This window comes from Rutidosis leptorrhynchoides, chromosome 2 (assembly GCF_046630445.1).
Source record: "Rutidosis leptorrhynchoides isolate AG116_Rl617_1_P2 chromosome 2, CSIRO_AGI_Rlap_v1, whole genome shotgun sequence".
NCBI lineage: Eukaryota > Viridiplantae > Streptophyta > Magnoliopsida > Asterales > Asteraceae > Rutidosis > Rutidosis leptorrhynchoides.
In genome coordinates this window covers 29,446,028-29,518,116 of record NC_092334.1, presented here as the reverse complement: position 1 = coordinate 29,518,116, position 72,089 = coordinate 29,446,028, and the positions used below count along the sequence as shown (strand labels likewise).

Below are 72,089 nucleotides of genomic sequence, written 5' to 3'. Positions count from 1 at the left end.
CAAATAAACGCACGAACTGTAATTAAAACCTTAATTTCAATAGAAGCTAGTTTTATACTACATTAAAAATATATATATGTTGAGCAACTTTCAACAGGTTTAAACAGTTTAACCAAATTATTTTTTTGAAAACTATGGCATACCAACCTGATCTTTCAATATATATGCATCAGGATTTCTAGCAGTTCCTGGAGTCCACACATCAACTTTATACTTCTGTCGAATATGAATTCAAACACGAGTCAAGTTCCCGATTTGTAATTATAGTTTTAATATAAAAGAAAAGAAATGAAAAGAATAAAAGGATTTGTAGCAGTTGCTAAAGTCCACGTGTCAATTTTTCACTTACCTTCGTTTCTATTGGTCTCCAGAATAATAAAACTCTGGAACAAAGCCTAAAGAACCAAAACAGCATTAAACAGATATATCTAGCAAATATCACCATAACATTAGCATTTTCCTTTTCCTTTGCGTTAGCGTTTTCAGCAACAGATTTACTTATTTGCACTTTTGGCATCATATGAAGACAGGGTTGTAAAACCGTAAACGATTTTGGAAAGATACTCAGCTCACCCCTTCTGCTTTTCCCTGCAACAAACAAAAAATTGATCAGATATAAAACCAAAAAATTAAAAATAAATAAATTACTTAATTTGTAGAGGCATTTACTTATAATTAAAATTTAAATTTAAAATTACACACCTGGAAACCCTACAATACCAATATAATCTCCACGCTTAACCCCAGAATGCAACTTAGAGAATTCAGTTTTATCCAAACCTGATGTCCTGTAAACTCATACATACATATGTTGTTAATCACTGTATATTTATGCAGTTTAAAACTTATGAAAAATGTCGAATTATAATTCATAAATTGAAGTTGATCGTTAGCAATAAAGATAGATTTAGGCTACCTTGCATCGGCCATAACTTGCACGTTTACACCAGAGCCAATTAAGTCATAAAAGTACAGCTTCGATGATGAAGACCTTATGCTCATTATTCGTCCTATTATAAAATACAATCATCATCAACATATTGATCAAAAAATCATCATAATCATAATAAAAGTTAAAGGTCGAGCACCAAACGCGACTCACCAGCCAATGATACTTCCACATCTTCTAGATGCTCCCCACTATTTAAATTTCCGTACTTTTCTACATATTCGAGAACCGACATGGAGACTTGAAACTTGTGAGGATATGGATTTAGCCCTGTTTCCTTCTGAGCAGCAACTACTCTCAGCCGATTCTCAAAATATTGCTGATCGATTATGAGCACATGAGCTTAGGTCAATATATAACAAGTATTTGGACACAGCTTTTATATCTATATCTATATCTATATATCTATAATAATAATAATAATAATAATAATAATAAAAAAAAAAAAAAAAAAAAAGGAAAATATACCGTTGGATCCATGTCTTCATTATCTGCATTAGCCTTGTTCTGGATAGAAGAAGATGATGTCATAGCAGCAGCCTGAGAAACAGACATGATACTATAAACGTACAGAGCGTATGATGAAAATAACAATAACAATAACAAAAATCATTCATGATACTTAGGTCTAACAATAACAAAAATCAGATAACCAAAATAGTATGTCCAATTTCACAAATAAAGCTAATAATATTACTAATATTTAATATAGTACAATAAAAGGGTTGTGTAATCGCTATAGTTGTTGGGGGATCACATTAAATCAATATCACAAGCCCGTTCTCAATGCATTACTGAGTATATTGAGCATAACCCTCACCGAGTACAAAATCAATGAATAAATTAAAATTAAAATAAAATAATAAATTATGAATCAAAATAAAATTGGATTTAATTACCTTCATCTCCTTCTCTTCATCCTTACGCCGTCTCTCTTCTTCCTTTTTTCTGTTCTTCAGTTCCTTCTTGCGAGCACTTCATAAACAATAGATATATAAGAAAAAAAAATTATATAAATTATTACACAATATATCTGACATCAATCAATCAAATTGAGAAAAGATTCAAGAGGTATAAGTTACTTTTTGCTTAAAGATTGTGCTTGGAGTGGTACGGATGATGAATTTTCGACTAGAATGTTAGTCGCCGGATCCGCCATTGGGGTTTTTGAAAAAAAAAAAAATAAGAGAGATAATTGCCGCCGTGTATATTCCGTTCTCATAAGCCGTCTATCCATATATATATATAGTTATATACAATGACCACAATACTAATTGTACGGTAACACAGTATCTCGTGGGATATCACTTGGACTACAAGTAGGTTACATGACTTGGACCCCAAGGAGACTATAATAAGGAAAGTTATTTAACATTAAAGAATTAATATTAATATTAATATTAATATTAATATTAATATTAATATTAATATTAATATTGTTTATTAAAGTATATTCTTGTGGTCCAATCACTTGACTATAAGACTGTTTACTATATTCAATGTAATAGTTAACGTAATAATAATTATCGGTGCATTGCAAGTAAGGAAATAGTAGTTAGCCTAATGTGGATATCCAGATTCAAAGGAGATCCATGGACGGTAGAGAGTTTAAGGAGGTTAAGGGGATTCGCCTAGGAGTGGCGTTGGGTTGTGAATAAGGTTGTGAAGGAGGTTTTTTTGATGTGTTTAGGAATGGAGGGTTTAATTCTCCGGAGACGGGATGTTCAAAGGATGGAGAGTTAGGGATCGAATCAACTTTTACCTTTAATGCTAATGTAGAAGGCAATGTCAACAACAATAACAATGGAGACTAATTGGTCTTTTCTTGTAGAGTTTGATAGTTTGGTTAGTGTGGTTGGTGTCTTTTGGTTATTTGTGTATTCATGTTTATTTTCTTGTTTAGGTTTGGTTAGGGTGTTGTCGAGGCTCGACCTTAGATATTGGTTGGTCGCTTTCTTTGTATGTCCGAGTTTTCTGATGTCGAGCCTCGGCCTTTTGTTTTCGGTTGTTTTCTTGTCTCTTTTTGAGATTAAGATTTGTTATAAAAGTTTTCGTTTCTTTGCCAACAAAAAAAAAAAAAAGCTAGCGTCAGTCCAGTTCGTCAGAAGATATGGAATTAATTGACGAAAACTTACTGACCCTAATCGGTCGTCAGTTTTGGGTGTTAGTCAGGGCAGCAACGCAAAAAATAAAAATAAAAAAAATCGTTAGTTTTCTTTTTAGCCAATCAATGATTTTCCAACTTTAATTAATATATATTTTTTATTTTTTATAATTAATTTATTTTTCTCACCCCTTTCCAATCAGATTTTACCATATTACCATACCCAATATTTAACACAAAAAACTGACACACACGGTTATAAAATGACAGAAACTGACATTGCCAAATCACAGTCGGATTGCACTTTTTGGCCAAAAAGTGTCAAAACTGCCTTACGTCACAGTCACGGTTAGAAATGGTCTAATCTATGTGACGACCCGAAAATTTTCGACCAAATTTAAACTTAAATCTTTAAATGATTTCGATACGATAAGCAAAGTCTGTAATGTTGAATCTTAAAATTTTTGAACTGTATCATATATCCATTTGACCTGCGACTGTTCTCGACGATTCACGAATAATTATTTGTAAATAAATATGTATATATATAAATGTAAATATATGTAGTAATTTGAAATTATAAAATATAATTTAAACATTGGAATTAGATATGTAAAATAAGATACAAAATAATATAATAAGGTTATTATAAAAAAAAGAATCTATATATAAACATATATGATTTCTATACATGATTATATGTATATATATAGATATATATATTGTAATGTATAAATATTCAATTATATATATTATATAATTATTAAACATTACATAAATAATAAATTATAATATTGGTATATTAAAGGTAATCTCAAAATTTAAAAATATAGATATTATATTAACATTAATATTATTACTATTTCATAAATATTAATACTAATATTAATATCAATATTACTGGTAATATTAAAATTATAATATGAACTTCGATCTGTATAAGTATTACTATTAATACTATTATTATCAATAATAATAGTGATATTATTATAAGTAGTATTATTATTATTATTATTGTTATCATTTTTATTATGATTATTATTATTAAACTTATTAAAATTATCAATTTTATGATTATCAGTATCATTATTTATTATTATTATTATTATTATATTTATTAGAATTATTGATATTATTATCATTATTATTATTTCTACTATTATTATTATTATTAATTATAATTAATATTATAATTAATATATTATATCATATATAATAAATAATAAAAATAAATAAACAGATCAAATCAGATAACTGTATGTATCTTTGTCTCGGTTAAATTTTTTCTTCATATCTATACAGCTCGTGAAACTTGGTTGACCCCAATTGATCACAACACAATAAATCTGATTGATTTTATGTACCACCATCAATTCATTCATTTTCCCACTGCAATTTTAAACCAATAACAGAAAAAGAAAGCTCGAACAACTCTGTCCTTGAACCAATTATCCAAAACCTAGAATTCGAATAAAATTTCAAAATGTAATATTGCAGAGTTGTTATGAATTGTCTTTTCAAACTACCTGTAAAGTTTCAAACCCCAATTCTTACTATCAAATCCGAATTTTGAAGTCAAACCTTCGAAACTAAAAAGTCAACCGTTGTTCTTCGACCAAATTAAAGTTTTAAAGATTGTCTCTGTCGAAATTGGTGTTTGAGAGAGTTTCTAGGTGTGATTTGGAACATATTTCGTGATATAAGCTTTATCTAAAACGACCTATTTTTAAAAATCAAATTCAAGGATTGTTCTTCGTGTATTCTTGCAGTTACAGCTATTATACATATAATTTTTTTTCCCTTTTAATACGGATGTGAATTCAATGGAACGTTTCTGTTTCAGTAAAGTGTCCTAAATTAAACACCCAATTAATGGATAGTTAGGTTTAATCTTAGGTCGATCTTGAATTGATGAAGAAGAAGGAGTGAGAAACAGTAGGATACGGGTTAATTATAATTACAGGATAATATAAATCAGAAAAACTGTTTGGACTGGATGGTTAATGGGTGTTGAGGTATACAAGAGGTCGCGGGTTCGAGTCCCATCCCGGACAATTTATACCTTTTTAATGCTCCTAAGGTATTATTTGATATTTTCATTATTATTATTATTATTATTATTATTATTATTATTATTATTATTATTATTATTATTATTATTATTATTATTATTATTATTATTATTATTATTATTATTATTGTTATGTTATTATTATTACTTACTAGTATTATCATATTACTAATTAATATCATTTATTAATATTATTAGTATTAACACTATTATTATTATTATTATTATTATTATTTGTATTATTATTATTGTATCACATTTGTATTATAAATTATTACGATTAAGATTACGGATATGTTAATAATTGTTAATACTAACTTAATATTATGAATATTATTATCACTAAAATAAGTAAAAATTGTTGTTATTATTATTATTATTATTATTATTATTATTATTATTATTATTATTATTATTATTATTATTATTATTATTAAGACTAGTATCAATATCAAGTGTTAGTTATATTGTTAAATTTGGGTATGAACATAAGAGTTAGTATTAAAATCATTATTATTATATCATAGTTAATAATATTACTATCAGTACTAATAACATTATTCGTATTATTATTATCAAAAATTATCATTTTCATTTGTGTTACTAGTATTATCTTTTAAGAATTATTAGTAATATCATTACTAATATTATTACTAATAGTATTATTATTATTGTTAGTACTATTATTAACATGATTTGGAGCATACTAATAACATTTATAGTATAAAATTTTTAATAAAAGTTGATATGGTAAAAATATGAAAATGGTTATTAAATTAAGTTATGAGAACCGTAGTTAAGAAATTAGAAAATTTAACCGGAACCTCATGATAAAACTGATTATTATTAGCACAGGCATTATTGTTATTATTTTATCATTATTACTATTATTAAAAATATCGTTTTTATAAAAACTAACATTTTATCTTACCATTATTATATCAAAATTATCATCTTTATTGAACTTATTATTATCACTATCAATATTACTATTATTAGTATTATAACTATTAATATCCTTATTCTGGTATCAGTATCATAAATATTTTGCAAACAGGAGAAATTTATATAAGAATATATAAGTATACCGATATTACATAATATTACTTTTTAACTAATATAATATCATTTATATTGATATAACATTTATTAAATTATATATCAAATAAACATTATAGGATATTATAAGTATTAATAGATTATATATATATAAATACTAATCCTAATACATAACTAAATATATAAAAGTTTATTCGATTACAATTATGTTTTAATAGATATACAAATGATATAGGTTCGTGAATCCAAGGCCAACCCTGCATTGTTCAATGTCGTCATATGTATTTTTACTACAAAATACATTATCGTGAGTTTCATTACTCCCTTTTTAAATGCTTTTGCAATATATATTTTTGGGACTGAGAATACATGCGCTGTTTTTATAACTGTTTTACGAAATAGACACAAGTAATTGAAACTACATTATATGGTTGAATGATCGAAGCCGAATATGCCCCTTTTTGCTTGATAACCTAAGAATTAGTAAACCAGTCTACTAATTGACGTGAATCCTAAAGATAGATCTATTGGGACCAACAAACCCCATCCGTTGTAGCGGATGCTTTAGTACTTCGATGTTATTTTATCATGTCCGATGGATGTCCCGGAATGATAGGGGATATTCTTATATGCATCTTATTAATGTCGGTTACCAGGTGTTCAATCCATATGAATGATTTTTGTCTCTATGCATGGGACGTATATTTATGAGAAATGAAAATGAAAATCTTGTGGTCTATTAAAATGATGAAAATGATCGATTATGATAAACTAATGAACTCACCAACCTTTTGGTTGACACTTTAAATCATGTTTATTCTCAGGTATGAAAGAAATCTTCGGCTATGCATTTGCTCATTTTAGAGATATTACTTGGAGTCCTTCATGACATATTTAAAAAGACGTTGCATACGAGTCATTGAGTTCATTAAGATTATTATTAAGTCAATTATAGTTTGATATATTATGAAATGGTATGCATGCCGTCAACTTTCGATGTAATGAAAGTTTGTCTTTTTAAAAACGAATGCAATGTTTGTAAAATGTATCATATAGAGGTCAAATACCTCGCGATGTAACCAAATATATTGTATTCGTCCTTATGGATTAGGACGAGTCGCTTCATGTGGTATCAGAGCGGTGGTCTTAGCGAACCAGGTCTTACATTAGTGTGTCTAACTGATAGTTCAAGGGGTGGTCAGTATTTGGTTTCAAACCGTTTAACCCGAAAATCGAACCGAAACCAAACTGGAAAAAACCAAACCGAAACTAATAAACGGTCTTCGGATCGAGCGAAACCGAAACCAATTTTTGAATTCGGTTTTCGGTTCGGTTTTCGGTTTTGAAAATTCCGAATTCTGTTAAACCGAATACCGAATTCAAATAAAATAATATATTATTTATTATATTATATTTAATATTATATTATTATCATATTATTTGGTATATTGTACATGTACTCCGTAATGTAAATGTATATAATCTCTATTCCCGCCCAATCCCGCCCCCTCGGCCTGCTTGATATTTGGCCCAAATAATTTAAATAAAATTGAAAACATGTAAACCTAAATAGAATATGTACGATCAAAAATTTTTACTTTCCCAATTTCTATTTTTTCATGCGGTTCTTTTCTCTCAAACCCTAACCCTCTTTTTCTATTCCTAATCAATTTTTAAATTGAAAAAGGTTAGTTCTCAATCTAAATTTATATGTATTTCTAGTAAATATTGTTATTGTAATTGTTATTTTGTTATGGTTTATACAATCTTTAATGTTAAGCCATCGATGATTATTTTAGTTTATATAGTTGGAAATTACAAAATCAAGATTGTACATTGTTGTGAACATGTAGAACTTGTTTTCTACCTTAGGTACCAGATTTTTATATCTTTGGTGGATAGTTATTATATATAATATATATAAATATAAATAAATTATAATAATGAAAGGTTATTGAATTTTTTAGTCTATGTTTGTTTGTTAATTCCAATTCATGGTAATGCGAGTGTAACTTGGTAACCGTTAATATTATTAAATTAGTGAAAGTTCTCGTGTTCTGATATGCTTCAACTTGTTATAATGTTATGTACTTCAACTTGTGTCTTTTTATTTATGGGTTAGTACAACATGTCTTTATTTAATGTATACATATTAGTCACCATTCTTTTGTACAACATGCCTTGTTAAATATATAAATATTAGTTTATTGCTACACCATTCTTTTAGTATATTAGTGTAAATGGTGACTCAAAATTTAGAAGTAATACATTCGTTTGATACTAAAAGAATACATCACATGTTAAACTTTTTTATTTAAAAAATTGAGTACTTATTTAACACCAAAAGTGATACAGCATTACTAACAGTAGCTTTGCATTATATTTGACATATTTTTAATATTTTCAGGATAATGTCAACCGCGAATGAGGTACAAAATACAGAATAAGATATAGTAGGATCAACAACAAGTAATGTGACATCCAAAAAGATTTGTGGTAAACGTAAAAGTTATAAACCTAGATCAGATGTATGTTGAAAAATTTGAAGAGGGTAAGTTCATCTTTTTATTCTTCCCATTTGCAATAATATTAATATTATTTGAATCATGATATTGACAACTGTATGTTGGCACTTGTTTATTCATGTTGTATATGAAATGTCCCGTTCTTATTGATTAAAAACGTTCCATATTAATTGATTTCGTTGCGAGGTTTTGACCTCTATATGAGACGTTTTTCAAAGACTGCATTCATTTTAAAACAAACCATAACCTTTATTTCATCAATAAAGGTTTAAAAAGCTTTACGTAGATTATCAAATAATGATAATCTAAAATATCCTGTTTACACACGACCATTACATAATGGTTTACAATACAAATATGTTACAACAAAATAAGTTTCTTGAATGCAGTTTTTACACAATATCATACAAGCATGGACTCCAAATCTCGTCCTTATTTAAGTATGCGACAGCGGAAGCTCTTAATAATCACCTGAGAATAAACATGCTTAAAACGTCAACAAAAATGTTGGTGAGTTATAGGTTTAACCTATATATATCAAATCATAAAAATAGACCACAAGATTTCATATTTCAATACACATCCCATACATAGAGATAAAAGTCATTCATATGGTGAACACCTGGTAACCGACATTAACAAGATGCATATATAAGAATATCCCCATCATTCCGGGACACCCTTCGGATATGATATAAATTTCGAAGTACTAAAGCATCCGGTACTTTGGATGGGGTTTGTTAGGCCCAATAGATCTATCTTTAGGATTCGCGTCAATTAGGGTGTCTGTTCCTTAATTCTTAGATTACCAGACTTAATAAAAAGGGGCATATTCGATTTCAATAATTCAACCATAGAATGTAGTTTCATGTACTTGTGTCTATTTTGTAAATCATTTATAAAACCTGCATGTATTCTCATCCCAAAAATATTAGATTTTAAAAGTGGGACTATAACTCACTTTCACAGATTTTTACTTCGTCGGGAAGTAAGACTTGGCTACTGGTTGATTCACGAACCTATAACAATATATACATATATATCAAAGTATGTTCAAAATATATTTACAACACTTTTAATATATTTTGATGTTTTAAGTTTATTAAGTCAGCTGTCCTCGTTAGTAACCTACAACTAGTTATCCACAGTTAGATGTACAGAAATAAATCGATAAATATTATCTTGAATCAATCCACGACCCAGTGTATACGTATCTCAGTATTGATCACAACTCAAACTATATATATTTTGGAATCAACCTCAACCCTGTATAGCTAACTCCAACATTCACATATAGAGTGTCTATGGTTGTTCCGAAATATATATAGATGTGTCGACATGATAGGTCGAAACATTGTATACGTGTCTATGGTATCTTAAGATTACATAATATACAATACAAGTTGATTAAGTTATGGTTGGAATAGATTTGTTACCAATTTTCACGTAGCTAAAATGAGAAAATTTATCTAATCTTGTTTTACCCATAACTTCTTCATTTTAAATCCGTTTTGAGTGAATCAAATTGCTATGGTTTCATATTGAACTCTATTTTATGAATCTAAACAGAAAAAATATAGGTTTATAGTCAGAAAAATAAGTTACAAGTCGTTTTTGTAAAGGTAGTCATTTCAGTCGAAAGAACGACGTCTAGATGACCATTTTAGAAAACATACTTCCACTTTGAGTTTAACCATAATTTTTGGATATAGTTTCATGTTCATAATAAAAATCATTTTCTCAGAATAACAACTTTTAAATCAAAGTTTATCATAGTTTTTAATTAACTAACCCAAAACAGCCCGCGGTGTTACTACGACGGCGTAAATCCGGTTTTACGGTGTTTTTCGTGTTTTCAGGTTTTAAATCATTAAGTTAGCATATCATATAGATATAGAACATGTGTTTAGTTGATTTTAAAAGTCAAGTTAGAAGGATTAACTTTTGTTTGCGAACAAGTTTAGAATTAACTAAACTATGTTATAGTGATTACAAGTTTAAACCTTCGAATAAGATAGCTTTATATGTATGAATCGAATGATATTATGAACATAATTACTACCTCAAGTTCCTTGGATAAACCTACTGGAAATGAGAAAAATAGATCTAGCTTCAAAGGATCCTTGGATGGCTTGAAAGTTCTTGAAGCAGAATCATGACACGAAAACAATTTCAAGTAAGATTTCCACTCGAAATAAGATTGTTATAGTTATAGAAATTGAATTAAAGTTTGAATATGATTATTACCTTGTATTAGAAAGATAGCCTACTGTAAGTAACAAAGGTTTCTTGATCTTGGATGATTACTTGGAATGGATTTAGAAAACTTGGAAGTAAACTTGCAATCTTGGAAGTATTCTTGATTTTATGAAACTAGAACTTTTGGAATTTATGAAGAACACTTAGAACTTGAAGATAGAACTTGAGAGAGATAAATTAGATGAAGAAAATTGAAGAATGAAAGTGTTTGTAGGTGTTTTTGGTCGTTGGTGTATGGATTAGATATAAAGGATATGTAATTTTGTTTTCATGTAAATAAGTCATGAATGATTACTCATATTTTTGTAATTTTATGAGATATTTCATGCTAGTTGCCAAATGATAGTTCCCACATGTGTTAGGTGACTCACATGGGCTACTAAGAGATGATCATTGGAGTGTATATACTAATAGTACATACATCTAAAAGCTGTGTATTGTACGAGTACGAATACGGGTGCATACGAGTAGAATTGTTGATGAAACTGAACGAGGATGTAATTGTAAGCATTTTTGTTAAGTAGAAGTATTTTGATAAGTGTCTTGAAGTCTTTCAAAAGTGTATGAATACATATTAAAACACTACATGTATATACATTTTAACTGAGTCGTTAAGTCATCGTTAGTCGTTACATGTAAATGTTGTTTTGAAACCTTTAGGTTAACGATCTTGTTGAATGTTGTTAATCCATTGTTTATTATAACAAATGAGATGTTAAATTGTTATATTATCATGATATCATGATATATAATATATCTTAGTATGATATATATATACAGTTAAATGTCGTTACAACGATAATCGTTACATATATGTCTCGTTTCGAAATCATTAAGTTAGTAGTCTTATTTTTACTTATGTATTTCATTGTTAATACACTTAATAATATATTTACTTATCATTTAACATAATTAACCAAGTGTATCAATATCTTAATATGATTCATATGTACCTAGTAAGACGTTGTTATAACGATAATCGTTATATATATCGTTTTTGAGTTTCTTAAATTAATAGTCTCATTTTTATGTATATAACTCATTGTTAAAATACCTAATGAGATACATACTTATAATAAAATCATGTTAACTATATATATAACCATATATATGTCATCGTATAGTTTTTACAAGTTTTAACGTTCGTGAATCACCGGTCAACTTGGGTGGTCAATTGTCTATATGAAACCTATCTCAATTAATCAAGTCTTAACAAGTTTGATTGTTTAACATGTTGGAAACACTTAATCATGTAAATAACAATTTTATTTAATATATATATAAATATAGAAAAGTTCGGGTCACTACAGTACCTACCCGTTAAATAAATTTCGTCCCGAAATTTTAAGCAGTTGGAGGTGTTGACGTATCTTCTGGAAATAAATGCGGGTATTTCTTCTTCATCTGATCTTCACTCTCCCAGGTGAACTCGGGTCCTCTACGAGCATTCCATCGAACCTTAACAATCGGTATCTTGTTTTGTTTAAGTCTCTTAACCTCACGATCCATTATTTCGACGGGTTCTTCAATGAATTGAAGTTTTTCATTGATTTGGAGTTCGTCCAACGGAATAGTGAGATCTTCTTTAGCAAAACATTTCTTCAAATTTGAGACGTGGAAAGTGTTATGTACAGCCGCGAGTTGTTGAGGTAGCTCCAGTTAGTAAGCTACTGGTCCGACACGATCTATAATCTTGAATGGTCCAATGTACCTTGGATTTAGTTTCCCCCGTTTACCAAATCGAACAACGCCTTTTCAAGGTGAAACCTTAAGCATGACCATTTCTCCAATTTCAAACTCTATATCTTTTCTTTTACTGTCCGCGTAGCTCTTTTGTCGACTCTGGGCGGTTTTCAATCTTTGTTGAATTTGGATGATTTTCTCGGTAGTTTCTTGTATTATCTCCGGACCCGTAATCTATCTATTCCCCACTTCACTCCAACAAATCAGAGACCTGCACTTTCTACCATAAAGTGCTTCAAACGGCGCCATCTCAATGCTTGAATGGTAGCTGTTGTTGTAGAAAAATTCTGCTAACGGTAGATGTCGATCCCAACTGTTTCCGAAATCAATAACACATGCTCGTAGCATGTCTTCAAGCGTTTGTATCGTCCTTTCGCTCTGTCCATCAGTTTATGGATGATAGGCAGTACTCATATCTAGACGAGTTCCTAATGCTTGCTGTAATGTCTGCCAGAATCTTGAAATAAATCTGTCATCCCTATCAGAGATAATAGAGATTGGTATTCCATGTCTGGAGATGACTTCCTTCAAATACAGTCGTGCTAACTTCTCCATCTTGTCATCTTCTCTTATTGGCAGGAAGTGTGCTGACTTGGTGAGACGATCAACTATTACCCAAATAGTATCATAACCACTTGCAGTCCTTGGCAATTTAGTGATGAAATCCATGGTAATGTTTTCCCATTTCCATTCCGGAATTTTGGGTTGTTGAAGTAGACCTGATGGTTTCTGATGCTCAGCTTTGACCTTAGAACATGTCAAACATTCTCCTACGTATTTAGCAACATCGGCTTTCATACCCGGCCACCAAAAATGTTTCTTGAGATCCTTGTACATCTTCCCCGTTCCAGGATGTATTGAGTATCTGGTTTTATGAGCTTCTCTAAGTACCATTTCTCTCATATCTCTAAATTTTGGTACCCAAATCCTTTCAGCCCTATACCGGATTCCGTCTTCCCGAATATTAAGATGCTTCTCTGATCCTTTGGGTATTTCATCCTTTAAATTTCCCTCTTTTAAAACTCCTTGTTGCGCCTCCTTTATTTGAGTAGTAAGGTTATTATGAATCATTATATTCATAGATTTTACTCGAATGGGTTCTCTGTCCTTCCCGCTCAAGGCATCGGCTACCACATTTGCCTTCCCCGGGTGGTAACGAATCTCAAAGTCGTAATCATTCAATAATTCAATCCACCTACGCTGCCTCATATTCAGTTGTTTCTGATTAAATATGTGTTGAAGACTTTTGTGGTCGGTATATATAATACTTTTGACCCCATATAAGTAGTGCCTCCAAGTCTTTAATGCAAAAACAACCGCGCCTAATTCCAAATCATGCGTCGTATAATTTTGTTCGTGAATCTTCAATTGTCTAGACGCATAAGCAATCACCTTCGTTCGTTGCATTAATACACAACCGAGACCTTGCTTTGATGTGTCACAATAAATCACAAAATCATCATTCCCTTCAGGCAATGACAATATAGGTGCCGTAGTTAGCTTTTTCTTCAATAACTGAAACGCTTTCTCTTGTTCATCATTCCATTCAAATTTCTTCCCTTTATACGTTAATGCAGTCAAGGGTTTTGCTATTCTAGAAAAGTCTTGGATGAACCTTCTGTAGTAACCAGCTAGTCTTAAAAACTGGTGTATGTGTTTCAGAGTTTTCGGGGTTTCCCACTTTTCAACAGTTTCTATCTTTGCCGGATCCACCTTAATACCTTCTTTGTTCACTATGTGACCGAGGAATTGAACTTCTTCCAACCAAAATGCACACTTTGAAAACTTAGCGTACAATTCTTCCTTCCTCAATACTTCTAACACCTTTCTCAAATGTTCACCGTGTTCTTGGTCATTCTTTGAGTAAATAAGTATGTCATCAATGAAAACAATGACAAACTTGTCAAGGTATGGTCCACACACTCGGTTCATAAGGACCATGAACACAGCTGGTGCGTTAGTCAATCCAAATGGCATAACCATAAACTCGTAATGACCATAACGCGTCCTAAAAGCAGTTTTTGGAATATCATCCTCCTTTACTCGCATTTGATGATATCCAGAACGTAAATCGGTCTTCGAATAAATCGACGAGCCTTGTAGTTGATCAAATAAGTCGTCAATTCTTGGCAGTGGATAACGGTTTTTGATGGCAAGTTTGTTTAACTCTCTGTAGTCAATACACAACCTAAATGTACCATCCTTCTTCTTGACAAACAAAACAGGAGCTCCCCATGGTGATGTGCTTGGTCGAATAAAACCACGTTCTAATAGTTCTTGCAGTTGGCTTTGCAGTTCTTTCATCTCGCTGGGTGCGAGTCTATAAGGAGCACGAGCTATTGGTGCAGCTCCTGGTACAAGATCTATTTGAAATTCAACAGATCGATGTGGAGGTAGTCCCGGTAATTCTTTCGGAAATGCATCGGGAAATTCTTTTGCGACGGGAACATTATTGATGCTCTTTTCTTCGGTTTGTACTTTCTCGACGTGTGCTAGAACAGCATAGCAACCTTTTCTTATTAGTTTTTGTGCCTTCAAATTACTAATAAGATGTAGCTTCATTTTGCCCTTTTCTCCGTACACCATTAAGGGTTCTCCTTCTTCTCGTACAATGCTAATTGCATTTTTATAACATACGATCTCTGCTTTCACCTTTTTCAGCCAGTCCATGCCAACTATTACATCAAAACTCCCTAACTCTACTGGTATCAAATCAATCTTAAATATTTCGCTACCCAGTTTAATTTCTTGATTCCGGCATATATTATCTGCTGAAATTAATTTACCGTTTGCTAATTCGAGTAAAAATTTACTATCCAACGGCGTCAATGGACAACTTAATTTAGCACAAAAATCTCTACTCATATAGCTTCTATCCGCACCCGAATCAAATAAAACATAAGCAGATTTATTGTCAATAAGAAACGTACCCGTAACAAGCTCCGGGTCTTCATGTGCCTCTGTCGCATTAATATTGAAAACTCTTCCGCGGCCTTGTCCATTCGTGTTCTCCTGGTTCGGGCAATTTCTAATAATGTGGCCCGATTTTCCACATTTATAACAAACTACATTGGCATAACTTGCTCCGACACTACTTGCTCCGCCATTACTCGTTCCGACACCATTTGTTCCTTTCGTTCTGTTAACTCCTGGTCCGTAGACCTCACACTTCGCCGCGCTATGACCATTTCTTTTACACTTGTTGCAAAATTTGGTGCAGAACCCCGAGTGATACTTTTCACACCTTTGGCATAGCTGCTTCTGATTGTTGTTGTTGTTGCAGTTATTATTGTTGTTGGGATGATTGTTGTAGTTGCTGTTGTTGTTGTTGTTGTTGTTGTTGGGCCGTTTGTTGTAGTTGCGATTGATGTTGCGATTGTTGGGATAATTGTTGCGATTATTATTGTAATTGCAGTTGTTGTTGTATTGGTGATTCTTATCACCGTTTTCCTCCCACTTTCTTTTGACTTGCTTCACATTGGCCTCTTCAACCGTCTGTTCTTTAATTCTTTCCTCAATCTGGTTCACTAGTTTGTGAGCCATTCTACATGCCTGTTGTATGGAGGTGGGCTCGTGTGAACTTATATCTTCTTGGATTCTTTCTGGTAATCCTTTCACAAACGCGTCGATCTTCTCTTCCTCATCTTCGAACTCTCCCGGACACAATAGGCACAATTCTGTGAATTGTCTTTCGTACGTGGTAATATCAAATCCTTGGGTTCGTAACCCTCTAAGTTCTGTCTTGAGCTTATTGTCCTCGGTTCTGGGACGGTACTTCTCGTTCATCAAGTGCTTGAATGCTGACCACGGTAGTGCGTACGCATCATCTTGTCCCACTTGCTCTAGATAGGTATTCCACCATGTTAACGCAGAACCTGTGAAGGTATGCGTAGCGTACTTCACTTTGTCCTCTTCAGTACACTTACTTATGGCAAACACCGATTCAACCTTCTCGGTCCACCATTTCAATCCGATTGGTCCTTCGGTTCCATCAAATTCCAAAGGTTTGCAGGCAGTAAATTCTTTGTAGGTGCATCCTACACGATTTCCTGTACTGCTAGATCCAAGGTTATTGTTGGTATGTAGCGCAGCCTGTACTGCGGCTATGTTTGAAGCTAGAAAAGTACAGAATTCCTCTTCATTCATATTCACGGTGTGTCGAGTAGTCGGTGCCATTTCTTTCAAAATAGTCAAATGGAACAAGTTAATCATACAGAATATTAAGAGTAGTTAATAGTATTTCGTAGCATAATATGAACTCATTTATAAAAGTTTTTTCTTCATATTAGCGTTTTATAAGTTTAAATTCGGGTAGTACCTACCCGTTAAGTTCATACTTAGTAGCTAATATACAATTCAACTACTACAATTCTATATGAAAAACTGATTATAATAATATTTCGCGTTCAAACTTTTATACAATATTTTACAAACTTACAATACCGCTTATTTTACATAAAGCATGAAATATAGCACACAATAACTTTGATACAAGATAGTTGTGAAGATAATTCTAGCTAGTACACAAGTCGTTCAGCAAAGGCAATAAAGACACGTAATTCATACGTCCAGAAACAAGTCATGCATTCTGGTTTTACTAGGACTACTTCCCATCCTTGGTCTTGTGGAACATAACTGTTATGGCCGTTGATAAGACAGCGTGTTGTAACGTCGTCAAAGGGACGAGGGTTACGTAATGACCAACAGTCTCGTAATAACCTAAAAACCTCATTTCTTACCCCAGTTACCGACTCCGTCACTTGTGGGAACGTTTTGTTTAATAGTTGTAGCCCAATGTTCTTTTTCTCACTTTGGTGAGAAGCGAACATTACTAACCCGTAAGCATAGCATGCTTCTTTATGTTGCATGTTAGCCGCTTTTTCTAAATCATGAAGTCCTATATTCGGATACATTGAGTCAAAATAATTTCTTAACCCGTTGCGTAAAATAGCATTTGGGTTCCCCGCAATATATGCGTCAAAGTAAACACATCGTAACTTATGGGTTTCCCAATGTGATATCCCCCATCTTTCAAACGAAAGTCTCTTATAAACCAAGACATTCTTGGAACGTTCTTCGAATGTCTTACAAACTGATTTCGCCTTAAATAGTTGTGCCGAGGAATTCTGACCGACTCTAGACAAGATTTCATCAATCATGTCTCCGGGTAGGTCTCTTAAAATATTGGGTTGTCTATCCATTTTGTGTTTTTAAACTGTAAAATGGACAAGAGTTAGATTCATAAAAAAAATTACTTATTAATACAAGCAATTTTTACATAAATCATAAAGCATAAGCACACTATATTACATATATTACACCACACGAATACAACTATCTTATTCCGACTCGCTCGTTTCTTCTTCTTCGGTTTTGATTCGTTTTGCCAAGTTTCTAGGGATATATGATGTTCCCCTAATACGAGCCGTCGTTTTCCACATTGGTTTAGAAAAACCTGGTGGTTTAGAGGTTCCCGGGTCATTGTTACAACTTAAGGGCTTCGGGGGTTGACGATACATATAAAGTGCATCGGGGTTGGAATTAGATTTCTCTATTTTTATGCCCTTTCCCTTATTATTTTCTTTTGCCTTTTTAAATTCAGTTGGGGTAATTTCTATAACATCATCGAAATTCTCGTCGAAATCCGATTCATCGGAGAATTGGTAATCCTCCCAATATTTTGCTTCCTTGGCGGAAACACCATTGACCATAATTAACCTTGGTCGGTTGGTTGAGGATTTTCTTTTACTTAACCGTTTTATTATTTCCCTCACCGGTTCTATTTCCTCCTCCGGTTCCTCCTCTTCCGGTTCTGATTCTTCTTCCGGTTCCGACTCTTCTTCCGGTTCCTCTTCGGGAACTTGTGAATCAGTCCACGAATCATTCCAATTTACATTTGACTCTTCATTATTATTAGGTGAGTCAATGGGACTTGTTCTAGAGGTAGACATCTATCACATAATATCAAACGCGTTAAGAGATTAATATATCACATAATATTCACATGTTAAAAATATATAGTTTCCAACAAAATTTGTTAAGCAATCATTTTTCAAGTAAACACGGTCGAAGTCCAGCCTCACTAATGCATCCTAACAAACTCGATAAGACACACTAATTAAAAATTCTGGTTCTCTAAGACCAACGCTCGGATACCAACTGAAATGTCCCGTTCTTATTGATTAAAAACGTTCCATATTAATTGATTTCGTTGCGAGGTTTTGACCTCTATATGAGACGTTTTTCAAAGACTGCATTCATTTTAAAACAAACCATAACCTTTATTTCATCAATAAAGGTTTAAAAAGCTTTACGTAGATTATCAAATAATGATAATCTAAAATATCCTGTTTACACACGACCATTACATAATGGTTTACAATACAAATATGTTACAACAAAATAAGTTTCTTGAATGCAGTTTTTACACAATATCATACAAGCATGGACTCCAAATCTCGTCCTTATTTAAGTATGCGACAGCGGAAGCTCTTAATAATCACCTGAGAATAAACATGCTTAAAACGTCAACAAAAATGTTGGTGAGTTATAGGTTTAACCTATATATATCAAATCATAAAAATAGACCACAAGATTTCATATTTCAATACACATCCCATACATAGAGATAAAAGTCATTCATATGGTGAACACCTGGTAACCGACATTAACAAGATGCATATATAAGAATATCCCCATCATTCCGGGACACCCTTCGGATATGATATAAATTTCGAAGTACTAAAGCATCCGGTACTTTGGATGAGGTTTGTTAGGCCCAATAGATCTATCTTTAGGATTCGCGTCAATTAGGGTGTCTGTTCCCTAATTCTTAGATTACCAGACTTAATAAAAAGGGGCATATTCGATTTCAATAATTCAACCATAGAATGTAGTTTCATGTACTTGTGTCTATTTTGTAAATCATTTATAAAACCTGCATGTATTCTCATCCCAAAAATATTAGATTTTAAAAGTGGGACTATAACTCACTTTCACATATTTTTACTTCGTCGGGAAGTAAGACTTGGCCACTGGTTGATTCACGAACCTATAACAATATATACATATATATCAAAGTATGTTCAAAATATATTTACAACACTTTTAATATATTTTGATGTTTTAAGTTTATTAAGTCAGCTGTCCTCGTTAGTAACCTACAACTAGTTGTCCATAGTTAGATGTACAGAAATAAATCGATAAATATTATCTTGAATCAATCCACGACCCAGTGTATACGTATCTCAGTATTGATCACAACTCAAACTATATATATTTTGGAATCAACCTCAACCCTGTATAGCTAACTCCAACATTCACATATAGAGTGTCTATGGTTGTTCCGAAATATATATAGATGTGTCGACATGATAGGTCGAAACATTGTATACGTGTCTATGGTATCTCAAGATTACATAATATACAATACAAGTTGATTAAGTTATGGTTGGAATAGATTTGTTACCAATTTTCACGTAGCTAAAATGAGAAAAATTATCCAATCTTGTTTTACCCATAACTTCTTCATTTTAAATCCGTTTTGAGTGAATCAAATTGCTATGGTTTCATATTGAATTCTATTTTATGAATCTAAACAGAAAAAGTATAGGTTTATAGTCGAAAAATAAGTTACAAGTCGTTTTTGTAAAGGTAGTCATTTCAGTCGAAAGAACGACGTCTAGATGACCATTTTAGAAAACATACTTCCACTTTGAGTTTAACCATAATTTTTGGATATAGTTTCATGTTCATAATAAAAATAATTTTCTCAGAATAACAACTTTTAAATCAAAGTTTATCATAGTTTTTAATTAACTAATCCAAAACAGCCCGCGGTGTTACTACGACGGCGTAAATCCGGTTTTACGGTGTTTTTCGTGTTTTCAGGTTTTAAATCATTAAGTTAGCATATCATATAGATATAGAACATGTGTTTAGTTGATTTTAAAAGTCAATTTAGAAGGATTAACTTTTGTTTGCGAACAAGTTTAGAATTAACTAAACTATGTTCTAGTGATTACAAGTTTAAACCTTCGAATAAGATAGCTTTATATGTATGAATCGAATGATGTTATGAACATCATTACTACCTCAAGTTCCTTGGATAAACCTACTGGAAATGAGAAAAATAGATCTAGCTTCAAAGGATCCTTGGATGGCTTGAAAGTTCTTGAAGCAGAATCATGACACGAAAATAATTTCAAGTAAGATTTTCACTCGAAATAAGATTGTTATAGTTATAGAAATTGAATTAAAGTTTGAATATGATTATTACCTTGTATTAGAAAGATAACCTACTGTAAGTAACAAAGGTTTCTTGATCTTGGATGATTACTTGGAATGGATTTAGAAAACTTGGAAGTAAACTTGCAATCTTGGAAGTATTCTTGATTTTATGAAACTAGAACTTTTGGAATTTATGAAGAACACTTAGAACTTGAAGATAGAACTTGAGAGAGATCAATTAGATGAAGAAAATTGAAGAATGAAAGTGTTTGTAGGTGTTTTTGGTCGTTGGTGTATGGATTAGATATAAAGGATATGTAATTTTGTTTTCATGTAAATAAGTCATGAATGATTACTCATATTTTTGTAATTTTATGAGATATTTCATGCTAGTTGCCAAATGATGGTTCCCACGTGTGTTAGGTGACTTACATGGGCTGATAAGAGCTGATCATTGGAGTGTATATACCAATAGTACATACATCTAAAAGCTGTGTATTGTACGAGTATGAATACGGGTGCATACGAGTAGAATTGTTGATGAAACTGAACGAGGATGTAATTGTAAGCATTTTTGTTATGTAGAAGTATTTTGATAAGTGTCTTGAAGTCTTTCAAAATTGTATGAATACATATTAAAACACTACATGTATATACATTTTAACTGAGTCGTTAAGTCATCGTTAGTCGTTACATGTAAATGTTGTTTTGAAACCTTTAGGTTAACGATCTTGTTGAATGTTGTTAACCCATTGTTTATTATAACAAATGAGATGTTAAATTGTTATATTATCATGATATTATGATATATAATATATCTTAGTATGATATATATACAGTTAAATGTCGTTACAACGATAATCATTACATATATGTCTCGTTTCGAAATCATTAAGTTAGTAGTCTTATTTTTACTTATGTATTTCATTGTTAATACACTTAATAATATATTTACTTATCATTTAACATAATTAACCAAGTGTATCAATATCTTAATATGATTCATATGTACCTAGTAAGACGTTGTTATAACGATAATCGTTATATATATCGTTTTCGAGTTTCTAAAATTAATAGTCTCATTTTTATGTATATAACTCATTGTTAAAATACCTAATGAGATATATACTTATAATAAAATCATGTTAACTATATATATAACCATATATATGTCATCGTATAGTTTTTACAAGTTTTAACGTTCGTGAATCACCGGTCAACTTGGGTGGTCAATTGTCTATATGAAACCTATCTCAATTAATCAAGTCTTAACAAGTTTGATTGCTTAACATGTTGGAAACACTTAATCATGTAAATAACAATTTCATTTAATATATATATAAACATGGAAAAGTTCGGGTCACTACAGTATACTTGGTAGGTTGCTGTCAAGTTTCTTCTCTTTAAGTGTGCTTGTTCAATATATTAACATTCTGTATATTAGCACTTGTTTATTCATGTGGTATATCTAGTAGAATTTAGTCATCCAAATGTCTATGTATTGTAATGTGTCATTCTGTTGGTTTATTATTATTTATTAACTATTTTCAATATACTTTAACTATGTGTATTTATGTATCATTTTGTAGAAGTTGCCAAAGAATAGGTGATGACTTGAAGAAGAAGTTGGAAGTATTTTGAACTTTGAAGATGATAGTTTATGACTTGAAGATTCATTGTTATAAAGACTACTAAATTTATTAGCTATCGTATGTAGTGGAAACATTGTTATTTAGGTGAATTGTTTTGGTTACACTAAAATTTCCACTTATCAACTCTGAATTTATGTATCTTGAATGATATAATCATCTTTGTATGCTAATTGTAACATTTTGTTAAATTTCACAATTTTTTAGGATTTTCAGTTTTAACCGAAAACCGAACCGAATCCGAATTCGAATTCGGTTTTCGGTTTGGTTCGGTTTCAACTTTGAATTCGGTGTTCGGTTTGGTTTTCGGTTTTGCTCAAAAAAAATTCAAAACCGAATACACCGAACAAACCGAAAACCGAACCGATGAACACCCCTCATAGTTGTTTAGATGCATTAGTGGGTCTGGACTTCGACCGTGTCTGCATGTCAAAAGTTTTGCTTATCATTTAGTGTCGAAAATTATTTGCTTATCATCCTTAAAGTCTAGACTCGTCTTACTTGCCTCTATTGCATAGACAGTGTATAGATAAATTCATATCTTAGCGTATCTGTTATTGTTACCTTTGCCTGACAGCTTCCGCAGATTCCTCCGTAACTTATGGGATTTTAGTATTATATATGCATATGTAAATTATGTATTGCAGGGTACTAATCTACATCCTATAATCTATTTCTTATCAAAAATCCTTCATCTGATCGTACGAGATGAATCCCTCAACCAGTTCGAGTCCCTCAGATTTCGATAGCTATTCCGATAGTTATTCCGACAGCTATTCCGACATGGGTGTTCACCTAAACTCCGGAAGCAGTGTCATTAGAATGAATCAACCAATCAGCCATCCCCAGTTCATCTGATGGGTTCGTAGTCTACTTAATCATTGGAGACAAGAAGAAGCGATCCCTTTCATTCATCATATTGTCCTCTGGGCGAAGAACCTGAAGCATTCACCGGCGAACCAATCCGAAACACCAGTTTCACTCTCATTTCCCGAATATCTCACCACGATTATATTATATCTAAAATTCTAAACCTTATTCATCCGCTCGTTCCAACCGACAATCATCCCGAAATAATAGAAGAAGTCAACGAATTTCGCGCTCGAGTAATTAATTTGGAAAACGTGGTGCAAAACCTACCAGCTTCACCAACAGTACCACCAACAACCCAAGTTTCAACATCACATGCCTCAATATCTCATTCTGTATCTCGAGCATAATCATCATTCTACGTATCGTTCTATCTATTTTATCTTCATTCTACATGGTGATTATGTAATCTCTAATGTTTTAGAGATTATATATTCTAGTTCAAACGAAAAATCAAATGAGGTCAATATCCTATTGACTCATTAAATCCATGATTACATCTGAAGAAAATATATATGTATATATATTTTCATAAAGATTGCAATTAAAAATTCTTTTGTACAAACTGTTAATGGTGAAAATATTTTAACGGGTAGGTAATACCCGAGAAATATTTAAATTTCACATTAATAAGTTACACTATACATTCTTCCAATCTGATTCGACAGTTATTTACTATCCTACTTACATCCACACATATACGAATCCGTTCACCACAGAATAACCATTTTTATTCAATTTCATATTTGAATTTTGACTTATCAGAATCCAACAAGTGGCATAATGAAGAAAAAACATTGGACAAAAAATAAAATTTGTTAGAAACAACAAATTAACTATGAGAAATTCTGTTAAGAATCTACGCTAACTGTTTCCAGCTAACTGTTACTAGCTAACTGATTACATGTTATTTATCGCAATTTATTTTATCACAATTTAATTCTCGCAATTTTATTTATTGTCATTTAATTTCTGTTATTTATTTTACGCACTTTAAATATCGGGACACGTATACAAGGTTTTGACATATCATATCGACGCATCTATATATATTATTTGGAATAACCATAGACACTCTATATGCAGTAATGATCGAGTTAGCTATACAGGGTTGAGATTGATTCTATAATAATATATATACTTTGAGTTGTGATCGAGTCTGAGACATGTACACGGGTCACGACACGTATTAATTAATTCGAATATAATATATTAAACTATATATGAATTATTGAACTGTTAACTGTGGACTATCAACTGAGGACTACCAACATTGGACAATTAAAATGAATTAAAATACTGATTATAACATATGAAACTAAACAATTCTTCAAGTTTGCCGTTTGATTTCGTCTTAAACCTCATTTGTATCTTGACGATTACAATCCGCGTTCAAACCTTTCATGATTCTTGAAAACACCTCAATCGAGAGGATGAACAGCCCGCATTTCATCTACGGAAAAAAAGATTGATGCATATAGTTATGCACCTGAAAACACTCAGAACTTGAGTAAACATTTAACACGTATTTGTTCTAGCTCCTTTGGCATTGCTATTACTGAAAATAACAATACAATTCCATTTCAAAATAGCCAATTTTGTCACAGCTCCAACAAATCAGCTTCAATTTTTCATTCGAATAAACCTTATTATAAAGATTACCCCTTCATCATCGTTACCGGAGAACCATTTATATTCCACCACATTAGCAGTAAACTTACCAGCAACTTCATTGCTCCTTGACTTAAATCTCTCCGACAAATCACTATATTTATCTATTGAAGTCTTATCATGAACTCATCGGCATCTTGTAATGATAATTACCATACCAAATACCGGGAGGCATCAATTGATAATCTAGAATTTCTCAGCGATCCTACGACAACAATTATATATATATATATATATATATATATATATATATATATATATATATATATATATATATATATATATATATATATATATATAACTTCTATCTCCTGGATTTACGAACTTCAATTCTGAATTTCTGAAAAGCGCTTTAGCCTATGAATCAGTTTTCTGAGTTTTGAAAAAAGCTTATGAAGCAATGAAAACTGGAGACTGCCTTAATAGTCAAAAGCTTGATAATAAAGAATTGAGCAAACCATGAAGGAGTCTCTGAACAAATCACAAGGACTAAACTTGTACATAAAGAATCTTGATGATTATGTTTCTGATGAAATCTTTGGCGATTACCTTGCTCCTTAATCATTCCAAATTATTGTGAATGAATTTCTTTATCACACTTTGGTTCTAGAATTATTAAATATCATGGTATCTTTTATTATAAATATCCTCAATATTTTTGAAGATATCTTCATAAATATTCTTTTCCGTTATTAAATATCTCTCCGCGCTATCTGCGTTATATCATAAAAGAAAACTGTTTTAGTTCTAAATCTCTGAAAACTTAGACTTTGAATTATGAATGATTTTGAAGTAGTGTTGGAAATTGATGCATGAGTTAGTATAATATAATGACACTTGATCAACGTGATTATATTACAATAAGTCATGCTGAGTTTCTAATGGAACGTGATGATTCACAGACCATAACGTCATCGTGTGCCATGTTACACGACTCTTACATTCTACCTAATCTCTAAACATATCAAGAATATATCTTCCTGATAATTCTATCTTTTCTCTTGAATTCTGGTAATTTAACCAATCAAGATCGTGCTATTACAATCTCTCTTAGAACATTAGTTATGTTTAATCCAAAGCTCTTATCTATGAATCTTGGATCATTACTTGCTGTACTTAAAATCGAGGAAAGAAAAGTATAGGAGTGATGAAAATAATAGAACGAAAAAAGTTTAATTTATAATGGAAATATCAGACAGAGTAATCGAGGCAGATCACCGTATTTAATTATAGAGATCTTAATTTCCTTACTCGCCGGAGAATCAAATCTTTTAGATTTCCGAAGATTTTCTTTAAATCCCTTGAATTCCGGAATTCAACCATGACTACGTCAAAAGTTAAGACGAAACTTTATTTATTCATTTCAATCTTTTGCGATAGCTTCACTCATACGCTTCAAGTAACCGAATCGTTTAATCTATATTACTAGGTAATGATAAAAACTCTATTTATCATTTCATTTCGTCATGAAAACATTTTTATTGTTAGCCATGACCACCTCACTCAAATTTCGGGACGAAATTTCTTTAACGGGTAGGTACTGTGACGACCTGGAAATTTCCGACCAAATTTAAACTTAAATCTTTAAATGATTTCGATACGATAAGCAAAGTCTGTAATGTTGAGTCTTAAAATTTTTAAACTGTATCATATATCCATTTGACCTTCGACTGTTATCGACGATTCACGAATAATTATTTGTAAATAAATATGTATATATATAAATGTAAATATATGTAGTAATTTGAAATTATAAAATATAATTTAAACATTGGAATTAGATATGTAAAATAAGATACAAAATAATATAATAAGGTTATATAAAAAAAAAGAATCTATATATAAACATATATGATTTCTATACATGATTATATGTATATATATAGATATATATATTGTAATGTATAAATATTCAATTATATATATTATATAATTATTAAACATTACATAAATAATAAATTATAATATTGGTATATTAAAGGTAATCTGAAAATTTAAAAATATAGATACTATATTAACATTAATATTATTACTATTTCATAAATATTAATACTAATATTAATATCAATATTACTAGTAATATTAAAATTATAATATGAACTTCGATCTGTATAAGTATTACTATTAATACTATTATTATCAATAATAATAGTGATATTATTATTATTATTATTATTATTATTATTATTATTATTATTATTATTATTATTATTATTATTACTATTGTTATCATTTTTATTATGATTATTATTATTAAACTTATTAAAATTATCAATTTTATGATTATCAGTATCATTATTATTTATTATTATTATTAATATATTTATTAGAATTATTGATATTATTATCATTATTATTATTTCTATTATTATTATTATTATTATTATTATTATTATTATTATTATTAATTATAATTAATATTATTATTAATATATTATATCATATATAATAAATAATAAAAATAAATAAACAGATCAAATCAGATAACTGTATGTATCTTTGTCTCGGTTAAATTTTTTCTTCATATCTATACAGCTCGTGAAACTTGGTCGACCCCAATTGATCACAACACAACAAACCTGATTGATTTTATGTACCACCATCAATTCATTCATTTTTCCACTGCAATTTTAAACCAAAAACAGAAAAAGAAAGCTCGAACAACTCTGTCCATGAACCAATTATCCAAAACCTAGAATTCAAAAAAAATTTCAAAATGTAATATTGCAGAGTTGTTAGGAATTGTCTTTTCAAACTACCCGTAAAGTTTCAAACCCCAATTCTTACTATCAAATCCGAATTTTGAAGTCAAACCTTCGAAACTAAAAAGTCAACCGTTGTTCTTCGACCAAATTAAAGTTTTAAAGATCGTTTCTGTCGAAATTGGTGTTTGAGAGAGTTTCTAGGTGTGATTTGGAACATATTTCGTGATATAAGCTTTATCTAAAACGACCTATTTTTAAAAATCAAATTCAAGGATTGTTCTTCGTGTATTCTTGCTGTTACAGCTATTATACATATAATTTTTTTTTTCTGTTAATACGGATGTGAATTTAATGGAACGTTTCTGCTTCAGTAAAGTGTCCTAAATTAAACACCCAATTAATGGATAGTTAGGTTTAATCTTAGGTCGATCTTGAATTGATGAAGAAGAAGGAGTGAGAAACAGTAGGATACGGGTTAATTATAATTACAGGATAATATAAATCAGAAAAACTGTTTGGACTGGATGGTTGATGGGTGTTGAGGTATACAAGAGGTCGCGGGTTCGAGTCCCATCCCGGACACTTTATACCTTTTTAATGCTCCTAAGGTATTATTTGATATTTTCATTATTATTATTATTATTATTATTATTATTATTATTATTATTATTATTATTATTATTATTATTATTATTATTATTATTATTATTATTATTATTATTATTAATATTATATCTATTATTATTATTATTATTATTGTTATTATTATTATTGTTATGTTATTATTATTACTTACTAGTATTATCATATTACTAATTAATATCATTTATTAATATTATTAGTATTAACACTATTATTATTATTATTATTATTATTATTATTATTATTTGTATTATTATTATTGTATCACATTTGTATTATAAATTATTACGATTAAGATTACGGATATGTTAATAATTGTTAATACTAACTTAATATTATGAATATTATTATCACTAAAATAAGTAAAAACTGTTATTATTATTATTATTATTATTATTATTATTATTATTATTATTATTATTATTATTATTAAGACTAGTATCAATATTAAGTATTAGTTATACTGTTAAATTTGGGTATGAACATAAGAGTTAGTATTAAAATCATTATTATTATATCATAGTTAATAATATTACTATCAGTACTAATAACATTATTCGTATTATTATTATCAAAAATTATCATTTTCATTTGTGTTACTAGTATTATCTTTTAAGAATTATTAGTAATATCATTACTAATATTATTACTAATAGTATTATTATTATTGTTAGTACTATTATTAACATGATTTGGAACATACTAATAACATTTATAGTATAAAATTTTTAATAAAAGTTGATATGGTAAAAATATGAAAATGGTTATGAAATTAAGTTATGAGAACCGTAGTCAAGAAATTAGAAAATTTAACCCAAACCTCATGATAAAACTGATTATTATTAGCACAGGCATTATTGTTATTATTTTATCATTATTACTATTATTAAAAATATCGTTTTTATAAAAACTAACATTTTATCTTACCATTATTATATAAAAATTATCATCTTTATTGAACTTATTATTATCACTATCAATATTACTATTAATAGTATTATAACTATTAATATCCTTATTCTGGTATCAGTATCATAAATATTTTGCAAACAGGAGAAATTTATATAAGAATATATAAGTATACCGATATTACATAATATTACTTTTTAACTAATATAATATCATTTATATTGATATAACATTTATTAAATTATATATCAAATAAACATTATATGATATTATAAGTATTAATAGATTATATATATAAATACCAATCCTAATACATAACTAAATATATAAAAGTTTATTCGATTACAATTATGTTTTAATAGATATACAAATGATATAGGTTCGTGAATCCAAGGCCAACCCTGCATTGTTCAATATCATCATATGTATTTTTACTACAAAATACATTATCGTGAGTTTCATTACTCCCTTTTTAAATGCTTTTGCAATATATATTTTTGGGACTGAGAATACATGCGCTGTTTTTATAACTGTTTTACGAAATAGACACAAGTAATCGAAACTACATTATATGGTTGAATGATCGAAGCCGAATATGCCCCTTTTTGCTTGGTAACCTAAGAATTAGTAAACCAGTATACTAATTGACGCGAATCCTAAAGATAGATCTATTGGGCCCAACAAACCCCATCCGTTGTAGCGGATGCTTTAGTACTTCGATGTTGTTTTATTATGTCCGATGGATGTCCCGGAATGATAGGGGATATTCTTATATGCATCTTGTTAATGTCGGTTACTAGGTGTTCAATCCATATGAATGATTTTTGTCTCTATGCATGAGACGTATATTTATGAGAAATGAAAATGAAAATCTTGTGGTCTATTAGAATGATGAAAATGATCGATTATGATAAACTAATGAACTCACCAACCTTTTGGTTGACACTTTAAAGCATGTTTATTCTCAGGTATGAAAGAAATCTTCCGCTGTGCATTTGCTCATTTTAGAGATATTACTTGGAGTCCTTCATGACATATTTCAAAAGACGTTGCATACGAGTCGTTGAGTTCATCAAGATTATTATTAAGTCAATTATAGTTTGATATATTATGAAATGGTATGCATGCCGTCAACTTTCGATGTAATGAAAGTTTGTCTTTTTAAAAACGAATGCAATGTTTGTAAAATGTATCATATAGAGGTCAAGTACCTCGCGATGTAACCAAATGTATTGTATTCGTCCTTATGGATTAGGACGGGTCGCTTCAATCTACATGTGAAATACTTCTTCCAATACATTAATATAATACAGACAGAATTATGGTACTCGTGGTTTGCTAAAAAATACACGGATAGTCCAAATTTGATTTTGGCAACATGGATAGTCCGGAAGTATGCACATTTTGCACGGATAATCCAAATATCCGACGTCTGTTTAACCGTTAAGTCATGACATGTGCCAAGCATATGAAGGTAAAATGGTCATTTTCGATTTATCCCTCTTTTTTACCTTATCCATATTCAACATAAAACAACAAAAATCAGACATATATCGTCATCATCTCACTATTTCTCTTAAAAGAATATAATAAAACATGATATTCCTTCCATCATCTTCATCGAAAAATCATCAGTCCACTTAAAGTCGGACTTCTTTGCGCAATCTTTCAAGGTTTGAAAGAACGGAAGAGCGCGTTCAGCAACTTTGGATAAAAATCGCATTAGGGTTGCAAGTTTTTCGTTAAGGCTTTGAACTTGCTTTTTCGTCCTTGGAGAGGGCATCTTTTCGGCAGCTTCTATATTCCTTAGGTTTGCTTTAATTTCCCGTGGAGTCACAATATGCCCTAAAAAATTCCCTTCTTCTTTACCAAAGCTACACTTAGCAGGTTTGAGCTTCATGTTGATGCTCCTTAACGTGTCAAATGTTTCTTGTATGTCTGTTAACAACTGCTCTTCATTGTTGCTTTTTATGGCAAGGTCGTCAACATATGCTTCCAACTTGCGACCGATCTGTCTTGCATATGCAGTGTCAATAGTACACTGATATGTAGCTCCTGCGTTTTTTTACCCGAAAGACATTTTTTTATAACAGGTGATACCCTGGTCTGTGTAAATTGCAATTTTTTTCCTCATCTTCTTGCGCCATTTGAATCTGGTGATAACCTTTGTAAGCGTCCAAGAAGCATTTATACTTGAAACCAGCAAGTGACTCAACCTTCCAGTCTTTCTCAGGCAGAGGATAGTTGTCTTTGGGACATGCTTTGTTAATGTCCTTGAAGTCAACACATAAGCGCCACGACTAGTCTATCTTTGGTACCAGGACCGGGTTCGCCGCCCACGTCTGATAACTGCCTTTACGCAAGATGTTAGCTTTGACCAGTTGTTTACCTCTCCGCACAGCCACTCACTTCTCTCGAGTGCCATTGCCCCTCCTTCCGTTTAACCGGTGTCAGGTTAGTACTTGCGTTAAGGTGATGTCGTTCAATCTCGCGCGGAACTTCCATCATGTCAGCATCGCGCCAACAAAACACATCTGAATCCGACACCAAAATGTTTCGCAATTTTTCTTTAATCTCTTGCGTTAAACTCCCCCTATTCTTTGGTCTGGATAAGAGGGATTGACAATGATAAGACTATCCTTCGTGCCTCTTTCTTCAGACGCTCCTTCACTCTCAGTCATGACCGACGCACAGAGAGCGTCCAATGGCGTTCATTCAAGCGTTGTTATACCTAGCACTGTTGGAAACTTGACTAACTCATGTATTGTGGAGGGTATGACTCCAAACTTTTGAATCGAAGTCCTCCTGAGCAGCGCATTATATCTTGACCGCGAGCGGACGACGCATAATTCAATATTTTATGTACGCGTCTTGAGCTTGTTACTTTCATCCCTCGGTTCTAATCTTAATTCAAGGGTCCCAATTGCCAAACGGATTCTCAAAAAAGCACCCACTTCAAACATCAAAGTCAGTATTAAGTATTACAAGTGGTCTAAAGTGTTATATTCTCAAATTCGGTTTGATATGAAATGATTAGTTTATAGGTTGTACCGTTGTACTCCTCTCCCAATCATCGGCAACTAAGTATGGCAAAGCGCCGGCGTCGTACCTCCTCCATAACCTCCACGTCATCTTCATCCACCTCCACGTCATCGTGTCGTTCTACCGCTCTACAACACTCGAATCCCCAAATCGTATTCGGCACATTACTCGCCGCTCTTTGTTCAAACAAACCAGCATCAGAACGAAACCTAGTTATTCAAAAAACTCTCAACCATCTTCTTACTTGTTTACTCTCTAAATCCTCCAATTCAATTTTGCAGTCTCAACAAACATTACACATTCCTATAATCTCATTGCTCCCCGTTATAATCAATTGCAAGTAAGATCAATATTCATGTATGTGCTGTAAGTATTTGTATAAAGTATAATTAGCATGTATCTTTACAGGTTAGAATAATTTGTTTACAATTGCACATTAACTGTTTGATCAAATGCTTACCTTGTACAATTTGTTAGTCTTTTCCTAAATATTCATGTTTATATTGTATCTTTTGTGTGTATTAGACTGGTAGTTATGCCGACGTCAACTGTTTGATGTAATGTGCACTGTTTTAAATTTAGTTTTTGAAACTGCAGATTCATAAAAACTTATCTTTTATATAGGTTAGAGTGGTATGATAATAACGCATACCAGTTATATGATTAAATGTTTCACTTTTAGAAGCTTATTATATCTAACTTTAGTTGAAAATGTAAATTTTTTGCTTAATTGTTACCTTTATATAGGTCGGGATTGTACAATTAATATGCACAGCAACTGTTTGATAAAAAATTTCACAGAAGCTTTTTTGTGGTGGTTTGGTTTATCTTGTTACAGATGCTTGGAGATTGCATGTAGCGGTTTGGAGATAGTGGGTGCGGCTTCCTTGTATTCGATTGAAATGAATGAACGAATTGCTTCTGATGATGAGATCGTGAAGGGGTTAATTACTGCGGAGTCGAGCTCTAGGAGGAGCGTATCAATGGCAGCTTGCAATGCTATACTTGACCTGTTTACTACATCCATCGGGCGCTCTAAATTACTGGAATTTCATGCTATTGAGAATCTTATGTAAGCATCACCTACTTTTCATAATGATCTGCTAATTGAATTTTGTATGTTTGATTTGTTTGCTGGTAACATGCTTATATTGATTATGTGGTGGATTATAGGTATATTCTGACTTAACATTCTGTAGTTCCTGTTTCCTTCAGGTCCCTAAATCTTCAACCCCTTCAATATCTATAATTACAGAGGAAGGTTGTATTAATAATATCTTCAGAATAGGATTTAGGGAAGATGAATATCCTATATTGATTCTTCATCTTTTAATTACCCTTGTCAACAATAGCACATTTGATCAACTCGGGAAGGTCCCAAAAGAACTTTTAAAAAAGTTAGCAACATATTTATCAACACTGTGGGCAAAAGTACGTGGACAGATTTATATGAATGATATTCGGGGATCAGAGGGTTTCTATACGAGCAATATTAGAACGAATAATCTAGCTGAATGCTTATTCAGACTTTCAGTAGAAGGAACAATTACTACATCATTCACGTCCCACGAGGTTAAAAAAAGCATCTTTGACTTTGGTCAAAACAGTTTCGAATCATTTATTGTGAACCACTGGGAGCAATCGCCGTTGCTAATACAAAAGCCGTCAAATTTTTCGTTTCAGGATAACATCTTTAGTCCCTTTTCACGGTTTCTTAGGTCCAACAAGACCATTTTCTCGTTTCTTGATTTTATGTTTCACAATCTTACTTCTGCTTTACCGATTAGTTCAGATGAGCTTGATATAAGTAACTTCCTTAACGAGTCAAGAGAAAATATAGGCTGCCCTTTAATGTATCAACAGGACATTCGGGTAGTTAAAACATTGGAATCGAAAGGCGAGAATCATTTTTTCCAGGGGCCCGTTCTAAATGCACATGATATTTTAAGATCTCGAGAAGCATATAATGACGGTTACACGTTTGCTATGCGTGGCATGGAGTTTCGTTTTAAAGATATTGCTGATATTTCAGAAGGGTTGACTTTTTTATTTGGTCAACCATCAACAGGGGTAAATATGTATTTAACACCACCAAACTCCCAGGGCTTAGCTCGTCATCGCGATGACCATTGTGTTCTTGTCTGTCAAATCAGAGGAGTTAAAAAATGGAAGATATTTCCTAATCTGGGCCCACATTTACCCCGATTATATGAAAATGTTGATGACCTGGTTTATTTAGAAGGTGAAAATAAATTGGATGGATTCAAAGAGGTTTTACTGAGAGAAGGTGACGTCTTGTATATTCCTCGAGGTTTCCCTCATGAAGCATGCACCGTTATCGATGATGATAGTGAAAAAATTGGAAATGAAGAATTTTCGTTGCATCTTACTCTTGCTATTGAGATCGAGCCTCCATTTGAGTAAGTACTATTTTCAAAACACAAGTGTTTTTTTTTTTTTTTTAATTAAATGGATTAGAATGTGTACAGAGATAGTATAAATTTATGAGCTGCTAGCCTGCAAGTCTTACATGTTCCTAAATGACTACTGTAACTAAATATCATACCTGGAATGGGTCAGGTTGGGTCGGTTTGAGTAACAGGTCAAAACAATATTGGGTTGAAATGGGTCATGGGTGAAACGGGTCGGATTTTTAAGTGGGTCTGAATGGGTCAAGTTGAGTCGGGTTGCAATGGGTCATGGGTCAAATGGGTTGGGTTAGTTATTACTACTATTATTTATGATATATATTTATTATTATGTTTAAGAAAATATTAATTAATTTAATATACATAATAAATGATACCATGAATGCTTTCATAAGATGTATAACAGATGAAACTTATTATGATTTTTATGCTCTACCCGTTTGACCCACTCACAAGACCCATTAGACCTATCTTTATTTATTAAGTTTTAGGAATTGATACCCATTAGACTTGTGTTCTTATATTTTGTATAGGACCCAATAGGTTGGAGGGAAATCCACTGGATCTTTTTTTCAAGGTTTAGGGTTTACATTGCCAGGTTTTTTTTTCCAAGATCCAATCGACCCAAAAGCTTGACCCAGTTGACCCAAATTTGAGAGTATGGGTCTCGATTGTCACGTATACTAAATATCCATATAAGATGTGTGAGAAGTAAAATATATAATGAAACTTTTTACCCTTCTTTGGATGATTTGATTTTTCTTTGTATGATAGAGTGATAGCTCATGCACAAGAGATTGCAATAATCTGTCAAGTAGGTAAGATACATAGGAGGAATAAGAACAAGAAATAATTGAGAATAATGACATTAATTGTTTAACCTTTTACAATCATGTGTACCGTATTGGTTGTCCTATTGGGCCTATGGTGATAAATTGTGTGAGATTCATATTGCACAGTCAACATGACAGTTATCTTGAATATGTTAGCTGATTGTTGTCATGTGTTTCAAGTATGTATTTTATAGACGATATAGTATTGTAATATGATATCAATGCTCCCTTATGTATATTTGCCTGTTTTATATGTGGTCAAATTGACTTATCTTGTTAACATGCATGAAAGTTGTCCCACCCCAATTTATGTTTGAATGTTAGGTTGTCTGTATCAGGTATATAATTAGTTACATCGACAGACGACTGATAAGTTCATTTTTCCTTGTATGATCTATCCCTTTATTTTCTTTCCGTTTCAATAAACTATTAGACCTGTGATAACATTAATAATTAGATTTCCGATACATGTTAGTTTACATTTACTAATGATATTAGTATTTTGCTGTTGTTAGTTTTTGTGTATATTAATAATGTTCTCATAAAGAATTAGATTAGATATGCATGTGGACTGGTCAATATTTGTCACAATAGTCCATGGTACTAACATGTGCTGTGGACCAGACATCAATCTTATCTATGAAATGATATCTCACATTCACTAATATTTTCTTCAATCCTCCTAATATATACCTGGTAGTTTAAGCTTCCAGAGCAATTTAAAAATTATTCAGAGTAATTTATGATTTTGTTGTATTAGAAAACTTTGTCCAATCATTGATGAAAATGGAATCTTTCAGCAATAGTACAAATCAAATGGATGGAGACTGAGATATTTAAATTTGGTACAGTTTACAGTTTACATTGATCAACATGTTGACTATGTTTAATTAACTCATGAAAGATTTATAAAACGCACAGTTCAATATAACCCATAACTAATAAGGCCTTGTGTCAACCCAAACTTGTGTTGACCAATTATTTGACCCATCCATTTTGTCACACTAACATATATATCTCATATACTTGCAGGTGGGAAGGCTTTCTTCATTTAGCACTCAGTCTTTGGGGCCAAAACTATAAATTCACCAATCACATACCATGTGAATATTCATCTCAGAATCTTCATAATGTGGCTGTGTACTTGATGCATATTTCAATCAAGTTGATTGGTGAATGTGATCCTAGGTTTCGAAAAGCTTGTTTAATCGGTGCAGATTCATTTAAATCTGAAGACTGGTTACAAACTCACCAAAAGTCAACTTTTGACAGTTTGCTTAGTAAAATTTATTCCGACAGTAATTTTAATGTCATTGTTTCCAATTTAGAAGCTGCTGTCAGAAAAAACGAAGATTTTTTTGATAAGTTGAGATGGGTCTGTCATCTTGACCAAAAAATGTCCTCAATCGAATTGGAAGATATCTTTAATGTAGTGGATCACCAAAAGGACAAAGTTGAAGCTGCGTTCATAGAGGCTAAATCTGAATTCTGTAATGGAATTGTGTTTGATGAAGCAGTACATCATTATAATCTGTTACTAGAAAAGTATAGAATCATTCGCAAACAATACATTAACGGGATGTTATCTTTAAATTGCACTTAACAATGCAATGTAAAATTATTGTTATTTTTATTTAAATCAACCACTCTTTCTTGAGTTCTGATGTTATCTTTTTAACCCGAATGGCCCTTTATAAGTAATAAGCCTGATATGCATGTTCAATAAAGGAATCTATATGTCATATTGCATATTACAAAATTATCATTTGGTACAAGCATTTAAGATTCTGGGTGCACAACCGGTGCCATTATATGGTACCACGTGGCTCAAGCTCAACTTCATGGATGCTTGGTGGGAGTTGGACTCGGGTGAGTTTTCACACCTTGATAATCAATCGTATAAACAATCTTGGCATCTTCATTATTGATCGCATCATATGGTTTTTGCATCGAAGTTGCTTGCTTTGTAGATCTCCATGCATTTCCATCTACCTGCAATTTGCATTCACAGTTTAGATTTGTTAACAGACATCAATATTTATTTGCCAGTACACTATTTGCTTGATTATTGGTGTACGTAGTGTGTACCATAATGGACTCATATATGTATCGAAGTAACTTATCAACTTGAGGTTGTGAGTTCGAGTCATGTGGTGGACTATTTTTAACTGGGAGAGTGCTTGCCGTTTTTTAGAAAAAATGGATAATTGGATGGGTTGAACTGAGTTGACTCTGAATTAGCAGTCTTTGTTCAAAATTTGAACCTATTATCTTTAAAATTTATATCGTTTATCTGATTTTCAAATAAATGATGTAGAAGGTTTGTCGATTAATTTAGGTAACTCCTTAGCCAACTTTTTGTTTCTAGCCGGTGTATAAGAAAATGCAACTACTCATATTATCATTTGATTATTAGATTTATATCTAGTCTTACCTTGTTGACATTCATGTTTGGATCTTCTAGTTTCTTCAGGCTTCTTCTTGCATGAAGTGATATGAGTGGGTCACTTGTAGAGCAATTAGTGATTTGGGAAAGAAAATATAGCCCAAGCATTACAAAGATGAAGTACCATATAGTTGAATTTGAAAGCCTCATTTTGGATGCAATACCAAAATTGTGTGTGTGTGTGTGTGTGTGTGTGTGTGTGTGTGTGTGTGTGTTTACATGATACCTGCATATATACATATATGGGATTGCGGGTAGGGTGTTTGAGTCAATAATTGGCTGAAAGACTGAAGGCATACCCCAACCCATGCTCATGGGACTGAGGTACAAAAATGCCAAATATCATCAACTTTATACTATTTTATATCTTGGAAATATGCACAAATTTTGGGCCACTTGACTTTGAACAGGTATTTGAAGTTTTTTAATTTTTCTTTTTTTATTTGTTTGGAGCTGATTTGTCTTGGTTCAAATCTCACACTTAATTTCCTGTGGATATGTGAGATTTGAGCCCCAATGATAACAGTGACATTGAAAGTTCAGACATGCTAGAAGATTCGATAAATTGTTATGATGAAGGTAAATACAAACAGAAGTCACCTGACAAGGATCAACACTAAGACATGATTCCGGCTACCTAGTTGAAACAGATTTGAATCAATTTGGCCAAATTATCATTGTGGGCATTGAGATTAAGCGATAAACCTGTTTTCAAGCACTGATTATTATGACCACCACGTTCGAAGAATTGACTTTATTCAATAACTCACTGTCTCACTCCAAAGTATTCAGAAAAAAATAAATAAATAAAACCTCCAACTTTTACTACGAGTTCAATTTTCAGTTTGAGCCATTCTAATACTCAGATACATTCTCTGAACTTTTTATCTTTGTCGGTTCTTATTTCTAGTCATTCTACAACTGCATCATACGAGACCACATTCATGTGCATTTGTCTACCAATTTGTCAAAAGAACATAACCAGATATCAGATATACATCTCCAAGCTTTATAGTCAATAAGTGGTTTCGTTATAATTTACTACGTCATCTGAAGGTAAGAGTCAGGGCCATCCTTCAAAGGATTGGAATAATTTCATATCTGAGACCAACATGATTAAAATAATTCATGTGCTGCTAAAAATAATTAAAGCATAATCAAGTCAATAACTTGTCTGAGAAGATTTTACCAGGCTAACAAAGTGACCTCTTTGCAAGGATTATCAAAACATATTGTAATTTAGATGACATAAACATCAAGTAGTAACAATCAAACCTCTAACGCTAAGCTATTCATGACAAGTTTCCACATATGCATACCAATATCCAACATGAATACTTTTGAACAAAAAATGGGGAGAGCCGCTATAACCCTCTGGTGACCAAAAACTGAATTTACCATGTAGTAATTCAAATCTTCAGGGCCTCTACAGCTGTGCAGATCATTAACTTTTTTAGTTCATCAAGTGTAGGTAATAAAAATTGATGCAAACAAAACGTGTTCCAGCGTATGTACGTACCTTTGACAGGTGGTTCGTCCTGTGGTTTCATGGCTGGGAACAGTAAAACTTCCTGTTGTCCCCAAAAATAATTAAGATTAGGGTCCAAATCCTTAACTTGTTTCAAGCCAAATCCTTGTGACTGAACCTTAATAAGACCCACCCATATTGCCACCACCAAATAAAGAAAAGAGAAAAGCATACCTTGATGTTCTGTGAATCAGTCAACAACATTGTGAGCCTATCTATACCCAAACCCCAACCACCAGTTGGTGGTAAACCATACTCAAGTGCCGTACAGAACGTCTCGTCCAAAGCCATTGCTTCATCATCTCCTGATTGTCTATCCTGAAATGTTTGACGATAACACGTGTAAATTGATCATGTTTCAAATTATGTATCATCTATAACAGTTCAAATGGGTCAACGTCCTCCAGACTATTTTTAAAGCGTTCAACCTATACTGGTTAGCTCTTTCAATATCATATATTCTATTATATATCAGTTGAATCAAATTAAACACCTATAATGTATAAAATGTGTTAGAAATGGGACATAAAACTTTTGTGGTGTGGTACCTTTAGTTGATCGGCAAATCGCTGGCGTTGTACCACTGGATCATTAAGTTCGGTGTATGCATTAGCAAGCTGAAATAATAATATTGGAACATCAATACAATATAATACAAAATAATATAAAATAATAAAAGCTGAATCAAACTAGAATATTACAGTAGTGAAGTATACCTCATGCTTGTTGATAAACAACTCAAAACGTTCGGTTAACCCTGGCTTGGACCGATGCCATTTAGCAAGTGGACTCATTATCTCGGGATGGTTTATAATAAAAGCAGGATTAACACATTGCTCCTCTAAAAAGTGGCCCACAAGCTGTACACACAAATTTAACAAATAATTAGCAACATATTATCATTAAAATACAAACGTTGCATCGTTACAATGACAATTTTAACCCTCCTAAACCATTTGATTCATAAAAATAAACTAAATTACATCAAAGACAAAATCATTACTTTGTCCAACAAACGTGCTGTTGTTTGAGGCGCGGGACATTTGATATCAAACTTAGCGCACGCATCAACAAGATATTTGTTCGCCTCATCACTTGCTAGGTCTTTTGGTATGCTAAGATTTGCTGTCTGCTCCAACCCTTCAATCATTTCAATCCGTCTACAAACCATATTTAGAACAAGTTAGCACAAAAGTTAAATAAATAATGCAACAATTGCAACCCGTTTATATACAGATAGATTTGTAAAGATTTAATTTTTAGTTCTTTTTTTTGTTTACCTCTAATGGTTCAATGGTGTTAAGCTAAAAGATTTGACTGAAAGAAAAAAAGTCAAATGGTTCAAACAACTGAAATTTATTGAGTCAACTAAAATGTATTCAAACGCACTAAACCTCTTCAACGCTAGATCAGAAAACTCTTAAACTTTTTGTAAAAAGCAGTTTTGTAACATACTAACTTTTTAGGATATAAAAACACATACTTAATCGATAAGTATGTAGTAAACTTAAATCAGAAACTGTAAGGTAAGTAAGCAAATTACCTGAATGGAGGAGTGAAGTCGATTTCAATGGGGTCAGTATCATACCCATTGGCATGATATTTGATTTTGTAGCCACCCGTTAACTCCTTCACCATGCCTATTTCATTGTTGATACATTATATAATATAATACAATATTATATAAAACGATATGTACAATATATTTTATAATGATACCAAGCTTGTACATTGGTAAACTCGGATTAAAATTAAATTCCCAAGTGCTAACAATTAAAACAGATCAATCAATATTAAAAAATTAACTTACAGAGGAACATGTCAAAGTCACCCAAACGAATATAACCTCCTTAAAAAATTTACACAATTCTTAATAATAAAAATTGTCAAACCAACCCATTTTAACCGGTGTCCATGAACTATTAGTAACCCAACCCATTTCAACCAGTATCCATAACTTGATAGTTTCAACACATTACAGAACCTTGGTATTTTTATACTTAGCAATTGAGACCCATACTCTCAAATTTGGGTCAAATGGGTCAAGCTTTCGGGTCAATTGGGTCTTGAAAAAAATCAGGCCTGACAATGTAAACCTAAATTTAAAAAAGGTCCAATGAGTTTTTCTTCAACCTATTGGTTCTTATACAAAATATAAAAAGAACGGGTCAAATCTTGACCCATTACCCAGACCGACCCGTTTGGACCCGTTTCAAATTTTTACCCGCTTGACCCACACCCATTTCAACCCAAAACCATTTGACCCGTTACCCAAACCGACCCAACCTGACCCGTTTGGCAGGTATAGTATTTTTCCACCTCTAACAAAGTAAACATACAATAATTTAAAGTCAAATTTGAACACTTACCGCTCAACATCTGTTCAGTTAGCTCCATTAGGTCATTATAGTCGGCATATGCCATATAAAACTCGCATGTAGTAAACTCGGGATTATGAGTCAGATCAATTCCTTCATTCCTGAATTGCTTTCCAATCTCGTAAACGCGCTCGAGTCCACCAACTACGAGCTCCTTCAGATAAAGTTCAGGTGCGATTCGCATATACAGTCTCATGTTAAGATCATTGTGATGAGTAACAAATGGACGAGCAGCTGCTCCACCAGCAATCATGTTCATCATGGGTGTTTCAACCTAAACAAGTAATCAATAATAGCAAAAGATGATTATAATTATTTATAAAGTAATCTAATTTCATAGTTTAGTTATGGCAATGAAATGATGATGGTTATTTAGTTTACTTCCAAAAAATCCAGGTTGTCGAGAAAACGTCTGATATAAGATACGATCTTGGCCCGGGTCTTGAATATAGGCCTGATCTCAGCGTTTAACATCAGATCCAGATAGCGCTGACGGTATCTTGTTTCCTACCACAATTAAATTATGTTAATAATAGTTAAAGGTAGAGCCATAAAAAAAGGTAACATAACAAATAATTCAGCAAGTTGGGTATCATGTTGAAACGTATAATAGCCTTTTAACCAATACTAAAAAAAAAAAATTAAATAAATAAAAAAAAGTGATGAGCAATTTTCCATTGGTTTGAGAGCAGTTTCCCTAAATTGATATATGGCTAACTATTAGGGTTAAAGTATCTTCATTTGCCCATAGAGAATAATATATATATCTCAAAATTACTGAACAAATAATAAAAGGGTAAAAAAAAATTGTTATGAAATACCTGATCTTTTAAAGTATAGGCATCGGGATTTCTGCCTTTTCCTGGAGTCCACGTGTCAATTTTCTGTATTAAAACGAGTCAGTAAGGAACCGAATCGTAGTAGACACTAAACAGGTATACGTAGGTAGCAAGTAACACCTTTTCATTAGCATTTTCTGCAACAGCTGCAATTTTATTTTCTGCAACAGCTGCAATTTTTTGCCTTGGCATCATATGAAGACAAGATGATAAAACCGTGAACGATTTTGGAAAAATACTTAGCTCACCCCTTTTGCTTTTTCCTGCAACAAACAATAAGTGATCAAATAAAACTAGAAATAAGTAAACTAGACAATTACTGATTACCTTATGATGATAATAGAAAAGAACAAGTTTAGCGAGTCAGACTTTATCAAGTGTACAATCAATGTATATCCTTTAATCATTTATAGCATTAACAAAAATTTCAATTAAAAGTTACACACCTGGAAAACCTACAATACCAACAATATCTCCACGCTTAACACCAGAATGAAATTTAGAGAATTCAGCTTCGTCCAAATCTGATATCCTGTAAACTCATAGATATATTAGTAAGTGTATATTTTATGTAGTTAACAACTCACAAAAATATCAAATCGAACTTCATAAGAAATGTTAACAAATATAAAGACAAGCTACAGTAAATAAAAACAAAGTTTTCAACTTATGACTCAAATCCTTAGCTTTCAACATGTGACTTGTCATAAGAGTCGGGATACCAAGATATACACACACATGTAAACACAATAGTTAAAGTTGACCCTTTATAGATACAAAAAATTAATTAATAACTTCAATAATTTGGACACATAATGTTATTTAACTCGTCTAAGTTTGAAACAGAAGTTTGAATATCAATTTTGTGTAGCTACATAACCAATACTTGACCTCTAATCTAAATAGGCATTGCAAGAACAATTAAGTCCTTGAGTATAACAGATCAGCAACACGTAACATAACACTTCAAGCAGTTTTAAATAAAATTTATCCACAAGTTATCAATATAGATAGATTTCAGGTACCTTGCATCAGTCATAACTTGCACTTTAGCACCACAACCATTCAAATCATAAAAGTACAGCTTCGAGGATGATGACCTTTTGCTCATTAGTCGCCCTAGCAAAAGTGCAAATATTATTATTATATTATCAACATTAATTGAAAACATTATAGTTAGTGTTACTAACCAGCCAAAGATACTTCCACATTTTCTAGATGTTCCCCACTATCTAAATTTCCATACTTGTCTACATATTCAAGAACAGACATTGAAACTTGAAATTTGTGAGGATATGGATTTAGCCCTGTTTCTTTCTGAGCAGCAAGTACTTTCAGCCGATTCTCAAAATATTGCTGCATGGAAAAAATAGCAAAACAATCAATCATAATTTACAAACAAAGTCTACATTAGTAATGAAAGTGCACTTTTAAGAGGTTATTTGTTCCTGTAACACAGAACTTTATAGAGCTGCTTTTAATATAACAAGTCCTTAAGATAGTTAATTTAGATATCCATGTAATCATACAGACAATCAATATAATGACAATTCTCTCAATCAAATATATATTTTTCTTCATCCGTCCCATAACAGCAATGACATGGAAAAGAAACGTTAATTAAGTTATAATGTTGTATGAGTAACGTCTTGCGGTGACATGTAGATATTAAGGATAAACCTGAGTGGACCTTTGCAGTTTTCAACAGACACTAAACGTCATTCTTTAGTTTTTAAAGCTTTAAATAAGATACAGGTACTGAAGAAATAGTTTAAATAGTTGGACACAGCTTTTATACAAGATAGATATAAAAGATATACATACCGTTGGGTCCATGTCTTCATCGTCTGCAGCAGCCTGCTTCTGTGATTTTGGCATAGCAGCAGCCTGAAAAGCAGACATGATACTTAGGTCTAAGAATAACAAAAAGTCTGATAACCTACAGTAGTATGTCCAATTTCCACAATAGAAAACTAGCAGAGCCTTATAATTCCTTTATCTGCCTATTAGTTTATCTCAATGAATATCCAAATGTTTATTCAAATTCCAAACCCTAACTACACAAATTATTAAATTATAAATAAAAAATAAAACTGAATTAATTAACCTTTTTCTCCTTCTCTTCTTCCTTACGCCGTCTCTCTTCTTCCTTTTGTTTGTTCTTCAATTCCTTCTTTCGAGCACTTCATAAACAAACAATAGATACGGAGTATGTAAATATAATAATCATTACAACCTATAACTGACATCAATTAAGAAAATTGAAAATAAAAGATGTTAATAAGGAAGTTACTTTTTGCTTAAAGAATCTGTTTCTGGTGGTGCAGATGATGAACTTTCACTTGGAACCTTACTCTCCGGATCTGCCATTGTTAACGGAGAGCGAAGGAATTAGGGTTTTGAAAAGTTGTTGAAAGACGGCCGGGTTTTGTATTTCTGATGATAGCGTTGAGAATTAGGGTTATGTTTCGCTGCTAGTTGAATGATAACAGCGGAAGGTTAATATGGGAAATTTGGGCAGGACGGGTAAGGGTATAATTGTCATAAGATAAATTTTAAGGCACCTGATACTTGAGCACCAAGTATTGAATCACATCATGATTTTCCCGAGTATAAAATATCTTTCTGATACACCTGGGGTGGGGCTGGAGGCACAACCGCACCTGGGCATCATGAAAGAGAGGGCATCATGTGTTCAATGGTTGTTCTTGAGTTTTTACAGATTTGAGATGTGTAAGTGTGTAAAAATCGAGTTTTGAACAATTTAATTATTTTACATGATACTTATATATATAGTATGTTTAGATGGTTAATTTTTATTTCTTGGCTCAAACTTAAAAGCTTCATTTAGGTTTTATGGGGTTAGAATGTTGCAGAGAATTTTGGGGAAAATTTGATGAAGGTGATTCCCTGACACGATCAATTAACTTTTTTGCTACTTACCCCTTCACTATTATACTAACTTACATATTAACCCTTCTCTTTAGATTTTTTTATTTAAAACTTTTTTATTAATACTCCTTTATTGTAATTATATACGAGTAGAACTGTATGTGAGTATATTAAAGAATTAAAGAACCTTTTGTACTTGTAATACAAAATAAAATAGGACCATATAATGTACTCGTATGTTATTTAGTTTGTGTCAATTTATATCTAGACTAAAAGATATAGTTTAAATTAATAAATTAATAAAAAAGTATTTTAATATTAATATATAAACATATTTGAAATCCAATTAAATGAATATATTAATATTACCGTGATATTTTTACAAACTATAATAAGTGAAATATTTATTTGAATTCTTAATTTTGTTTGAGAATCATACAACCACGTATGATTTGGATCTTACAATCACATGTGATTGTCATGACAATCACATGTAATGGATCCGTCAAATCACATTTGATTTTAATTCTAGTCATTGATTATTTTAATCCAAATGCTGAGTTTAGCTCTTGGTTTTCAAATAAAATTAAGGATTTAAATGAATATTTCTTAATAGAACATATGTAGCATGTATTAATAAACCTTGCAAGTTGACTTGAAGTGAGGTTATATTTTTTTAGTGTCTATATTCTTCTATAAATGTATGTATTATAACATATATTCAGTTAAATAAAACATAAAATTTAACACAAGGTTATAACCATTTATTTATACTTATATTTATAAAGATAGTATAATATTACTATTTGCTTACAAAAATTAAAGAGGCATATTTTTATATTTATGCACCGGGCATCAAAAATGACAGGACCGGCTCTGGATAAAGATTAGATTTTATTTATTTATTTATTTATTTATCTATCTATAGGTAAAGGTTTTGAGAGCAGTTGGAGGAAAGCAGATACATCAATATGAGTCGTTTGATTAATCTAAATAATAATAATAAAGACTCATATTACATTTTACATAATACGTGATGTTGCAAATTAGGACCGTCGATCACAAAAGTTAAGGCTATATACATTTTCCTTCTAAATGCAGTTGGCCTGATGATTCCACATCTTTATCTTTATTTTTATTTTTATTTTTAAAAAAATACACAGTGTTTGACAACCATTACGAAAGGGGGATGATTTTAACACACTCTTTTTTTATCCTCACACACCTATTTTAACCTTTTACTCTTCTAATAATACTCCATTTCTTTAAATTGATGTGTGAGGATCAAAAAAGTGTGTGTGAGAATCATCCCCCGTTACGAAAACATGGTTTCAAAGGCAAAAGAACCTACATTGTTTTTAATTTTCATATTTAATTCTTAAATACATATAACTTTAACCATGGAATTTTTTTTATATAATTTCATATGATTGTTTATGTTCGAGAATTTTAATTTATAAGTTATAAATATGAAATAAAGTTAAATTTATAAACTTAATCATATTCTTATGTACGATCATCATTATTTTTAAAAAATTAATTAAATCTATGGAATATTTTTTTTTTTTTGTCAATTTACACTATTGGTTCACATATACATTTGTGCGAATGAAGTTGTTACGAAGAAATTGATAGATGACCGATTTAAACATGTGTTCGCTCAAGTTGGCGTGTCATTGTGCGAACAAAAGTGTGGGCGAGTTCCTTGGGTCGTTCACCTCAATATTTTGTGTGAGTTTATAGGATCATCTCCCCGACTCCCCCTTTTTTTTGTGAGTTCACGAGGTCGTTCTCCCCTAAATGAACTAGGTGGAGCCAAAGGTTGCCTTTCGCACAACCCTTGTATTTTGTAAGAGTTGTTTGGTTCGTTCTCCCAATATTTTGTGTGAGTTCACTGGGTCGTCCTTCCATTATATGTGTGAGTTAACGGGATCGCTCAAGGGTTGTGCGAAGGCAGCCTTTGGTTCGCACAGCGGCAAGCGAACACATCTTTATATCGGTAAATTGACAAAAAAAAAAAAAAAGTTGCAGAAAGTAAACTTTTATATAACCATTTTCCAAAAAGTATGTAATATTTTGTTCTTAGAAAAAAGTAGGTTGTTATCATCACGTTATACATCTACACACATAATTAGGTTTATACATGTTCAGAAAGATATGGGCTGCTCAAAGGGTCAATTTTGAGACTATGGTGCTACTATGTTCCAAGCTTTATACTTCATGTAAACCAACATTATAGTACAAATCTCGAAAAACCTTTTTATTATTTTAAACAACCAAAAGGTAGATCATAATATCATATGTCCATATATCATAACACACTTAAAAATATAAAGGTATATAACATTCTTTAGATAAAATTACAAGTATTCATAACAGGATTGTTAGGAAATTCAACAGCAGATGATAAATGCCAAAAGCCCATTTCGAGCAAATGGTTCATCAGTTCTTATGTAACTACATAAATATAACTTTCAGGCCTTTACATTAAACTCTATCGGTGTAAACTAATTACATACAAAAAAGAGACCCAAGAGAGTTCTCGACGATACTCACTCTATATATATTATAAAAAGTCGATTTGAAAATCTCGAAAAACAAACCACTCTTCATCTTTGATGTTGCTTGAAACATTGCTCCCTGCAAATAACAAATTGATTAAAAATGAAAATACCATAATACATGCATACAGTCTATATAACAGGAAAAAAAAAAAGTCTACAAGCACACGTATGATTCGACCTGTTGACTTTTCGGTCTTCCGGTAATTGCTTGATAAGGCTGAAAAGAGGTCAAAGTTTGACTTTAAGGTCAAACTTTAGTAAATTCTATTTCAAGAACTTTTAACTTAGTGTATTCTTTGTACAAAGAGGCATGTCTAAGACAACTACTGCAAACTTGCAGTTACAGATATTCGAGTGTCAGACATCTAAAACAATGTTATGTTGATGTAAAATTTGAGAGGTTATGTGTCTACCTCAAGGGCAAAAAGGCATAATATATGCACCTAAATTTGATCCGAAACATATAAAACTGCATAATTTATTTTGCAGAAATATATCAGATCATTATGATTATGATATGCACATGTTACCAAAGATTCAATAAAGAAAAGAAAAAAATAAAAGTAGCAATTTGACATTACTTCATTTTAAGATTTGGACTATATAATTAACGTTTTAATTACCGTGTATATAAAAGATAAAAAGCTCAGTTGACAAATGAAGAAAAATGAAGTTCAAATACCTTCAATGAAGCTCGTCATTGCCTTGGCTACAATATCCCTAAATCTTGAATTATCACAGCAAAAACCCTCACCTTCAAGGGCAATTTCGTCAATACAATCCCAAACAACAACAAAAAAGCTAAAAAAAACAACTCATTTGAAATGGTCATCACACAACGTTTGCCCGAGCAATAGAAGCGAGTGTTCGCAAATTCTGCTCATCAAAAGAAGTGTCGTTTTTTCTAATATTTCCCACAAATTCTAACGCGTCTTGAAACTTCTTAGCTCTACAATATCCATCCACAATCGTCTTATAAGTTAACATATTCGGCCTACAATTATGCTCAATCATATAGCTAATCACATCATTAACTTCCAAAAACAACCCCTGAGCTGCAAATCCAGCAACAAACGTGTTATACGTAACAATACACGGCCGAATACCATTATTTGTCATTTCCAAAAGTACCCTTCTAGCTTCATCCATCAAACCCTGTCTACAAAACGCCTTAATTACAGTATTATATGATACAAGATCAGGTTTTCGACCCGATTTCTGTATGTTTTTTAGGATTTCTTCAGCTTCCCAACATTCACCCGTTCTTGCATACATATCCATTAATGTATTGAAAGTAACAATATCCGGCTGCAACCCATTATTGTAAATTTGATTTAGCATATTGCGAGCTTGGTCATAAATCTTGTTTCTTGCATAAATCGAAAGCATTGAATTGAATATAATAAGATCGGGTTTGTACCCATGTTTATGCAATTCTTGAAATGCTTTTTCCATGCCAATAAGTGATTTACACTTGAAATTTGCAAGAATAAGCGTCCGCAAAAGCATCCAACTTGGAAAGATTCGACCTTCATATATTTCTTTTGCCATCAATTCAAGCCCTTTTATATTTTGCCCTTTCGAGTAACAATGAAGCATTAAAGAATAAGAAGTTTCACTAGGCTTAAACCCTTTACTTTTCATGTTTAAAATAACCGATTGGGCTGCTTTCCAATCTCCTTTACGGGCTAAAGCATTCAAAAGTGCGTTATAAGTTGTAATACAAGGATTAAACCCAACTTTAATCATTTCTTGATAAACTTCATTAGCATCAATTTCCAAACCACATCTCCCGTACGCACTTATCAATGTGTTAAATGTGTCTCTATCCGGCTCAAAACCGCAACTTTTCATCTCACGTAGGACCCAATTCACATAACGATGCATACCTTTGTTACCACACATAGCAAGCATTGTGTTCCAAGTGACACGATTAGGTTTCACTCCATTCGTTTTCATATCAACAAGAATCTCCATCATATCTTCCGATCTTGATTTTCTACCAAACATTCCAAGAATCGAGTTATAAGTACAAACATTAGGCACACAACCAGATTTTTTCATCAAATTGAATAAATTCAACGCCTTTTCTTCCTTTCCACATTTCCCATATGCATCTATAACCGTTGTATATGTGATTGCATTCGGTTTTACACCCTTTGCAGTCATGGTGTCTATTAAAGCCGCTCCTTCTTCATGAAATCCCGCTCTTACATACACACCCACAAGCTCGTTATAAGTCACTAAATCAGGCGGGCACTTGTTTTCCTCCATTTCTTTTAAGATATTAAACGCCTCTAAGTACATACCCGCCTTACCATACACTTGAAGTAACGAATTGTAACTATAAGTTCCAGGTTTGTAGTTTTGAGCTTTTAAATCTTCAAAAAACTTCTTTGCTTCTTCTAACAATCCTTCCCTACCACATGCGGATATAACTGTACTACAAGTAAATTCATCATATTCAAGCCCTTCAGTTTTCATTTCCTTCAAAAGATCCAATATTTTACCCCACGAACGACCCGTTTTGCCATAAACATCCAACATCACATTGTAAGTAACCAAACTAGGCAGTATCCCAATAGCCTTCATTCGGTCAAACAAGCTTATAGCTTTTTCGTACTTTCCAATACACGAATGCGAATGAATTATCGTAGTGAAAGCTCGAACATCAAGCGAATGATCCACAATATCAAACTCATCAAACAACTTTGACATAATTCTATGTTGTGACTCCCTACCCAATATTTTCACCATTAACTCAACAGCATTGTTTTCAAGATTAAAAGATTTATTAGTCTTTGAATTCTCAGCCACAAATTCAAACAAGCAGAGGGCCTTTTCCCAATCACCTAAATGATCCAATCCTTTCATAAGACTAACCAAATCAATTTCAATCAACTTAGACTTAACCGAGCAAAGATACATTTTCAAATTAAATAAAGATTGTTCTAAAATACAATCTAGCATTAACTTACACTCTTTTGAAAGAAACTCAAGTGACCCATCATCATTTTCCAACAATTGAAGCTTTGGGTCTTCAAGTGTAAGAAGTGAAGTTGAATAAGGTTTCTGAAAATGGGTTCTTTTGAAAGCATGTTTTCTTGAAGAATTGTGAATAGCTGTGAACTGGGTATTGCTTGATTTCACTGACTGAAGTGGTTTTTGTTTGTGGGCGGTGGTGGGTGGTGGAGATGAAAGGTGAATTAGGTGTTGCAAGAGTGGATCAATGGTGAAAGATTGTGGAGATGGTGGTTGTGGTGGCAAAGTTTTGGGGTTGAACCCTAATCTTTGTTGTGGGTTTGATTGTGTTGGTTTTGTTAATTGGAGTGGAAGAGCAGGTCTATTGGGGAGAAAAGTGCCCTCCATATTTGCAATCAGATTAAAAAGATTACAACTTTAGGGCTTTGGGGAAGAAAGTGATGGGTATATTATGAATTGAGTAAGATTGGGTGATTGTTGTTGAAGGGTATTCATGGATGGATGATTGATTGGATTGTGACCATATGTGTGTAATTAGGATGAGATGCAGGGATGAAGTGTATCTGTGTGTGTCTGCGTGGATACCTTTGGTACTTGGTAGTAGTATATTTTTCCTTTCCTTTTCTCAAAAAAAATAGTAAAAAATAAAAAATAAATTCACACATAATCAAGTGGATCGTCCGTATGTTTTATCATTTGCACACTTCGTTCTTATTTCGTCAACCTCGGCCATAACTTGTTATAGTGGACAAAATTTCATTTCTCGTTCCTGAATTTTACATCAATTTTGACTCCCTGTTCTTTTTTTTTTTTGCATTACTCGTCCCTAAACTTTAAAAAGAGTACATCCCTCGTCCCCCGTCTGCTTTCTGTCAACACCTGCCGTTATCCCTTATCACCAGGGGCGTCTTAAAAGGTGTGCGAGTATAGGCAGTCGAACAGGGCCCGAAATTTTTGAAGGGCCCTAAATTTTAAAAAATCTGTTATATATGTATATGTATCCGTTTCACAAAAATCATATTAAATGCAAATTTATTTTGGGCTAAATAATAAGTGGGCTTACATACATAAAATACACATTACTATTTAATTAGTTACATATAGTAAATAGTAAATTTATAATAAAAACCTAATACCCATTAGTCCATTGCGTATATTCCTTTTCCATCAATTGCCTGAATCGTATTTGCAGCGAATAGCGATTCATAAGGTTATTATTTTCTGCAATTTGCCGTTCACTCTTCACGATCGTCAATCTCGTTGAGTCGTTTCTTGTTGATCGAGTGTTCCCTCAAAAGCGTGTGATTCGAAGGAAAAAACAATTTGATGAGAACTCAGGGGATCAAGATGCTATATTATCTACCGAGGAGTCGTTTAGAGTTAATTATTTCTTATATATTGTTGATCAAGCGATTGCCTCTCTTAAAACACGATTTGAACAATACGAAGAGTATGAAAAAGTGTTTGGTTTTCTATTTGCATATGATAAGTTGAAGTTCATGGATGAAAATGATCTTAAAAAATGTTGCACTGATCTTGAAGTTGCTCTGCATAACAATGGAAAATCAGATATTGATGCAAATGAACTCTATATGGAGTTGAGGTCGATTGGAACATTCTTGCCTAGCGAAACTATGGGACCATCCGATGTTTTGAAAAACTTGAATAAAATCAATTGTTTTCCTAATGTGATAATTGCTTATCGAGTATTGTTGACTATTCCAATAACCGTGGCATCTGCAGAAAGAAGTTTTTCAAAACTGAAGTTGTTGAAGAACTATTTATGGTCTACCATGTCACAGGATAGACTTAATGGGCTGGCGGTGATAGCTATTGAGAACGACCTATTGGAGCATATTGACTATAAAGAGTTCATCAATGACTTTGCTTCTAAAAATGCTAAAAGAGTAGGTTTATTTAAATGATAGTTTATGTATAATGAGATGTCGACTATTTAAGAATAAAACACTTTGTTATGGTTGTTTTACGCACTTTTTATTTATAATGATAATTTTATTTTTATTTTTTATATGAATACGTATCGAAAATTTAACGTTTATAAGGGCCCGTTTTGAAGTCTCGAACATGGATTTAAAAATTCATAAGACGTCCCTGCTTATCACGTGCATATCATGTGAGGGTATTTTTATCATTGTTTTGTCTTCTTCTACCCCAATTCTTCACCCTTTCTTCTCCATTATGACTTTCTACCTCAATCAACTCAAAACATAAACCCATCTAACCAAAGAATCCTGATAACATATTCATAGAAATTCAACGGAATACCACCCGTAATTCGATTCATAGATAACTTCAAAACCCCTAAAGATGACATACTTCCTAAAAACTCAGGCAAAGGTCCGGCCAAATTACAACTCATCAATGATAAATTCTGCAACTGAACAGAGTTCTGTAAATCAGCAGGAATTGACCAACCGGTAGTTGCATTAAGTGGATTACTATCAAGATCCATAACATCTAAACTATCAAGACCATGAAAGAAATCATAAGGTATTTCATTAAATAAATTAAAATCCAAATAAACCCATCTTAATTCTTTCAAACCACTCAAAGATGATAAAGATCCAGTAAACTGATCAGTGATGATTCATCTTCTTCTTTACCTTCTCTATTGTATCTGCATAAAATAAAATAATAGATAAAAACAAAAACTTCAAATTAAGAGACAAAAACTTGCAGAAATATGTGGTTTAATCATATCAACAAATCTCCATTTTCAGTTTTTCCAAAAACATCACCAAGGTCACAAACAAATTCGGTTTTTGTGTCATATTTTTCGGACCAAAAAATTAAGAAAAACCCTATCAAATGGACAAATTAATCCCTGAAATTTTGAGGAAATGATCACTAGATGATTGTGAACGTTTCTACTTTTTCAGATTTGATAAAAACACTTCAGAATCAAAACCCACTAAAAAGTCAAAGAAAGTCAAACCGGACGAAGATGAACTATGGTGATGAACAAGCTACTAGATGAAGATGAAGATGAATGAATGATGATGATGAGTATTAATTTGGAATTAGAGTTGATTTGGATGAACGATGATGAAGATATGCATGAATGGTGATGAAGATGAAATTAGGGTTGATATGGATTTGGGGAATAATGTTAGGCGATGGTGTGGTGATTTAGATAGATGTTAAGGATAAAATGAATAGATGTTAGGGATAAAATGACTTTTTTACCTTCACATGATATGCACGTGATAAGGGGTAACAGCAGGTTTTGACAGAAAGTAGACGGGGAGGACGAGGGATGTACTCTTTTTAAAGTTTAGAAACGAGGAATGCACAAAAAAAAAAGAAAAAGGACATGGAGTCAAAATCGATGTAAAGTTCAGGGACGAGGAATGAAATTTTGTCTATTTAGTATGAAGATGATATTTTCATTTAATTATTTGATAAATTCACTCATATTTATGCATTAACAATTGTATTGTACAAACAATTAATACATTTAAAAAATGAATAGATCAAAAACTTTAGTGAAAAATGGATCTATTATCACCCTATTTATAAGAATTTTGAAAAATTAGACGGGCTAGTTCCCAAACTGACGTGTCAGCAAATTTAACCGACTTTATCCAGGGTATAAACACGCCACCAACAAGTAGAGCAATGATTATGATAGCGACAATAGTCATAAGAGAATTCTCCAAAAAAAATCTTTCAAAGAATTACTCTCTAACTTTAGATATAACACTGAAAATAAAGCAGGACATGAAAAAAAATTGTAAAATAAAACTATGTGTTTTTTGCAAGTTTCATTTCGACACATTTGGGCCAAACCGGCCTGTAAATGTAATCCCTACTTATTAATATGTGGACGTGAGTCCATATACCCTGCCCATAAACATGATAACCCGAGCCTTAAACATGATTACTCGGCCCATATACTCGATTACTCGGCCCGTATACTCGAATACAGACTCGAATACCTGTGGAAAAATCTGTTTACCCGATAGTTCGTAAATAAATGGGGATCCGGATACCCGTCGAAAAACCTGTTTACCCGCTAGTTAATAACTAAATGGAGATTCGACGGGTCCGGGTTTGGGTTTTTTTAATCGGGTTCAGGTCTGGAATTACCTAACTCAGCCCAAACCCGATCCAATGTCATCCCTACTACTCAGTAGTAAATCAATAGTACTGTGATCATATTTATACAAATACTTTCTAGATGTAGTTTATCAAGTTGCATCTTATTATCTTATTATGTTATGTTTCTTTGACAGGATAAACGTTAAGAAGTTAAACTTGAATGTAGTGTGACAAAGACCTTTATTTGAGAAGAAAATCAACTTTTTTCTTAATGAGTGCTTGTATGTAGTTAATTTTTTTCCTGTCTGGCAGATCATATTTGGACAGAATCTTGTTGAGGCAAAAGATGAATTCATCAAAACATTTTTCGCTGAGCGTCATTATGTCAAGTATGAATTCCTCGTTAAACTTTATGTTATTTTTTTTATTTTGTAACACCCCGTCAAAGTGCGGCTTGACGTGGCGAGTTACCAAGAGGTCAGAGTCTGATCTTCGTACTCTATATGCTTTATTCCTTAGTTTCCATGCTCGACCTCTAACATTTCTTTTATTGCGGAAGCATAGCTAAAGTAGATTACCTGAGAATGACATGCTAAAAAGTCAACACAAAGGTTGAGTGAATCATAGGTTGAGTGAATCATTATGCTGTCTCGTGTTAATGAACACAAACTAACTTGATTTGCTTTATGTTCACGTGATAAGGATAAGGAAGCAGCTCAGTGATAGATTATCTGAGCTAGTTGTTGGTATTCAGTAAGTGGGTCTATCTTTGGATAGAGTATTAAGTAGCTGACACGCTACTTGTTCAGACTCTTTATTATTATGTTTATGTTCAGTATGATTGCCATGTGTAGTTAGATATTTCCATGCTAGTTAGGACGATTGCATGACTGATTATATGTGATGTTATGTGCGCATTGTTAGTTGGACACCAACCGAGGCGGCAAGGTTGGGAACCCACAGAGGCGGCAAGGTAGGGTTTGTGTGAAGTCGACCGTGGTAGCCTGGTCAGGTCAAGACGTTACTGTCTGTTCAGTATAGCATAAAAGGACGCATGTGTTGCGTCTGGACGGTTATGCAGTAGATTCAGTAAAGCGGACTATCGGTAGACTGTAGCCTGATCAGATAAGTCGTGTGCTCGTACAAGCCTCCGATCCTCATATTGTCAGTTGTTGTTATATGCTAGTTCAGGACGTTAGCATATTTATGACTCTTGCATGTTCATTTACTTATGCTTGGTCTGTTAAATAGTATCCATTCACTTAGCAATTGTGCTAATTCTCCCATATTTCCACCCATTGCAGGTTTATGTACTGCTGGTTGAAAGGGTATTACGAACGGGTTGAAGATATGTTTGAGTATGACCTTAACTCCGATGTTTTCTTACTTTGTATTGTTTTCATGTAACATCGCCGTTTTGAAAAGTTGTAATAGATGATAACTAAGTTGATTTCTTAATTATGGTTTGTAAGCATCAACTAAGGTTATTTTCGTAATTATGTATATACTTCCGTTGGGTAAAAAAATCAGGGTGTTACAACTTGGTATCAGAGCGTAGTTTAGCAACAAGTACATGCGCTTATTTGTTCCTAAATCTTGAGTTAAGTCAAACATGTCTGTGAGGTGGGGCTAAGTAATATTTTATACTACATCTAAAGTCATGACCACCATGTACGTATCGCTAAAAAAAGTTGAACGTTTACTAAAGGGGCGTTCCGAAAATTTGAACTCGTGACCTCTCGCACCCAAAGCAAGAATCAAATTGATTTCTTATACAGAAAAATAAATTATCAAAAACCACGAGGGTGGTGGTATAATGGTTGAGGGTCAATCATTTCATAGTAGAGGTCATGAGTTCGATTTGGATTTGAATTTGGATATGTAGGTTAATAAAATAAAAAATAAAAAATTAGAAAAAAATAAATAAATTATCGAAATAAGGAGTCGTTCTGTGTGCAAAGAATTTGTCTTCACTCTTATATGCGCACTCCACTCCACTCCACTCCCGCACGGTATCAAAATATATTTCGGTATATTTTTCTTTTCTTTTTTATTACATCCAGCTAATTATAGCTTTTGATACTGAGAAATTTTTTTTTCATTCTAGAGCGTGTTGGGTTTTATCTACAGAAATGTGCTCAAATTAGCTATAGCTAGTTCGAGGCTTAGCACTTTGTCTGTAAATGTTATTGTTGAGTAACTGTTGTTTATTTACTTTTTTTATTTGCTCAAATTGAGATCTTAAGGATGCGGGCACAAGTGGCATGGCTCTTTTAAACACTTACATTTACAGTTGTTAATTTGAGGTTTTAAATACTCAAATTTGAAGTTGGAACTTTTATTTCTTAGTATTTGACACAATGATTATCTAGGTGTAATATAATTAGATTTAGTGAAACATGGTAGGAGTTGTATTATAAGTTAGTTTTTATAGTTTTTGTGCAAGTAACTAATTTATATACTCTATTTTTCATTCATATTTTCTCAGAAATAGTTATTTTGAAATCCTGATTTGTTTTGAAATCGTTTTCAAGTTTGTTTATTGATTTATTTTTATACTATGTATTACTTGGAATGCAAACGTGAGTGTAAGGTACATGTAAAATAGTTCTAGACTCCTTGTCATTTTACTTGCTTTGTTTCTATGTGAATCATGTTTTCTCAAGCACCGTTTGTTTCCTTTTGCTCTGATCATAACATGTTATTTTGTTTACATACACATATATATTGTAGTGTCTAGAGAAGATGAAGTGGGATCTCTAGACAGCTTTCTCATTGAACCTGTTGACTTAAGTGTTTTCTTGAAAGACGACGGAAAAATATACGGCTACCAAGGGTTAAAGGTATTGTCTCTAGAGTCTTTATAGGAAAAAATGTATTGTTGCAAGAGCATATGTTATGGATTATTTACGACGGTATGTGTGAGGCATATGCGGTCGTAAATGATCCATAACAACATATTCCAAAAATGTTCATGGCATAGAAATATAGATGTTTATCATCGATAACCATTCTCTAAATATATTCATATTGTTCATTATCATGGTGCTTCGTGAAAACCAAATCTGCATCTGTTTGCATACTGATGTATGAGATTCAAAAATTTATATGGCCATAAAATACTGCAGGTCACTGTTTGGATCAGCAGCATATCATTTCAAGCATATGCTGATATTTCTTTTGAGAGTACTACTGATGTAAGTACCTCTTTTATACACCACGTGTTTTGAAATTCTTAAGTATTCTTTTACTCTTCGATGATAGTTTATGGACTTGTGTATTTAATTGTGTGCCTTTTCAATGGTTGATATCATATGTCACATGTAAAGGCTAGAAAAGGAGTCACAAATCTTAATAAATATTTTCTTAAGGTAATTATCAAGTACTTATCTTTTGATTTTTTTGATATGCTGGACGTTATAGCCTAGTTATTCGTACAGTCGTATATATGTTAGTTGGGTCAAAAGTTCCAGTATTCTCTTTTCACATGTCTTGTATCTTTGATGCACAATACCTCTAAAAAATATATTTTAATTGTAATAATATAATTTTATTGTTCTAAGCTGATTATTTTTTGTAAAATTATTATTATTTGAATCTATTACATTTAAAATTCCGTGCAAAAGTATTTCTAGTCAACCTGATGAGACTTTTTAGTAAACCACCCATTTCCCTCTTATTTGATACTCTTTTGTAAGCAATAGTTCAATGTTGATTACTACGTATTATTTTTTTTTCATGTCTGGCAGATCATATTTGGACAATCGCTTGTCGAGACATAAGATGAATTCATCAAAACATTTTTCACTGAGCGTCATTATGTCAAGTATGAATTCCTCGTTAAACTTTCTGTTATTTGTTTTATTTTGTAACACCCCGTCAAACTGCAGCTTGACGTGGCATGTTACCAAGAGGTCAGAGTCTGATCTTCGTACTCTATATGCTTTAATCCTTAGTTTCCATGCTTGACCTCTAGCATTTCTTTTATTACGAAAGCGTAGCTAAAGTAGATTACCTGAGAATGACATGCTAAAAAGTCAATACAAAGGATAAGTGAATCATAGGTTGAGTGAATCATTGTGCTGTCTCGTGTTAATGAACATAAAATAACTTGATTTGCCTTATGTTCAGGTGATAAGGATAAGGAAGTAGCTCAGTGATAGATTATCTGAGCTAGTTGCTGGTATTCGGTGAGTGGGTCTATCTCCGGGTACAGTATTAAGTAGGAGACATGCTACTTGTTCAGACTCTTTATTATTGTGTTTATGTTCAGTATGATTGTCCTATGTAGTTAGATATTTTCATGCTAGTTAGGACGATTGCATGACTGATTATCTGTGATTTTATGTGCGCACTGTAAGTTGGACACCAACCGAGGCGGTAAGGTTGGGAACCCACAGAGGCGGCAAGGTAGGGTTTGTGTGAAGTCGACCGTGGTAGCCTGGTCGGGTCAAGACATTGCTGTCTGTTCAGTATCGCATAGAAGGATGCATGTGTTGCGTCTGGACGGTTATGCATTGGATTCAGTAAAGCGGACTATCGGTAGACTGTAGCCTGATCAGATAATTCGTGTGCTCGTACAAGTCGCCGATCCTCATATTGTCAGTTGTTGTTATATGCTACTTCAGGACGTTAGCATATTTGTGACTCTTGCATGTTCAGTTACTTATGCTTGGTCTGTTAGATAGTATCTATTCACTTAGCAGTTGTGCTAATTCCCACACATTTCAACCCATTAAAGGTTTAGGTACTGTTGGTTGAAAGGGTAATACGGACGGGTTGAAGATATGTTTAACTATGAGCTTAACTCTGATATTTTCTTACTTTGTATTGTTTTCATGTAACACCGCTGTTATGAAAAGTTTTAATGGATGATAACTAAGTTGATTTCTTAACTATGGTTTGTAAACATTAACTAAGGTTATTTTGGTAATTATGTATATATTTCCGCTATAATAAAAAAAATCAGAGTGTTACAACTTGGTATCAGAGCGTAGTTTAGCAACAAGTACATGCGCGTATTTGTTCTTAAACCTTGAGTTAAGTCAAACATGTCCGTGGGGTGGGGTTAAGTGATATTTTATACTACATCTAAAGTCATGACCACCATGTACGTATTTTTTTAAAAAAAAAAAGTTGAACGTTTACTAAAGGGGCGTTCCGAAAATTTGAACTCGGGACCTCTCGCACCCAAAGCAAGAATCAAATTGATTTCTTATACAGATAAATAAATTATCGAAAACTACAAGGGTGGCGGTATAATGGTTGAAGGTCAATCCTTTCATAGTAGAGATCATGAGTTCGATTTGGATTTGGATTTGGATATGTAGGTTAATAAAATAAAAATAAAAATAAATAATAAGAAAAAAATAAATAAATTATCGAAATAAGGAGTCGTTCTGTGTGCAAAGAATTTGTCTTCACTCTTATATGCGCACTTCACTCCACTCCACTCTCGCACGGTATCAAAATATATTTCGGTATATTTTTCTTTTCTTTTTTATTACATCCAGCTAATAATAGCGTTTGATACTGAGAATTTTTTTTCATTCTAGAGCATGTTGGGTTTTATTTACAGAAATGTGCTCAAATTAGCTATAGCTAGTTGCAAGTTTAGCACTGTGTCTGTAAATGTTGTTGTTGAGTAACTGTTGTTTATTTACTTTTTTTATTAGCTCAAATTGAGATCTTAAGGATGCAGGCACAAGTGGCATGGCTCTTTTAAACACTTACATTTACAGTTGTTAATTTGAGGTTTTAAATACTCAAATTTGAAGTTGGAACTTTTATTTCTTAGTATTTGGCACAATGATTATCTAGGTGTAATATAATTAGATTTAGTGAAACATGGTAGGAGTTGTATTATAAGTTTATTTTTATAGTTTTTGTGCAAGTAACTAATTTATATACTCTATTTTCATTTATATTTTCTCAGAAATAGTTATTTTGAAATCCTGATTTGTTTTGAAATCGTTTTCAAGTTTGTTTATTGATTTATTTTTATACCATGTATTACTTGGAATGCAAACGTGAGTGTAAGGTACATGTAAAATAGTTCTAGACTCCTTGTCATTTTACTTGCTTTGTTTCTATGTGAATCATGTTTTCTCAAGCACCGTTTGTTTCCTTTTGCTCTGATCATAACATGTTATTTGTTTACATACATATATATATTGTAGTGTCTAGAGAAGATGAAGTGGGATCTCCAGACAGCATTCTCATTGAACCTGTTGACTTAAGTGTTTTCTTAAAAGACGACAGAAAAATATACGGCTACCAAGGGTTAAAGGTATTGTCTCTAGAGTCTTTATCGGAAAAAAGGTATTGTTGCAAGAGCATATGTTATGGATTATTTACGACGGCATGTGTGAGGCATATGCGGTCGTAAATGATCCATAACAACATATTCCAAAAATGTTCATGGCATAGAAATATAGATGTTTATCATCGATAACCATTCTCTAAATATATTCATATTGTTCATAATCACGGTGCTCCGTGAAAACCAAATCTGCATCTGTTTGCATACTGATGTATGAGATTCAAAAATTTATATGGCCATAAATTACTGCAGGTCACTGTTTGGATCAGCAGCATATCATTTCAAGCATATGCTGATATTTTGTTTGAGAGCACTACTAATGTAAGTACCTCTTTTGTACACCACGTGTTTTGAAATTCTTAAGTATTCTTTTACTCTTCGATGATAGTTTATGGACTTGTGTATTTAATTGTGTGCCTTTTCAATGGTTGATATCATATGTCACATGTAAAGGCTGGAAAAGGAGTCACAAATCTTAATAAATATTTTCTTAAGGTAATTATCAAGTACTTATCTTTTGATTTTTTTGATATGCTAAACGTTATAGCCTAGTTACTCGTACAATCGTATATATGTTAGTTGGGTCAAAAGTTCCAGTATTCTCTTTTCACATGTCTTGTATCTTTGATGCACAATACCTCTAAAAGAATATATTTTAATTGTAATAATATAACTTTATTGTTCTAAGACGATTATTTTCGTAATACTATTATTATTTGACTCTATTACATTTAAAATTCCGTGCAAAAGTATTTCTAGTCAACCTGATGAGACTTTTTAGTAACCCACCCATTTCCCTCTTACTTGATACTCTTTTGTAAGCAATAGTTCAATGTTGATTACTACGTATTTTTTTTTTCATGTCTGGCAGATCATATTTGGACAGAATCTTGTCGAGACAAAAGATGAATTCATCAAAACATTTTGCACTGAGCGTCATTATGTTAGGTATGAATTCCTCGTTAAACTTTCTGCTATTTGTTTAATTTTGTAACACCCTGTCAAATTGCGGCTTACGTGGCGTGTTACCAAGAGGTTAGAGTCTAATCTTCGTACACTATATGCTTTAATCCTTAGTTTCCATGCTCGAACTCTAACATTTCTTTTATTGTGAAAACGTAGCTAAAGTAGATTACCTGAGAATGATATGCTAAACGTCAGCACAAAGGTTGAATGAATCATAGGTTGAGTGAATCATTGTGCTGTCTCATGTTAATGAACATAAACTAACTTGATTTGCCTTATGTTCAGGTGATAAGGATAAGGAATCAGCTCAGGGATAGATTATCTGAGCTAGTTGCTAGTATTCGGTGAGTGCGTTTATCTCCAGATAGAGTATTAAGTAGCTGACATGCTACTTGTTCAGACTCTTAATTATTATGTTTATGTTGAGTATGATTGCCATGTGTAGTTAGATATTTCCATCCTAGTTAGGACAATTGCATGACTGATTATCCGTGATCTTATGTGCGCACTGTTAGTTGGACACCAATCGAGGCGGCAAGGGAGGGTTTGTGTGAGGTCGACCATGGTAGCCTGGTTGAGTCAAGACGTTATTATTTGTTCATTATAGCATAGAAGGACGCGTGTGATGCGTCTGGACAGTTATGCAGTGGATTCAGTACAGCGGATTATCGGTAGGCTGTAGCCTGATTAGCTAAGTCGTGTGCTCGTACAATCACCGATCCTCATATTGTCAGTTGTTGTTATATGCTAGTTCAGGACGTTAGCATATTTGTGACTCTTGCCTGTTCAGTTACTTATGCTTGTTCTATTAAAAAGTAACCATTCACTTAGCAGTTGTGATAATTCCCCTACATTTCCACCCATTGCAGGTTTAGGTACTGCTGGTTGGAAGGCTATTACGGACGGGTTGAAGATATGTTTGACTATAGGCTTAACTCTGATGTTTTCTTACTTTGTACTGTTTTCATGTAACACCGCTGTTATGAAAAGTTGTAATGGATGATAACTAAGTTGATTTCTTAACTATGGTTTGTAAACATTAACTAAGGTTATTTTGGTAATTATGTATATACTTTCGCTGTGATAAAAAAAATCAGGGAGTTACAACTTGGTATCAGAGCGTAGTTTAGCAGCAAGTGCGTGCGCGTATTTGTTCCTAAACCTTGAGTTAAGTCAAACATGTCGTGGGGTGGGGCTAAGTGATATTTTATACTACATATAAAGTCATGACCACCATGTACGTATCGCAAAAAAATAAAAAAAGTAGAACATTTACTAAAGGGGCGTTCCGAAAATTTGAATTCGGGACCTCTCGCACCAAAGCAAGAATCAAATCGATTTCTTATACAGATAAATAAATTATCGAAAACCACGAGGGTGGTGGTATAATGGTTGAGGGTCAATCCTTTCATAGTTGAGGTCTTGAGTTCGATTTGGATTTGGATTTGGATTTGGATTTATAGGTTAATAAAATAAAAAATAAAATAATAAGAAAAAAATAAATAAATTATCGAAATAAGGAGTCGTTCTGTGTGCAAAGAATTTGTCTTCACTCTTATATGCGCACTTCACTCCACTCCACTCCACGCCTGCACTATAGCACACAAATTACTTCCATTTCTCGCGTTTCTAAAAGTTTCCCGCTTCTCATGGAAACCCTAATTTCTCAAAAAATGGGAACGAAGCATCACTTAACTGACACCACCATTTTCGATCCTAAAAGGCGACTAGTGGAATCATCATTTTCTTGTTTTCCGTCTATAGATAACGTTGTTCAACCGAATGACTGCATCAGAATATATTTCGGTATATTTTCTTTTTCGTTTTTTATTACATCCAGCTAATTATAGCTTTTGATTTTGAGAATTTTTTTTTCATTCTAGAGCGTATTGGGTTTTATTTACAGAAATGTGCTCAAATTAGCTATAGCTAGTTGCAAGCTTAGCACTGTGTCTGTAAATGTTGTTGTTGAGCAACTGTTGTTTATTTACTAATTAGATTAGCTCGAATTGAGATCTTATGGATGCGGGCACAAGTGGCATGGCTTTTTTTACACACTTACATTTACAGTTGATGATTTGAGGTTTTAAATACTCAAATTTGAAGTTGGAACTTTTATTTCTTAGTATTTGGCACAATGATTATCTAGGAGGTAATATAATTAGATTTAGTGAAACAGGGTAGGAGTTGTATTATAAGTGAGTTTTTAAAAGTTTTTGTGCAAGTAACTATTTTATATACTCTATTTTTCATTCATATTTTCTCGGAAATAGTTATTTTGAAATCCTGATTTGTTTTGAAATCTTTTTTAAGTTTGTTTATTAATTTATTATTATTCTCTGTATTACATGGAATGCAAACGTGAGTGTAAGGTACATGTAAAATTGTTCTAGACTCCCTATTATTTTGCTTGGTTTGTTTCTATGTGAATCATGTTTTTTCAAGCATTGTTTGTTTCCTTTTGCTCTAATGATAACATGTTATTTTGTTTACACACACACACACACACACACACACACACACACACACACACACACACACACACACACACACACACATATATATATATATATATATATATATATATATATATATATATATATATATATATATTATATTGTCTAGAGAAGATGAAGTGGGATCTCCAGACAGGTTTCTCATTGAACCTGTTGACTTAAGTGTTTTCTTGAAAGACGATGGAAAAATATATGGCAACCAAGGGTTAAAGGTATTGTCTCTAGGGTCTTTACCGAAAAAAAGATATTGTTGGAAGAGCATATGTTATGGATTATTTACGACGGCATGTGTGAGGCACATGAGGTCGTAAATGATCCATAACAACATATTCGAAAAATCTTCATGGCATAGAAATATAGATGTTTATCATCGATAATCATTCTCTAAATATATACATATTTGAAAGGATCCGAAACTAATCATCCGGACGTTGTCCATATTGATTACAAACGAATTACAATAGTTGATAACATTGCGAGGTACTTGCCCTCTATATGATACATCTTACAAACGTTGCATTTATTCTTATAAGGCAATCTATAGTTACATCCATAATTGACATATTCGCCTGACATTTCATAATATTCAAATGACCTAAACCGCCATTTACTTAATAATAGTCTCTATGAACTTCAATGACTCGAATGCAACGCCTTATGATATAAGTCCTTAATGGCCTCAAGTAGTATCCTTAGTACGAGATAATGCACAGCGGAAGACTTAATTCATACCTGAGAATAACATGCTTTAAAATGTCAACATAAAGTTGGTGAGATATAGGTTTAATGTCGACAGCGATATAAATATAGACCACAAGATTTTATATATAAACATTTTAATAAAAATATTCTAAGTGGTTGAGCACTTGGTAACCATACTTAACAATTAATCACGTCGCATATTCTCTTTAATATGAAATCTTACTACACTGTACCAAGTGTAGTCACGAAACGAAGTACTGTGCAACCGTTGAATACTGGTCGTCCAGTCCGGTTGGGGTTGTCAGGCCCGATAGATCTATCAACAGGATTCGCGTTTACAATACCGCTGTAAATATTAGTTACCAAGCTACAGGGAAGTATGCCAGTGGTACAACTCAACGTAGAATATATTTTTCAGTTACTTGTGTCCATAACGTAAAACATAAAATACATGTATTCTCATCCCGAAATATTTAGAGTTTAAAAGTGGGACTATATACTCACTTTCGTCTTGAAGATATATATAATTTGACTTGGTCTCCGGTTGATATCACGAACCTATCCATATATAATATATCAATACCTTTTCTTTTTAAACAAACGTCACATATATATACTTGTTATACTTTTAATACTTTGAATAATTCCTTAGTCCGTAGTTAGCAGCTCGTTGTTAGTAATTCAATTTTAATGGTTCATTTTTAGATGTTTAATATACCCGCAATGAAATAAATAAAACCCCCAACGAAATAAATAAAACCCCATCGTATATGTATTGGTCGAGATTAATCTTGACCCACGGTACCGGTGTTGTCAAATGACGTGTTGCGTACATAAAGTACCGGTGTTGTCAAATGACGTGTTGCGTACAAACATGGGATCTTATGATTAATCTTCTCGTGTTGTTTACGGGTGATCCTGAACCATATAAAATTGAATTATAAGTACATATATATAAAATATCATGTTATCTTAGAAATATGTGATTTATTTAATTTTTCCCAATTAATCCCGAAGTTAAACAAGTCTAGGATAACCAATTTTGTTTCGGTCATAGTTTCTTCGTTACAAATCCGTTTTCGTTGATTCAACTTGCCATCTCCTTGGATCGAGTCCCTCTTTAAGACTATGAACTGAAAATACCTTGGTTTGTATTCAAAATCACACGGCATAGGTGAAACTTTAGTGAAACTTATGAAGTTAAACATTTTTGTTACAAAAAAATAACACTTAATGACCATTTTTCTAAAAATACTTATACTTTGAATTAAATCATGAAATTTTTATGTGTTAACATATTTATAGTAAAAATCATTTTTCCAGAACATAAACCTCCAATTCAAAGTTTAAGATAGTTTTTAATTATCCAACCCAAAACAGTCCCCGGTTACACTCCGACGTCGTAAAAACAGTTTTTAAGATATTCTTTGAAAAACCAAGTTATACCTTGTTAAGTTAGCATATATTTAAGTTATATTACAGGTCTTGAAGTATTTTAAAAGTTAAGTTAGAAGGATCTATTTAGTTTGCAAACAAGTTTGAAAACTTTCAAACTATGTTCTTGTTGTTAAAATTGTATACCACAAAATATGATAGCTATATATATATGAATCGAATAAGGTTATGAACATAGATACTACCTCAAGTTCCTTGGACAAGGTTGCTGTAAAAGAGGAGTAAAAAGCTAGAACCAAAAGGGTGATGAAATTGGATGAAAGATTGGAAGTAATTTTGTGTTCTTGGAAGGATTTCTTGAAGTGTTTTTGTATGGTTTTCTTATGGTGTTTAAGTAAGGTTTTTGAAGCTAAATGATGGGGAAAATGCTTGGAGATGATCAAGTATGAAGTTAAGAGTATTTTGAGAGAGAAATGGAAGTGTAAGTATGAGAAAATGGGGTGAAGAAATGGTGTGCATGCATAAAAACGTTTTTAGGTTATAAAGGAAAAAAAAGATACCTAACTTTGTTTTCTTGCTAAATAATTCATGCTACTTGACAAATTGTTGGTTCCACATGTTTCTTAATCATTTAAGGCTGCTAAGGAGCAGATTTTTATTGGTATATACCAATAGTAAATACATCTAGAAGCTGCGTATGATACGGGTACATATACCCTAAATATACGTGTAGAAATCTTTGAGAAAACGGAACGAGGATTCAAATATAGCTATCTTTTGTGAATATACTTATATTGTTTTATGTATTTAAGTCCTTAAAAGTGATTAAATACATTACTTATACGTTATATGTATAAACATTATAATTCATAAGTATTTATATCAAATAACGTTATGTATGGTTATTGTTTTGAAAACTTAAGTTAGTAGTTTCAAGATATACTTATAACTTATTGTTATTAATACAAAATGAGATATTAAAACATCCATAAACCATGTTAAATATGTATATATACATATATATACACAAACGTATAATTATCATATGTTATATAGTTCGTGATATCATCGGTCAAACTAGACGGTCAAACGTTGTGTAAAACTCTTTTCGAAAACATAAGTCTCAACAATTTGGATTGCTTATCATGTTGGTAAGGTTTAATTTATGTAAATATTAATCTTATAAGTATAGAACGATCGAAAAAGTGCGGGTCAACTTTAGGGTTTTTGCTTATCGTGTCGGAACCATATAGAGATTAGAGTTTAAATTTGGTCGGAAATTTCCGGGTCGTTACAGTACCCACCCGTTAAAGAAATTTCGTCCTCGAAATTTGGTAGAGGTTGTCATAAATAACAATAGGAATGTTTTCATGACGAATATGAGGTAATAATGAAATTTTATCATTATTGAAAGATTTAGATAAAACGATTCGGTTATGTGAGACGCACGAGCGAAGCTATCACAAAAGAGTGAAATGAGTAAATATAGAATTGTTGTAACCGATGACGTGATTATGATCGATTTCCGGGATTTAAGGGTTTTAAAGAAAATCTTATGTAATAAGATTTAGTTTTGCGGCGATCAGGATCTTCTTTGATTTAACGCGGCAATCTGTTTTGATTTCTTTGTCGAATATTTCACTATAAATTTACCTCCGTCCCTTTCTTTCTTCCCACATCTTCTATTCTTTCTCTTTAGTTCCTACTTTAAGACATTCGCTAATATGCTCCATCCCATTCTAATCCTTGTTATATTTCTAACTTTCATATCTTTCATTCTTCTTTTTCATCTATCACCAGAAGAATCTATTCTCTTTTATCCTTTCCTTGGAATTATAATGTTTTTAATTCTCCCGTGCCTTTACGTTGCAATACGTATTGATATGCACGGTTTGTAGTTTCGGGGTTGTTGTTAGGTTTTATACCTTCCCTTATATTTCGATGTTCCTACTCCCGTCCCTTAAAATCATTGTCATCCACAGTTAATGCTCTCTCTTATTTGCTGTGGTTTATGTTCCTATTTCTATTCTGAGGTTTTGTCCCTTCGTTTCTTCTTCCCGTCCTCGAGCCAAGCGAACAATGGTCCGAAATTCGTAGGTAGGAAATTTGGAATGAACCTAGCTATTGGTTTTAGAATGAAATTGTAATGGCACGATCTTGATTCGTTAAATTACTCGAATATTCCGAAAAAATAGAACTATCAAGGTGATACGTTCTAATATGTTTGGAGACTTGATAGAATGTAAGAGCCGTGTAACATGGCACATGATGACGGTACTGTGAATCATCACATTCCATTAGAAACTTAACATGACTTACTGTAATATAATGAAGTTGATCAAGTTTCATTATATTATACTAATTCATGCATCAGTTCCCAACACTACTTCAAATCATTTATATTTTAATCTCGGAGGTTTCAGAATTTAGAAATTAACACAGTTCCTTTTATATTGTAACGCAGATGTTACGGAGAGATAAATGATCGCAGATAGGAATAGTTGTAAAAATATCTCCAGAAATATGAAAAATATGTATAACGAATGATATGAAGATATCTTATAATATCTAAGATAAGATGATGATGAAAAATATCATCCGGGCAAGGTTTTGAATAAAGAGTAGGGTTCTTACTAACGGTTTCAGCAGGTACGGAATCGTTTGTATTCTTTGAGAGCAGGTTCAGTCCCTGTGATTTATCCACAGCCTCTTTCATACTTTGCTTCATCCGTTTTCTAGTTCCAAATTTTTTTTTTTTTTTTTTTTCAGCTTTACCACCTTACTATTCTTTGTCATCAAACTTTTGACCGTTAAAGTCGTTTACAGTTTTTGCTGCTTCGTTAGCATTTCAAGAACTATTTCATAGTCCCGGGTGTTTTTCAGAAACTTCACGTTCAGATCATGAAATTCTTAGGGATAGACATTATAGATATGATGGAAGAAGTTCCGCGAGATTTTCAAAATACTGATTGTTGATTTCGCCAAAAGGATAACGATCTGCTGGTGCACCTGTTGATGTTGTCGAGGGATATAAAAGGTTTTCCGGTAATGACGGCGAAAGGACAAGGTATAAATATCATGATTATAATAGAAATAATCTCACTGAAAAGTCGAAGTGGAGCTGTGACAAAATTAGCTTCTTGAAAAGGAATTGTAGGGTTGTTCTTGCTAATAAATGGCAAAGGATTCAATACGTTATGTGTTAAATTATGAATTTGGGTTCGAGAGTTCTTCAGGTGTATAACTGTATGTATAAATCTTCATTCCGTAGGCGAGGTGCGGCGGGTTCAACTTCTCGGTCGAGGTGTTTTCAGGAATCATGAAAGGATTTGAATGCGAATTGTAATCGTCAAGTTACGAATGAGGTTTAAGATAAAATCAAGTGGCAAGCTTGAAGAATTGTTTAGCTTCATATGTTACAATCAACATTTTAATTCATTTTAATTGTCCAGAGTTAGCCGGAACAGTTAGCGTGGAATCCTTAATAGATTTTTAATTAGTTAAATCGTGTGTTTCTAACAAATTTTTTTTTTGTCCAATGTTTTCTTCTTTATGCCACTTGTTGGATTCTGGTAGGTCAAAATCCGAATATGAAATTTGATTGAAAATGGTTATTCTGGGGTGAGCGGATACGAATATCGGTGGTTGTAAGTAAGATAATAGATAACCGTTGAATCAGATTCAAGAATGTACAATATAACTTATTAATGTGAATTCTAAATATTCCTCGGGTACTACCCACCCGTTAAAATATTTTCATCATTAATAGTTTGTACGAAGGAATTTTTAATTACTATCTTTATGAAAATATACTTGCATATATATTTTCTTCAGAGATAATCATAGATTTAATGAGTCAATAAGATATTAAACTCATTTGATTTATCGTTAATTCTAGATTACATAATCTCTAAGACTTTAGAAATTACATAATCGTCATACGATACGTAAAGCGAAGATAATCGATGTAGAACGATATATAGAACGAAGATCATACTCGAAGTACAGATATTGAGTCGTGTGATGTTGATATTCGAGATACAGATTGTGATGTTGAGATTTAAGGCGCGTTTGTGATTGGGGTGATAAAGGTACTGTCGGCGTTGACGATGGTAGTACGGATTATGCTGCTGGTGCTGCTGTTGGTGTTTGTAACCTTCGCACCATATTCTCCAAAACCACTACCCGAGCACGGAGTTCGTTGACTTCTTCTATTATACCGGGATGATTGACGGTTGGAACGAGCGAATGAACAAGATTTGAAATATGGGATAGTATGTAATCATGACGAGATACTCTAGAAATGAGCGAGAAAATGGTGTTTCGAATAGGTTCGCCGGTAAGTGCTTCAGGTTCATCGTTAAGAGGACAATTTGGTGGATGGAATGGATCACCTTCTTCTTGCCTCCAGAAATTTAGTATATTACGAACCCATCCCCACTTCATCCAGAATAGATGATGGGAAATTGGTTGATCCATTCCGGTAACGCTGTTCTCGGAGCTCGAATGGAAATCCATATCGGCGAAGCTATCGAAGTCGGAGGAATTTGAGCTGGATGAAGAATCCATCTTGTATGGTCGGAGAAATGAATTTTTGGTTTGGAATAGATTATAGGAGTTGGGTTTGGTACTCTTCAATACATAATTTACATATGTATATATAATATCAAAATCCCATGAATTACGGAGAATCTTTGAAATACGTCAGGCAATGTCTATCGTAACAGATACGCTAGGATATGAATTTTGTCTATACACTATCGATGCACTAAATGAAGTAAGACGTGTCTAGACTTAAGAATGATAAG

General features: G+C 32.4%; 6 protein-coding genes across 6 annotated transcripts in view; 2 read left to right on the top strand and 4 right to left on the bottom strand.

Moving 5' to 3' along the window:
• LOC139894296 (lysine--tRNA ligase, cytoplasmic-like) overlaps window positions 1–2,161 on the bottom strand; it is a 4,681-nt gene extending 2,520 nt beyond the window's left edge. The window contains exons 1-8 of the mRNA XM_071877509.1: window positions 2,032–2,161; window positions 1,849–1,924; window positions 1,418–1,489; window positions 1,103–1,268; window positions 917–1,010; window positions 703–788; window positions 350–588; window positions 148–216 (exon numbers count right to left, since the gene is read on the bottom strand). Coding sequence (XP_071733610.1) covers window positions 148–216; window positions 350–588; window positions 703–788; window positions 917–1,010; window positions 1,103–1,268; window positions 1,418–1,489; window positions 1,849–1,924; window positions 2,032–2,108 — 879 coding nt within the window. The 5' untranslated portion in view covers window positions 2,109–2,161. The remainder of the gene's footprint in view (window positions 1–147; window positions 217–349; window positions 589–702; window positions 789–916; window positions 1,011–1,102; window positions 1,269–1,417; window positions 1,490–1,848; window positions 1,925–2,031) is intronic.
• Window positions 2,162–32,391: 30,230 nt separating this feature from the next.
• LOC139890667 (uncharacterized) lies at window positions 32,392–33,780 on the top strand. The gene is made up of 3 exons (XM_071873571.1): window positions 32,392–32,767; window positions 33,266–33,499; window positions 33,643–33,780. The coding sequence occupies exons 1-3, from the start codon at window positions 32,472–32,474 to the stop codon at window positions 33,674–33,676; spliced, it is 564 nt and encodes a 187-aa protein (XP_071729672.1). The 5' UTR covers window positions 32,392–32,471; the 3' UTR covers window positions 33,677–33,780.
• Window positions 33,773–37,328, top strand: LOC139890666 (uncharacterized). The gene is made up of 2 exons (XM_071873569.1): window positions 33,773–34,847; window positions 36,722–37,328. Exons 1-2 carry the CDS (start codon window positions 33,877–33,879, stop codon window positions 37,290–37,292), a joined length of 1,542 nt encoding a protein of 513 aa, XP_071729670.1. The 5' UTR covers window positions 33,773–33,876; the 3' UTR covers window positions 37,293–37,328.
• On the bottom strand, window positions 37,256–38,326 carry LOC139890668 (uncharacterized). The gene is made up of 2 exons (XM_071873572.1): window positions 38,124–38,326; window positions 37,256–37,681 (listed from the first exon to the last, which is right to left on the bottom strand). The coding sequence occupies exons 1-2, from the start codon at window positions 38,283–38,285 to the stop codon at window positions 37,529–37,531; spliced, it is 315 nt and encodes a 104-aa protein (XP_071729673.1). The 5' UTR covers window positions 38,286–38,326; the 3' UTR covers window positions 37,256–37,528.
• A 903-nt stretch (window positions 38,327–39,229) lies between these two features.
• Window positions 39,230–45,344, bottom strand: LOC139894297 (lysine--tRNA ligase, cytoplasmic-like). Its single transcript, XM_071877510.1, has 17 exons — window positions 45,174–45,344; window positions 44,988–45,063; window positions 44,705–44,767; window positions 44,071–44,236; window positions 43,906–43,999; window positions 43,327–43,412; window positions 43,001–43,143; window positions 42,863–42,925; window positions 42,423–42,548; window positions 42,033–42,315; window positions 41,207–41,303; window positions 40,667–40,823; window positions 40,380–40,523; window positions 40,212–40,280; window positions 39,838–39,981; window positions 39,655–39,706; window positions 39,230–39,567 (listed from the first exon to the last, which is right to left on the bottom strand). Exons 1-17 carry the CDS (start codon window positions 45,248–45,250, stop codon window positions 39,545–39,547), a joined length of 1,863 nt encoding a protein of 620 aa, XP_071733611.1. The 5' UTR covers window positions 45,251–45,344; the 3' UTR covers window positions 39,230–39,544.
• A 2,742-nt stretch (window positions 45,345–48,086) lies between these two features.
• On the bottom strand, window positions 48,087–51,880 carry LOC139890665 (uncharacterized). Its single transcript, XM_071873568.1, has 2 exons — window positions 49,019–51,880; window positions 48,087–48,412 (listed from the first exon to the last, which is right to left on the bottom strand). Exon 1 carries the CDS (start codon window positions 51,703–51,705, stop codon window positions 49,168–49,170), a length of 2,538 nt encoding a protein of 845 aa, XP_071729669.1. The 5' UTR covers window positions 51,706–51,880; the 3' UTR covers window positions 48,087–48,412; window positions 49,019–49,167.
• Between the last annotated feature and the right edge of the window lie 20,209 nt (window positions 51,881–72,089).

Bases quoted from the DNA above. Each gene is read 5' to 3' on its own strand.
- LOC139890667 (XM_071873571.1), top strand. From the start codon at position 32,472: ATGGCAAAGCGCCGGCGTCGTACCTCCTCCATAACCTCCACGTCATCT. The intron at 32,768-33,265 runs GTAAGATCAATA...ATCTTGTTACAG, and splicing joins CCCGTTATAATCAATTGCAA to ATGCTTGGAGATTGCATGTA. The intron at 33,500-33,642 runs GTAAGCATCACC...TGTTTCCTTCAG, and splicing joins CATGCTATTGAGAATCTTAT to GTCCCTAAATCTTCAACCCC.
- LOC139890666 (XM_071873569.1), top strand. From the start codon at position 33,877: ATGAATGATATTCGGGGATCAGAGGGTTTCTATACGAGCAATATTAGA. The intron at 34,848-36,721 runs GTAAGTACTATT...ATATACTTGCAG, and splicing joins GAGATCGAGCCTCCATTTGA to GTGGGAAGGCTTTCTTCATT.
- LOC139890668 (XM_071873572.1), bottom strand. From the start codon at position 38,285: ATGAGGCTTTCAAATTCAACTATATGGTACTTCATCTTTGTAATGCTT. The intron at 37,682-38,123 runs GTAAGACTAGAT...TGCAAATTGCAG, and splicing joins CAAACATGAATGTCAACAAG to GTAGATGGAAATGCATGGAG.
- LOC139894297 (XM_071877510.1), bottom strand. From the start codon at position 45,250: ATGGCAGATCCGGAGAGTAAGGTTCCAAGTGAAAGTTCATCATCTGCA. The intron at 40,524-40,666 runs GTAATGATTTTG...TTGTGTGTACAG, and splicing joins CAGCACGTTTGTTGGACAAA to CTTGTGGGCCACTTTTTAGA. The intron at 40,281-40,379 runs GTATACTTCACT...TTATTATTTCAG, and splicing joins TGTTTATCAACAAGCATGAG to CTTGCTAATGCATACACCGA.
- LOC139890665 (XM_071873568.1), bottom strand. From the start codon at position 51,705: ATGGAGGGCACTTTTCTCCCCAATAGACCTGCTCTTCCACTCCAATTA.